At 41.1% G+C, this 69,200-nt stretch overlaps 1 protein-coding gene and 2 pseudogenes across 2 annotated transcripts in view; all 3 read right to left on the reverse strand.

Moving 5' to 3' along the window:
* Positions 1–10,410: 10,410 nt before the first annotated feature.
* LOC139447057 (interaptin-like) lies at positions 10,411–53,691 on the reverse strand (annotated as a pseudogene).
* On the reverse strand, positions 21,108–23,418 carry LOC139447784 (uncharacterized; annotated as a pseudogene).
* A 6,887-nt stretch (positions 53,692–60,578) lies between the features above and the next one.
* Positions 60,579–69,200, reverse strand: part of LOC139447696 (chitin synthase chs-2-like) — a 22,252-nt gene continuing 13,630 nt past the window's right edge. For both annotated transcript variants that reach the window (XM_071229135.1, XM_071229134.1), the window contains exons 11-16: positions 68,287–68,487; positions 67,607–67,773; positions 66,141–66,371; positions 64,513–65,014; positions 63,455–63,517; positions 60,579–62,315 (exon numbers count right to left, since the gene is read on the reverse strand). In XM_071229135.1, the coding sequence (XP_071085236.1) occupies positions 61,186–62,315; positions 63,455–63,517; positions 64,513–65,014; positions 66,141–66,371; positions 67,607–67,773; positions 68,287–68,487 (2,294 nt within the window). In that variant the 3' untranslated portion in view covers positions 60,579–61,185. The remainder of the gene's footprint in view (positions 62,316–63,454; positions 63,518–64,512; positions 65,015–66,140; positions 66,372–67,606; positions 67,774–68,286; positions 68,488–69,200) is intronic.

Here is a 69,200-nt window from a genome sequence, read left to right on the forward strand (position 1 = left end):
AGATCTTCACACAGAGGTATTGCATTGAGAGGTTGATAGATCTTCACACAGAGGTATTGCATTGAGAGGTTGATAGATCTTCAAACACAGGTATTGCATTGAGAGGTTGATAGATCTTCAAACAGAGGTATTGCATTGAGAGGTTGATAGATCTTCACACAGAGGTATTGCATTGAGAGGTTGATAGATCTTCACACAGAGGTATTGCATTGAGAGGTTGATAGATCTTCACACAGAGGTATTGCATTGAGAGGTTGATAGATCTTCACACAGAGGTATTGCATTGAGAGGTTGATAGATCTTCACACAGAGGTATTGCATTGAGAGGTTGATAGATCTTCACACAGAGGTATTGCATTGAGAGGTTGATAGATCTTCACACAGAGGTATTGCATTGAGAGGTTGATAGATCTTCACACAGAGGTATTGCATTGAGAGGTTGATAGATCTTCACACAGAGGTATTGCATTGAGAGGTTGATAGATCTTCACACAGAGGTATTGCATTGAGAGGTTGATAGATCTTCACACAGAGGTATTGCATTGAGAGGTTGATAGATCTTCACACACAGGTATTGCATTGAGAGGTTGATAGATCTTCACACAGAGGTATTGCATTGAGAGGTTGTTAGATCTTCACACAGAGGTATTGCATTGAGAGGTTGATAGATCTTCACACAGAGGTATTGCATTGAGAGGTTGATAGATCTTCACACAGAGGTATTGCATTGAGAGGTTGATAGATCTTCACACACAGGTATTGCATTGAGAGGTTGATAGATCTTCACACAGAGGTATTGCATTGAGAGGTTGATAGATCTTCACACAGAGGTATTGCATTGAGAGGTTGATAGATCTTCACACAGAGGTATTGCATTGAGAGGTTGATAGATCTTCACACAGAGGTATTGCATTGAGAGGTTGATAGATCTTCACACAGAGGTATTGCATTGAGAGGTTGATAGATCTTCACACAGAGGTATTGCATTGAGAGGTTGATAGATCTTCAAACAGAGGTATTGCATTGAGAGGTTGATAGATCTTCACACAGAGGTATTGCATTGAGAGGTTGATAGATCTTCACACACAGGTATTGCATTGAGAGGTTGATAGATCTTCACACAGAGGTATTGCATTGAGAGGTTGATAGATCTTCACACAGAGGTATTGCATTGAGAGGTTCATAGATCTTCACACAGAGGTATTGCATTGAGAGGTTGATAGATCTTCACACAGAGGTATTGCATTGAGAGGTTGATAGATCTTCACACAGAGGTATTGCATTGAGAGGTTGATAGATCTTCACACAGAGGTATTGCATTGAGAGGTTGATAGATCTTCACACAGAGGTATTGCATTGAGAGGTTGATAGATCTTCACACAGAGGTATTGCATTGAGAGGTTGATAGATCTTCACACAGAGGTATTGCATTGAGAGGTTGATAGATCTTCACACAGAGGTATTGCATTGAGGTAAAAGATCAGATTTAATGAGATTGATGGTGTCTTGTGAATTAAGTTATTTCCAACAATTTACGCTTTTACTGGTTACTCAAGTATTAATACTTGCCATAGACCTATATACAGTATTGATGAATCAATACAGATATGATGGCATAAACTAAAATGGAATCTCATCTCTGTTTCAGTATTGTTCAGTAAATATATATTTTGCATGTCTACTCATGCTTCCATTCTGATTTAGTTTTTGCTTTTTGGGGGATGGATGGCCTCATGGTTGAAGATGCCACACAGTACGTGTTTGAGGTTTAAGGTGAGCGGGACCCCAAAGTTGCCCCAACTCACTGTGGATAGTTGTGGCTCTTGTTCTTGCAAGTATCTGCTCATTGAGGGTTTGAATCTCAGAATCACTCCAGTTATGACTCTGATCTGTTGGCGCCATACCTCTGCGTGGGGCTTTGGTTTCTTTTACCTGTGTCACTTTACGACTGAGATGATGAGCGTGCCGTGTTCTCACTGTAGAGCTAGGTTACCCTGCTAAATTGAATTTGAAAACATTGGTGCACCATGAGGTTTCAAATGTTAAGTTACATCTACAGGAAATGAAGCCTTATATTAAAAACATGGTATGTTTTTCTCAGTTCTTCCATGAAACACTTGAAGGTGAACTCTTTGGTGGTGAGTGAAGATATTGAGTGGCGTGGCATTTGTTGAGTTCAATGTTTTGATTGGCTTTGACATCTGAATCAAGGATACACTCTTGTTGGCCAAAACATGTATTATAGCAACCACAAATCTGCATTTTGTAACTCATTATGATTATGATAATTTCATAATGGCTATCGACATTTGGCTATTGACCCAGGAAGAAATGATCAGCGTACACAGTGATGGGTCCATCAAGTTGTCTGTTTCAATCATAGGTTGTTATTGTGATTTGACACCTGTGATTGAGCCGTCAAAATTGCGTATTTTCCAAATTCCGGATATTTCCATGCAGTCTGATAAAGGGGGCAATAGATGTGGTGGGAGCACGTCAGTGCATCGTGAGCTGGGATGACATGAAGGAACATGTGCCCTGTGTTGTAGACTTACCATCTTGTCTTGCGGTTCAATTAGGAGAAAAAGTTACTGTGTTTGGAAACTTGTTGTAGTCCAGCTGTTGAGTAGATACCTCTTATTTGGAACCTAGCACTTTAGGTTTCTTTAGGGAAAAAAATACTTCATTTAACCAATCAAAACCAAGCATTCTTCAATGTCATGGTAGAATGTCAGTCAATAAAAGTTTTCTATTCATTAAATCATATTATACAAGGAATAGATGGCTGGAAATTCAAAACATATAACGTTGATCTCAGATTGTGAGGAAGGCAGGATGGAGCGGATCATTCATTTGATGATACACTCATACATTTAACCTGTCAGTCAGTCAGCACAATCGTGTTTGACTTTGGTAACGGCTCGTCAGACATCTCTTTATGATGTATACCAGAGACGGTAGTACATGTTACATCAAGGTTCACAAAATGACCTACAATATATATGACCTATCTCAGGTGTGGCAAAAAGAACAAATGCTCATTTTATATTTTGCTTATTCATATATTTTGCATCTGTTCAAGTATTTATTATTATGAATTCGGTTTTTGCCAATATTTATTTTTGCTTATTTTTTGTACATCCTTATTGGTCCATTACTGCAAATATAAGCTTTGGTGCAATAGTTATGTGAAAGGTGGAAATGTTTCCACAAGTTATCTCTTTTCCACATCAATAAGCAGTGATTATTATTTGTATACATGTTCCCCATAAACTTGTCGACCAGGTGACATTATGTCATACATTATCAACACATAGGTCTGTAGTTGGACAGTTTTATGGAATGTTTTAAGGCACACTGTGATCATATTCCTATTTACCATATTGTGGTCTTTAGAACTGTAATGAGAAAATCCTTGAGGTTCTTTGAGCACCTGATATGTGAATGAGTAAGTGAGTGTGGTTTTACGCCGCTTTTAGCAATATTCGAGCAATATGACGGCAGGGACACCATAAATGGGCTTCACACGTTGTACACATGTCGGGAATCGAACCCGGGTCTTCGGCGTGACGAGCGAAGGCTTTAACCACTAGGCTACCCAACCGCCCCGCATCTGATATGTAATGGCGTTTTGGGGATCTATATGGACCAGCTCAGGTGCCCGATGTTTGAATATCAAAGTGTGTCAGTATTTGTTTAACTGTTCTGGCTTTGAGGAGGTGACTTGCACTTCACTGATAAGAGGACCAATAAACGGCACTTTATGCTTAGTTTCATATTTTTAAATTTCATGCTCCTCAAGATTTTGGAAAAAAAATTATCTATAAAATCCCATTTTTCAACAACAACTTGAAGACCAACTTTGGAATCCTAGATAAATCCCTGTTTTTATTTGGATGGAGATGGACCCCACAGAAAGAAAATTGAAAGAGAACTTATTTATTGTGGGTTTATGTCCTGCATGTTTATAGGTTTTGCTTATACTTGTATGCTGAACTGAACCTCAGTGTTGAGACCACTTGGTGAATGTGTTTGTGATACGTCTCAGTACATTTGTGTTAGTACATGACATAGTACAAATCTTGGTTACAACTTGTAACATGTAAGTGTTATTGCTTGGACATTCCCAGAGGAGTGTTCCAGCATATGTAAAAAACATTATTTATCAAGTATGTTTCATTTATTACTTAAGATGTAGTGTGAACTTTTGTGTTACCATGGGAACAATCATCGTAAGATTAAAGTTTTATGTGACAATAATCAGTTTCAGTGTTCTGTTTAGAGATCGCCAGTCACCCCTCTAGGAACTCTTGGGCCATACCGGTGTGCATAGATGGTACAAGTAAATTACACAGGATTTTCACAAAGACGGCATGACCAAATATGCAAGAACTACAAAAGATGAAAAAAGTGTTGCAACATTGAAATATTTGAATCTGTATTCCAGATTAACATGTTGTGGCATCCAGTGTACTCCTGTGTACTTCACTGCAGCATCCGGAATAGCACAAAAAGGATGTCGGCATCTGCCACATGATATGGGGTTTGGCACCCTCTGTTTACATTAATGAGAGGGACCGAAAGAACTGCAAGATTGTTTTCACCTTTTGAGACAGAGCTGTTACTCATTGTGAAGAGTTGCCTCCCTTAGCTGTGCCAGGATCTGAGGATAGTAGGCTCAGATCTCAGATTTGTCCTGATTATGATCTCTAGTTTGTCAGCACCATTCTCATGTTCGCACCAGCCAGCTGTGATGTAACTGAAATATTGTTGAAAGCAGCATTCAATCCAACTCACTGGGCCAACGTAACCTATTCATAAACACCAAACAGATGCCTTCATCCAGAACAGAATAGATCCTCGGTGCATCATACTTGGGATATTAGTCAACTAAGGGAGCGACCATTTGATTTCTATGGGGGGGGGGGGGGGGGGCGGCGGAAGTTGTTTTCTCAGCAAACTATTTTTTTCTGAAGCCATTTCTAACAAACTATTTTTTTGTAACATACAGCTGAACAAACTATTCATTTCAGATGGTAATTTTGCAATTTTATTATAGAGTAAAATATGCAATCATATTTCAGCAAATGCAGCCTGTGGTGTATTATAACATGAACAGCTATAGAACACCCGTTATAATAGTCTTTTTCATTCCCTGACATAAATACAGTAGTCCTGTTTTTAGCCTGGTGGAGGACGCGGTAATAGCTGTTTCTTTAGTCCCGGCACGTATCGGTGGTATACTTCCAAGCCATCGTAACTGTACCAACCTTTGCCTGGCACACACACACATCCCACGAAATGACCCCCATTGCCATACACTAAAGCAAATAGTGTATATACTCGTTCATTCATCTGAATAACATTGGGGTATCTGGTGAGAGGACAGTTGTCTATCTCTATGTACACTACTGGTGGGGAATCAATGGTGAACAGTCTTGAAGAGAATGTTCGGACACCAGAACAATTCTTATTGGAGTCTTTACCCTGAAACAGGCATGGTCGAGGATCATGTTCATTGGCAATCCATGAATTTAACTTCTCCTGAAGAGTAGTGTGTTGACCCTCCTCCCACGACAAAGAGATGTCAGTACTTGTTCTGTGAATGACTGGATTCTCACAGTCATCTTTTGCACTACATTCTGATGAAAATTCAGTGGTGACGAGAGGTTTCATCTTAGAAAATACTCTCTCCTGTTGTCCACCATAGCAGTTCCAATGTCGTGAGTCTTCGGAAAATTCATCAAACTGTTGTAGCCAGCATATTTTTCCATCAGCGTAGTGTTTCTCTTTAAATGAGTATGACACTTTCTTTGGTAATACAGCAAAAGACGCGGCTGTCTGCCGCAAGACTGACAAGGGCAAAAAGGCAATAAAACGTAAAGCTACTCATTCCATTGGCAAAATAGTTAAGAAAATGAAACCTTCTCATACTGCGGGACAAAATGTCCTGACAGGCTTTGTCACTAGACACAAATGTCGGAACAGTAGAACTGAAACATACGAACACTGTAATCAGACAATGTATACAGCAAAAACAGAGCAAGACGTGTCTCTCCAGCAAAGGATGATGGTGTGCATTGACGTGTTCAAATAGATGTTTCATCACAACAGAAACACTTATGACCAGGTCATATCCAAAGATCATATAATATAGTTTTATTTGAAGGATTTTGGTGAAAATTGTTCATACCGATACCTTTTCATTTAATACATATGGTTTATTTGTATTTCAAACCATTCCTCAAACAAACCACAATATAAATATGTTCAACATTTATCAGTGAATAAATGTGTTCTTTTACAACATTGTAGCTTGGTTATTTCTATTTGTAAATTGTTAAATTGGACGCCTGAATATTTGTACATGCATTTAAATAGCAAAATGTGCTGAACTGAAGCCATTAACTTCATATACAGAAATAGCAACAAATAAGATTAAAGTAATAGTGATGTTGCGCCGAAGGCGGCGGAAAATTTTTAAGTTTATAATGCTGGAATAATTCTTTAATTTAATAGATAAATGTTGCAATGACATGCAAAATTATATCTGGAAACAAACTATTCATTTTTCTCACAGTAGTAAACATTCTATTTATTTTACTGATTATCTCCAACAAACTATTCATTTGTAAATACTTCCGCACCCCCCAATAGAAATCAAATGGTCGCTCCCTTACGTGAAAGAACCACCACAGCCACCCCTACAACTACGTCGATACCTGGATTGTGTCAGCCCAGACTGCGAGGAACCGTTTACACGCTGAAGGTATTCGCCCAAGACGATTAGTTCGAGGGGTTATTTTTGACGGACTTGCATCGTCGGTGTGACGTCAATGGTGTCACAGAGTATGACTACAACTGCGATGGAGTCAAGTTTGGTTTGCCGCGCGGTTGGCAGACGTCATAATTACAGGCGTCGCGGGGAACGTTATGCCCGAAACTGCATACAGGAAGTTGACAGATTTGGTGGCGGTAGTGTGATGATGTGAGCAGGTATCTCCTACACTGGTAGAACAGACTCAGTGCAAGCTCAAGGGATGAGATTCCTCGACTACACGTTCTTTCCATTATGCAACAAGCGAACGTCATTTTCAAACAAGAAGACGCCCGACCTCACACGGCAAGGCTGACAACAGCCTTTTGAAGATTCACAACATCCAGGTCCTGCCATGGCCTTCCAGCTGCAGGTCTCCAGATTTAAACCCAATCGAACATTTATTTGAGGCACTGTGTAAACGACTGCGAGCGTGTCAGCAACATCCACAGAACCTCTGACAGTTGGCACATGCACTGAAGGAAGAGCACTGCAATCCCCAGGCCACGATTCGGGATCTGATTGCTTCCATGGGGCCAGTCAGTTTTGGACCCTAATGCTGGTCATACAGGATATTGAGCTGAGATGACCTTCACCTTGAAATCTACTGTTCCATGTGTGCCATTTGGAACATGTGTCAATGACAATGACAATGCCAATGACAGTATATATACCTCTAAAATCACTTTTACGTTTATTAGAGTATATATTGAGTATCCTCTCCATAAAGATTACAGATTTGTTTTTCTTATTAATTGATACAATATATTATAGTCTTCATGCCAATATGATGGGATTTAGGAGAACGTCAGAGTTGTACCCAAGTAAAACAGAGTATTTTGGAATATTCTACTGCCCAAAACTCTTTAACATGCTTGCAATCCCAATGTGCTTGAAGTTAGGATTCAGGAACATCATCATGCAGATAAGCAGAAAGAATTCTAAACGGGAACTAACTTTATCTGGATATATGATTATTTGAGAGTCTGATTAAAAGTGTTCCATGGTACGCGTGTTTTTCTTTTCTCCCGGTATAGTATTTAAACAATACAAATCCTTTTTATGACATCATGTTAGTACTTTAGTGCTGGGACCCGTGAAGATCCGGGGTAGAATAGGTCTTCAGCAACCCATGCTTGCCGTAAGAGGTGACTTTGCTTGTCGTAAAAGGCGACTAACGGGGATCGGGTGGGCAGGCTCGCTGACTTGGTTTGATAGATGTCATCGTATCTCAATTGCGTAGATCGATGCTCATGATATCAATCACTGGATTGTCTGGTCCAGACTCGATCATTTACAGACCGCCGTCAACTAGGTGGAATATTGCTGAGTGCGTCGTTAAACAACAAACCAACCAACCAATTATATTGCTGGAGAGTGATTCAGTCAAGGTAGACATGTGAATGATATTTCCAAGCATGACAATCAACATAATAATATCTCCAATGGCATTCCCTTTCTTAACTTATACCAATATGTTCCCATGTTCTTCAGGTGAACAGTTGACTTGCACTTGCATGTATTTGTGACGGGTGCCATCGGTGTTGCAGGATACGCTCGATGTCTTCATACAGAGACGGGATTACATCGCAGGGTGTTGCAACAGCAGTAGAACCAGAATTTGTCGACTGATGTCAACATTCTTCAGCTATAACGTCGTCTAAGGCGCCGCGATTCGTTGCGCAGAGTTGCGTCCCTTGGTCACGCCAGAAACCGATTATGTTTCTAGGTTTGTCAGCACCATACCCGTGTTCGTGGGTTTCACCGAAGTGGTAAACGTCGGAGACCTGCATCACTTCGGGCTTTCCTCCCATTTTAAGCTGACACGCCGTGATATAACTGGAATACTGTTAAAAGCGGCGTTAAACCCATCTCACTCACTCACGTCACAATAAGATTTGAATGACGTCAATAATGCCGCCCGAATGACGTCAAGAATGCCGTCCGGATGACGAAACCAATACACTTTTGTCTCGTTACGTGATAAAACCCTAGGGCACATTTGATTTTTTATGAACCTCGATATGTTTGCCCTCGTAGGTAATAAATACATTTAAGCATCTATATACATTTTATTTACATCACTGGAATATCATGACATGATGAAATAATAACAGTAAATAATTACGCACATTTATCAACATACAGAACACTCGACCAGTCGACTTGGCACCACTGTGTGCTGAATACATTAGGGATGGTGGCATTGTCGACATAGTGTATCTACCTGGTTAAACCTGGTCAATTACTAGAGGATCGCCACATTTATGTTCGAGACAACGGGTTTAGAATGTAGTTACTGCATATCAAATTATTTCATAGGGATACAGGATGAAATGGCAGAGACAGGGTCAAGTAAGTTTAAAATGACGCTGTATTCTAAGAGTGACATTTTGTATTGTGCATTTCTGCAAACCTCATTGTTGGATGTAGACCAAGTGCTGCACTAGGGCAATTCTTAGAAACCCTACATTTGTAAGAACTCATATCAATGTGTATCGAGAGCCAAGTTGTTAAAACCAATGCTGTTACCGGAAGTCGTGCTGTGTTGGGATTGTAAGGGCACTGTAGGAATGTACGGTTCAAACTATTCTTGAAGGTCTACGGTGGCCCACAAGGGACATGGAGTCTGTTTTTCAATATTTTGATATTTCACTTACTGTTATCGTAACCTTTTGCAAATTAACACGATTTGTCATACAAATATGTGTTAAATCATGTATAAAGTAGATATTGAATCGCTGAAAAGTGAAGCGAAAATATCAAAAACTAAAACGAAAATGTCAAAAACTAAAATGAAAATACAGAAAACTATTTCCACCCCGGTGAAAACTATTTACACCGCGGTGGAAATAGTTTTCTGTATTTTCATTTTCGTTTTTGTTTTTGACATATTTTTTTAGTTTTTGACCTTTTCGGTTTTGTTCTTAACTTTTCCATTTTAGTTTTTTGACATTTTCGCTTCACATTTCAGCAATTCTATAGCTACTTGAGAGTACATTTTCCATGTTTTCTGTTGTTTTTATACATAATTTATGAATTTATACATAAAATGAATTTATACATAAAATATGAAAATATTGAAAAACAGACTCTTTGAAAAACAGCCCTTATGGGCCACCGTACAGATCAAATGAACATACTATAAAACACCTCTATGGGGATACTCACAGCAGGGCACATTGTCAAAAAGAAACAGACAATTCAGTGAACTTAGCTACCCAAGACCGCCATGTAAGCTGACATATTGTATGTCCGCTTCAATCATTTTCATCACTTACATCAAAAGTGGAATATATTTAGATCTGTCAATTTCAAATCAACACTATTCATGTGGGTATTTAAAATTGTTATTTTACAGAATGGAAGCGAAATATGTCCACATATTCATGATTGAAAATCGTTTTACTCAGTTGCTTGTTGTGACATTTCCCAGAAATGTGTGAAATGTTCATAAACTGATCAGGTATTATATATTAATAATCATAACAATACTCATGTATGGATGTAAAATGTTTCTAATACACAACAGAAACCAGTTATGTAGGAAAACAACACCTTTAGCTAACCTTGTTACATGGTCGTACACAACAAACAACACATGAACAGGCTACTTCTACGTCCTCCTCTTCACTATTGTTGTATTGTATTTGACAGTTTAAGTAGATATGTCATATTTACAAGTTTACACAGTGCCATGTTCAGTTCATTCCTAAGGCCAGGGCTTCATTAATGAGTGATCTTTTTGTGTCAGTCATGACGATCTGCTCCCCGCAGATCAACTTCATGTTTACTGTGAAGGCAAATGGCAAACCAACACAAAACACAGGGAGAAGAGCCCCAGGAAACTCTACATCAGCCTTTGCTAAAACAACCTGCCTGACCAGGTCGATAAAGGCGAGTCTACCCCTCCCAACATCCAGCACAACTCCATAGTGGAGGGTGGCCTGTGTGCCGGGTGTGGCAGACATTGTGTTTCTGTAGCACTTCCCCCCCTCCCCCTCCTGCCACACCCTGGTTCAGATACTCCCCGAGTGTCTGGTGCAGTTCCTTACACTGACACCCCAGGAGCGGCGCTGCAGACAAACATACATCCCACTGCCCACCTGACTCTCCTCCACTACACCCATCTCCAGGACAGGCATCCCACGCAACCCATACATTGCACTCATCACACCCACCCTGGAGTAGGTTTCCCAGTATCGTGGTGTGTTGGAGGCAGGGGTGACACTAAAGGGAGATGGATCAAGTAGGATGGGGGTGGAGGTACACGTGCCCCTATATTCCTGTAGCCTGCCACTGTCCTTGTGTCGTATGGCGGGTCGCGAGTTGACCAGCTCACCGTCTGTAGTTACATGGCAGCAGTCTGTGTTGGCTCGAGCAGCGTCCAGTTGGAGTTTAGGACCTGGAAATATAGATTTTATTTCTAGTTTAGCAATTGCACTTACTACAATGAATCATTTTGTTGATGAGTTTTGTTTCAATGTTCCAAAAGCAGCGCTATAATTGATCGGTTGCCATTTTCATCTGCCTACGAATTTAATGATAACTGTACTCTTAATTTAAATAATAACGCTGTGATATAATTTGGATGGTTGCTCAAATTATTTGTTGTACAATTTTTCACGCATTGATAAACAAATACACGCTATTTTATATACTTAGATACTCCCACTGCCTAATTAAGTAAATGTTTCAAAGTTATTTCACGATTAGATTAAACTATCATTGTAGGGATTCTAAACTCTCATTATACATAATAGTAAAGACTGAGACAGACAAAAGTGTTGTTTCGTGATATCTTTACATTTGAGTGTTCAACAGACATAGTGGTAACTTCTACGTCCGCTTCAGTCACTGAACACAGTTTAAGCGCTCACTGGGCTGGGAATGTATTGACAGGGATAAGAATTTGTAAATGATTTGTATAAACAATTATATCTTTATTATGACATCGCATAACGTACCCACTATTGACGGACAATTCCGGACTAATTCACACTTATTCCATGTGGTATGTGATAATGGTGACTTACATTCATCTGAAACCTACCTCATCCTGCTGATGATGGAAAAGTCATCAAACCCGGCCCAGAGATTCACAAATATGGAACAAATTAAAATTTAAATACGGGCTACTCCCTATTCCCTATCCACTGGCTTCCAATTATCTTAATCAGCTCTCTGTGTCCATCAATTATATACTGTATAAACTTTGATGTTAATAAGTATATATACCTATGTTGTTTAGAAATCTTCATTCACCTTGATAAAGGTGTTAGGATCTACACCCAAACGTCGCACTAATTGTAATAAAGAAGTTGTTCATCCATAGAACTCGTCTTACTTCAAAATGACAATTCTTGTCAAAATTCCTCAGTAAACATGGACATTATTCTGTACCTTTTATTTAATGAAATGTCATTCTTATTTCCGCCAAAAACACAGGTGTTATTAAGAAATAGACGATTACAATGTTATTAGAGAAAAAGGCACTTACAAATGTTTCACATTAACAACCACCCAAGAAATCAACATCAAAACTACATGTATATTTATTTTTGTACATTGACGGCGGGGGACACCAGACACGGCTTTCACACATTGTACCCATGTCGGGAATCGAACCCGGGTCTTCGGCGTGACGAGCGAATATATGTACATAGTTAGTGTGATTCACATGAGTGAATATTGTAAATACGCCACTTCTAGCAATATTCCAGCAATATCACGGCGAAGGACTCCATAAATGGAATTCACATACTCATTGTACACATGTGGGGAATCGAAACCTCATCTTTGACGTGACGATCAAACTGGCCTACCGCACCGCTATATGAGGTGCTTCTATAAAAATGCTGAACTTTTACAAGTGTTACATATGTAGTGGTAGACTAAAAACTAATAAACAAAATTAAAACAAACACACACAAGGAGTAAACGCAAATTTGCTAGGACACTGCTTATTGTGTTGTCACACATATGTGATAGCACCTCAAAACAATAAAAATCAATAAAAAAATCAAAGAAGTGCAAAGTTCAAGTTGGCTGGCTGGCTAACTTCGTCATTACTCGAAACTGCTGCACAAATGGGAAGTAATGCCTTGTCAATTATATGATTTTTTTAGCCTTTGTTTTGACATCCTTAATTTCCCCGATGATGTCGAGGTCATGATAGATCAGCTCCAGCTTATGACGTCTACATATCCCGGTTGTTTGGGGACTGAAGTGAGGATGTCAGATTATTCACATTTTGTGGCAAGACACGATGCGTTTACATCTTATCTTTTTAATCAAGGTCTAACCCTCACAGGCCTGGTCAAGACAATTCAGATATCCTATGACAGACGTTCAGAGGAATTTACCAAATATGACACCCTTATTGTCAAAGGATGCGCGATGCTGTTTCCTACTATGACCTCTATAGGGAGTGTTGACACATCCCCACATACTGACATTCGCCTGAATAGATAGGTTGGTCATGCTTGGTGACTTGGTTGACGGCGTAGCGTCGTACCCCGCCAGCGTGGGTCATTGTTCATGATACTGATCACTGGGTTGTCAAGTCAGGACTCGATTGTTTGCAGGCCGCATTCGTATGGGAGGAGTATTGTCAGTTTTCGGCGTTAGGATAACCACAAAAACATGTAATTCTTGTAAAAATTGCCGGGTGTCACTGGTAGAGAAGGACGTCCATTTTCGCGGAAACCTGGTGTCATCAACTAATTTTCAGTGATTCGGTCACATACTTTTTCATCACTATCTTGCCTTTAATGCCGTATATGAAATGTTTCTGTAGATAATCGAGACTGAATATTCTCATAACGATTTGAATTGTATGCTTGGAGCCTATTTCTTTAAGCGAGTAAGTGAATATGGTTTTACACCGCTTAGAAGTATTCCAGCAATAATACAGCTGGGAACACCAGCCATGGCCACACAAATGGAACCTGCATGAACACTTGACACAGAATGTGGGTGAACCTGATTGCAGCTTTCGCTCAGCCGATATAAACAATATTTGTGTTTCGAGCACATTGTCTTTTCATCATACACAGTTGACTTGTGCTACCTATCAATGTTTTCTTGTGTTTCACCCAGCTCACCTCCTGCTGTTTTACACTACAGCTTTCTACCGTTCTGGAAGATGCTCCCACAGAAAACATACATGTATGAGAACACCCATACGATTGCAAGACTGGAACGTTCAACTGCTGGAGTGGTAGTGGAGTAGCCTTGTTTTTAAAGGGTTACCTTGCTCACGTCGGGTTTGACTCCCAGAAAGGGTCGAATGTATGAAGCCCATTCCATGTGTTCTCAGCCATGATTAATCCCTTATCCCTCACTACAACTGCTGGATGTACAAGGGTCCAACGCGTGACTTGTTTTAATCCCTTTAGTATTAACCTTTTCATTTACATTTCCATGTTCCATTTACGTCATGGACGTCTGGTCATTATAAAGTCGCATCCAGCACACCGCTGATTGCTAACATGTACTACGATCAACGCCGGTGACACACGATAGTAATACAGGTAATACATTGTAAGCAACTGACTTTTTAAGTGGTTTTCTATGCTAGAAACTATTGCTTAACCCAATTGCCTAATAAACATTAACTACGATAAACAAACACTTACATGTGATGAATATGACACTTCTGTTCTTGCTGATGATGTGAACTGGACTTGAGTACCCTGCAAAATATAGTTTTCATTGTAATACATGATTTTGGCACATTTGTTTCTGAATACTATTCTCACATAAAAGCATAGTAAAGTGCGAGTGAGTCTTTCACTGTTGTTTAAAAGAGTAAACATCATATGGTTCTTTGAAGCTAAAACCATGATCTGGTCGAAACTAGGATTTGAATCCATGAATCCATGATACTTAGTTCAGAGGATCATGGCACGATTAAGGGGTACAAATGTACACAAACAAATGTCGACATGGGCAGCACATGCCCCAACATAAGATGGGAAGCACACAAGTGAAGCTAGTTACCTCATTTTGCCTTTTATTGTGCAGTGAACTACATTAACTGATCTAGATAAACCTTCCTAATAACTATGTATTTTCTGACATGCCAGAAGCAACGATTTTAAAGTGTAACATGTATAATGAATATTATCCAAACGAAAGAGGTCATGCATTTCCGAGGCCTCGCCGTATCATTACATGTTATCTTTTAAAGTAGCAAGGACGTTTGATGTAACTAGTTGTGGTATGTGGCGCACAGTATCGCTCACTAAACAGGTGGAACTGTTTGCTATACATAACTGCTATGGGTCTTGTATCCTTTACCTGGAAATCTATTGAACATCTTACAACTCAATTGACAGTAACTCTGACATATACTCGAGATATAGTTTTTTACTAAATAACTAAATCCCATATCGTGTTGTACATACCTCTCAAGTATAAACCATGTGTAGGTGACTCAGAAAGGATGGATGCTCCGAGTATAAACTGAAAACATATAATTAATAAGCTTGACACAGTATGTAAGTTCTATGTATAAATCTAAATAAGTTTCTTGGCTAGACAATTTAGAATAATTTCCGTTTCTTCTATACTTCGCAGTTTACATTTTGAGGGGGTGGGGGTTGTTTGTCATTTAACGTACACGTGTGACAACTTCATAAGCTTCCTGTGATGTCAGCTGTTCAGGTCGGAGATCCTGTGGTGTCAGCTGTTCATGTTGGAGTCCCTGTGATCCATCTCCACCTGTAGCAGAGCCTGTTGGTAGATAAATGTATTGGATTTCAATAATTAATCTAACTAAAGTCTTATCATTTACTCTTTTATGTAAACAGACAGTGAGTCTTAAACTGATACACTGAATACATTGATATTCTATATTCAAGTTTGAAGGTTAGTGTAGTTCATTTGGTATTTAATCTGCTTTTCCTGACCTACATCCAGGTGTTATATTGTACCTGTGATGCGACGGATCATCTCCCCAAGCCGATGCCACCGCCCTTCATGTACCTGAAACAACATCGCTGACACCATAGAGATCAGAACATAACCTTTGCCTCACACAATAGCTGTGTATCATATCATACCACATACATTATTTATTTATCGACTGCATGTAACATTTAGCTATGTGGGTGTTAGGAACGATGTGCAACTTGATTCCAACTGTGTTGATTAACATATGTTTTACTCACAATTTGAGCCATGTATGTACTCAATGTAAAGAGCCATTGAAACTATTTCTTAGAAAACATGTTTATAAAAACAAAATTCTGTTGCGAAAGCAATACATTACCGTGCTGGTTTCTTCTTTTAATGCCAGCTGTATATTCAGTTTATGGAGATCTGAAGAGACAATTACAAACACAGATTGATTAGCTTGTTATTGGTAACAGTTTTCCTCTTACCCATCGTACATACGGACGGGCAAACAGATAGACAGAGAGGCAGACAACTAATATTTTCTCGACTCACCTCAGATATAATACAAGTCAAATATAAAACTGGGCCACTGTACATGGAATAGCAAGATACTTTTAAATCAATTAATAATCGTATTAAGGCATGCGAGGTAAGATAACTTAAAATATACACAAAACACTTAGCTATGATATAGGATATTGTTCCTAAAGTCCACTTTCAGTGTTCCGGTTTTGGCACTAAGTTAATACAATGTAGGGCATGACAAAATAAAACACAACTCCTCTGCTCTGTAATGAAAAAAATCCAATGGTTTCAATTTTTTGTAAACAGATACAGTAAACTACGGTTATAAAGAAATCGAGGGGACCACTAATTTTAGTTCGTAAAAAGCGTGCTTGTTATAAACGTAGTATACTGTCATCCCTAATGTCGTTACATAAAGGACAGCTTATTAACATGTGTAATTCATTTCCTACTACATTTCAACAGTGAAAACATGTTCCCTTTGCTGGTGGGTTACAATATCGACCAGTTGCAACACGGATAGGGGCGACTCCATATCGGAACAAAGAAAATGCTCTTCTACAGGATCGAGGAATGTCGTTCATGATACAGGATTCTGTTTGCAACTCACTTTTCAGTGTGTTGAAACACAGCTTGTTTCAGAGACTACAAGATACTAAGAACAGGATACGTATAAGAAAAAGCATTTCTTTGAAACTTCTTAAAATTGTAGAGTACATCGTGATAAAAGGATATTGTAAGCACAAAACAAAGCATTCATATAAGGAATCTGGTAAATATTTTCAGTATTTTTGACATGTACAGTGAAATCTGCTTTTAACAAATAAATCACTTTAATTTTGAAGAAGCATTCTTACCCTGTAAAGTAGGCTGTTTATCTGGAATATGATCGAGAGATAAGTCGAGACTGGAGGCAAGACCACCAAATGTGTCAATTAGTTCGATAAGGGCTTTCTGTCCTTGAAAGGAAAGAAGGACTCTCGTGTCTTGTGTGTTATCTTCTGGAAGCTTCCTCTTCAGATTTTCATCAGATTTCTTCTGTAGTACACCAGTGAGAGTAATGAGCTCCTCCTGACTTGTGAATTCAAGTGTTCTCTGGCTGTAGTCTATCGTTGATACTATTGAAGTATGGACGTCATGTAAAGTGTCCAGCTTCTCTTTAACCATTTTATTTGGGAGCTGAAGGCACGCATGAATGTCCTTCATGAGTTGTCTCTGCCGGTGAAGGAACCGTACAGCAACACTTTTGAAGACTGTAGTGGCATCTTGTTCCAGCTTTCTTTGTTTATTTCCCAGTTCGTTTTGGTGACTGTTGACAGTTTTCATTCTGACTGTGACATCTTTCAGTTTAAGTCGTTGCTTCTGCACCTGCTCCTCTAGCTGACCCTTTGCTTCCACATAGGCATGATTCATGTCTTCATTCTTGTGATCCTTGTGGGCCCCTCGATCACATACAAGGCAGATTGCCTGCTTACATGTGTGGTCATACAGCTGCAACTTATTGTCAGGGTGGTCTCTGCAGTTAGGTACTTTCAGCCACTGCTTCATAAGGATATTCTCCGCCTGGTTGATCTCACTCACTCTGTGGGTTCGATTGCGTTTTGGTGTTTTATGCAGTTTATGACAGTCGGAACAGAGCAGGTCATCGCACTCGTGACAGTACATCACAGCCTTTGCATCATGATCTCCTTCGATGTAGTTACATTTCTTCTCTCCATCAACGTAAGCATTATAGGCAGCTTCGTTGCGTCCGACATGATCCACTGCTGTCTGTTCCATGTTGAACTCACGGCCACAGGAGGGACATTGTAGGCAATTCTGCTTTGCTTGGGTGACTTGGTGGTCAATGGATGGCTTGCAGGCAGAATGAAGGCATGGAAGAAGGCAAAGCTGACTCCCATCACAGCAGGACTGAGTTGAACACTGACACATCCGCTCAGTCGAATCTGAGGAAAAACAAGTGACACGATCAGTTTAAAGCTTAAAGGAACTGATTCATCAGACATACATAATCAGGCTCTTACTTACCGTGTTATTGTATTTTTGTTCATAAGTTACATATATAAGATGGAGTGTCACTTTGTTTAATGCACCTGCTTGATGGACTTCCTCTCTAACATGTACCCTGTCTGGGTACTGTGACCTGGGAACCCCCAATAAAGCATCATATGCCTCCTCTTCCTCTTGTAGTCTCTGAAACGACAGTTTTCACTGCATCACAGACATGTATCTTGTTATGAAGATATTACGTGTTAATTTATTTCCATTTAGTTTAGAAGCTGTGCAAAATAACACCTTCAACATTTAAGTTGAACCAATCTCACCTTCTCCACTGTTTCACATTTTGCTCGAATCTGCAACAACTCATCATTTGCCTTTGACAATTTTGTTTTGACTGAAACGAGAAAAATACATGGATTGCCTTAGATAACAGTTTTATGCGTCAACATTCCGGACATAGCATAGCACGGTCCATTGAAAATATGGAATTAGTATATTTCCAGAAATGATACAATGTAGTTGTTTATCACAGACAGGCCATTGGAAACCAGGATGTTCAATTACCACCGTGAACACTGGCAAAATATGAACACACAATGCCATTTAGCAAGTGATCAAATGTTTTATTTGGGATAACTCTTTCTTAGTTATGTACAGATTCTCGTACTTTTTTAAGTTGAGTCCTATCCGGCAGTGGCAGTGTTGGTTCGAATCCCGGATGGGACTCAACCTAAAAAAGTACGGGAATCTGTACTTTTCTAAGAATGTGTTATCCCAAATATAACATTTGTTACATATGACCACATTCTAAATGACATTGTGTGTTCATAGCTTTCGGGACCCGTGAAGATTCCGGTGTAGAATAGGTCTTCAGCAACCCATGCTTGCCATAAAAGGTGACTATGGTTGTCGTAAAAGGCGACTAACGGGATCGGGTGGTCAGGCTCGCTGACTTGGTTGATGCATGTCATCGATCCCAATTGTGTGGATCGATGCTCATGATATCAATCACTGGATTGTCTGGTCCAGACTCGATTATTTACAGACCGCCGTCATATAGCTGGAATAATACTGAGTGTGGCGTTAGACAACAAACCAAACGAAAAAATCATAGCTTGAACAAGTGCGAGAATCTGTACTTCACTAAGAAAGTGTTATACCAAATATAACATTTGTTACTGGCAACATAAGCAAAATCAAAATTGTGGATGGAAGCGATATTGAACTATATATTATTAATGTCAGATTACCAGCTTCAACTTCCTCATTCTTCTTTTCTATCTGTGTTGTGAGATCCCCTCTTTCTTTTACAAGTTGTTCTTTCAGTTCAGCATAGTCTGTGTCTTTTTGTTTAACTTGTTCCTCAAGTCTTTCCATTGCCTTAAAACAAACGCGAACGACCGTTTAAGAAGTTCATATCGACTGCATATACATGTAGCAGTTTATGTCATTTTTTTACATGTTACACTCCTTTTTTATCAAAACTTCAACGTTGTTGTAAATGTACTTTTAATAAGCACTACCATTGTGAAAATCACATACATCTAAATTTATATCTCTTCTCAAAATAAGGGAGTTCTTAACATAATAAATAGACGAGCTTGTGCTGTCTCTCCACAACGTACAGAGTGCATGTCAGCTATTTGCCCATCTTTTTCAGCAAGATGTTTTTTGTGGTGAGCTTCCACCTTTTTCTTGTTGACATAGACGAGATCTGAACTACCTGAAAATATAATATTGCGCCAGTAGAAAACAGGGTGTGGCAAGATTTATAAGACTGTTGTCATATATCTTTGAAAAGGAATAAAATTTAAAGTTGATATTGTTTGGAATAATTCCTTGCTTGTCGACGTTTGCTATTCATGTTATAAGAATACTTATCCTGGCACAATGTATTTTCATTTGATCATATAAAATAGAAGCCACAGCAGGCCACTTCTACATGGGAACACACGTTGCCGTTGGTTACCAAGCAGAGTTACCCGCCCTTGATACTCAACTGCCTTCTCGTCAGCATGTGTCTTGGTATCTAGGCCTAGGACAGAGACTTTTTGTGACAATGTAAGGATTCTAATAGCGTGAATAACCAAATTCATGTAGCATATGTTCTATCCCTTCACAACATATTGCAACACTTGGGATCCGCTACAGCAGCTTGCCTTATTGCTGACCAGCTCTGGAATATGTATGTATAAGAATATGCTCAGCAAGAGTAATCCTCACAAATCAATATTCCCTGCCACATTCTTAACTCAAACATGTAAATTGATGCTTCAGTGTCTAGCAGGGCGGCTTATAATACGTGAGTCCCGTAGCATCGGAGACCAACAATCCCTCTGAATAGTTATTGTGACACTATGTGACACAAAGAATATCTGGAAAACAATGGTGTTTGACCACAAAATCCCACATTAGGTCCATATGAGGCATCTGGTCATTGTCAAATTTAAGTTAAGTAACATTCAAGGCATTGACTTCCCAAATACAAGCATGACTCTTCTGGACCTAGAAAACGGCAAGGAATGGGTTGATGGTTGTGGATGTTCAACGGTATGGGGATCAATGAGTCTGCTACACGCATGCATTGCGGAGTTGCCTTCCCAGGGTGGTTCCCGGGATTCCTGTGATCTTTCTAATTCTGGAACCATAGTCCCCTGAGCCAATAAGGCACAATGGAAAGAGGTTGGCACTAGTTTTAGTCAACTTCAGCAGTACTCTAAGTAGTAGTGTTGGTGTCGATCATATGAAGGTGTGCATTGTGTTCCAGAACATGGCCAGTGGATAGTGATCCCAGAAGAATGAATCTGAGATTGGAGAGTCGAACATTGGAAGCTGGTTGTCGTATCTTGTAGCGCCCACATCATTGTTGGGCGTGTTCAGCTGTTAACCAATCACCTAAACGAAATTCAGATAAACTTGTCATTATGTTGGCGTGGACTGGTGTCGCCTTGACATCGCGTCTGCGACGACATGTGTAACGCCCGAGATGTGGTGAAACAAGGCCTCTAGTGGCACGCCGGTCAGCAACGTGTAGAAATGTTCTGCCAAACAAGTCACTTGAGTGTTACCACAGTGGCTGTCACTAATAATCCTGGCTATTCCCAGTTGATCATGGCTGGGGCGAAACTTGTGAGTCAATTGGCCAGAGGCGAGAATGTTATTGTCACACCCGCTTAAAGTTTCTCCACTTTCTGAATTTGCAGCTAACGTCTGTGGAGTGCTCACTGGCACATCTGGAATATGTGAATACATAATTAGGTGTCAGGGACGGAGATTTTTCGTGTGATCACATCCCCATGGCTAAGGCGTTATCACAAGACTGTACTTGGAGAAAGTGTAACTGAAGGCACTGCTGTCACAAACCAGGATGGCCCTGGAAGTTGTAGCAGTCAATATCTACCAAATGGAGTAGCCGCCGATGGAATTGCCCATCCCTAATGTGGAGGAAAACTGTGATGAGTGGTTAAAATAACGTGTAGTTCTGCGTGTTAGTAAGATGAAAACGGAAACGGGTTTCTAATAGCCATTCGCAGTAGAGCTCATTTCAAGGATGGTGTTGCTTTCCTTAACGTTGGATCACCCACAGAAAGGTGTTGACTGCATAGTAATTCTCTGAGCGCCGGTTCCCAAGTAGACACTTGTACAAGGGAAGAAAAGTACATCACCAATCCCAGGACGAAGAGAGGCGCATTTGGGGACTGTTCTGGTGACGATGACATACCAGACACTGATGCACCCATCGTAGCCATTAAATGTGAAGGCACCATCAATATGGGAAGCATCAGCAATGTCAGGGTAATGTATTTGCTAGATGATGGCAAGATGTTGTATTCAATGATGGGTGAAAATCATCGAATAGATACGAAGCTCAGGACAATGGCCAGTGGATCGCCAGTCACAGACAAAGCACTGATCCCCAGTAGAGCTCCAATCACTAGCGACAGTCGCCAGGAGGATGCATCCCAGGTATGCGACGACGAGGACCCTTATAGTGACACCATTAGGCGCGACAGATGGCGATCCAAGACGAGGAGAAACGCTGGTGGGAGACAGTTCTGGTGACATTGACATCCACTTTCGACAGTTTGGACAATCAATCGCGGGAAATATTTTTTTGGTCACGATCACAAAAACAATAATGCACAAATGCATGGTCCAAAATGAAAGTTTTCCACATACGTCATTGTAATAGCTTTTTTGAAAGATATCTGTGACGTTTCATTCAGGTGTGTATAATAAACCCGAAGTCAAAGGATATAATTACCAACAGATAGCACATCTGTATCACTTGTCTGATGAGAAGGGACGTAATGAATAACTCATTACTGAATAAGCAATGGTAACGAGGGCTCTGGATGTACACGGAGGCACGTTTTAGATTAGGCGTTATATGATCGAAGTGAAGGAGGACATTGGAATATGTTGTGCCAGGATAGGAAATATTATTAGCCTCAGGACTATAACATGTACTTTGGTATATTTATCTTTGGTAAAACGCCTAAAAACATTTACTTGTCAGTGTGTCCAAGACCTACACCATGTATCGATCAGGAACATATGATATGATTTGTCTTTTTTTCTTAGTCCACGTGAATGGGAGTGTAACTACACTGGGTTCAGTATGCCAAAACCTGGGCGGAAACATTCATATTTCACCACAGATCAATCTAGGATAATTCATTGTTAATAAGTGTACATTATTGATATCTGATGCACATTGAAAACTACATGTGTATTAAGTGAAAAAAATCCTTCTAACTTCAGCTGATGAGCTGCAATTTCACAGCCTATGGTGCTTAGAACCAACCTGAACTAAAACACCAACATTTTTTGTAGATTTTGATTAGTAATATTATATTCGATATGAATAAAGAGGCATGTGATAGGTTGAAATACCTTCTTCAGTTGAGGTTTCATCAAGTTTCTCCTTGATAAATTGTTGTGTTGAATCGAGGACAGCACACAGTGTCCTGTAGCCTTCAACCCATTTTCTTCAAAATCTCCAGGAACAGTTCACATTGTCTCTCTGGTGCAGCTTGTCTACACCTGTCATAGTCTCCCTGTGTGAAGACACGGTCCTGGTACAAGGCATCCAGCACAGGGTCGACCTGAAGGTTCTCCTTTAGATATACATGATTCCTTTGCAGGATAAGACTATGGGGAATATCCATCCTGAGATGTAATGCGTGCGTGATGGTATCTGTAAAATGAAAACAAGACCAGGTATGATGGTTGTTTCACGTGGTGAACATTATTGAGTTTAAATCAATATGTAAATAGCTATGCGATAAACTGCAAAGAGATATGAACAGTGAAGCGTGGTTCATTTCACGATAAGACATTTTTCTATCATGAAGTCATTGCTGAAGATTCGAGCAAGCGACTTGATGACGTAATATATTGGACGACGTTCTGTACAATAGAGTTCATACAACAGCCATACACAGAGAGGACTCTCTGAGATCATTTGTTAACACGGGCTATAACATGACCAGTTAAACTAATGAAATATATTTTAAGCGAGGTCTACCTTAAAAAAGCTCTTCGTGTGCTAAACTTTTCTTGTCAGCCGAAGCCAAATGTCTTACCCCAGAAGACGACAAAAGGGACTTGTGGCTCAGGTCTTCAACACATCAATGTCATACAGAATAAAGTATCCGCTACCTGTTCTAAGTGGGCGGGGGCCAGGCTCACAGTTCAAAATCTAAACGCATGTCACGTGGTTACAAACAAAGCCACCCTGTGCGAGAAAGATAACTAAGAAATGTAGAAGGTCAAAGTTGTCGCTATGTTGCGTAGTACATTACTGTGTCACAATGATATTGACAGACTAGATTTCCCTTAGCAAGTGATGCTTCTGACATGCATTTTCTATCCAGAAACTTAATACACAGCTGATACAATTGACATATCCATAGTCTCAAAGAATAGAGTGAGTGGATTGGGTGTATTGCTGTTTTGAACTGTATTTCAGTTATATCACGGTGTGTCAGCCTAATATGTGAGGAAAGCCTGCATTGATGCAGGTCTTAGATGCTACAAATTGAAACCCACGAGTACGGCTATGTGCTGACAAGCCACGAATCATGATCGGAGCGATTCTGTGATTCGAACCTACGACCACAGGAATTGTTCAAATGCAATTCCCCCAAAAGTTGGTAGTGAGAAAAAGTGTTTCATGTTTCGTGGCAGAAGAGACCGCAATCACGAGAGCTTGTGTTCTGCATGATATAATTATCTTTATCTTAATATTATATAACTCGCTGATAAAACATACAGTGTGTGGCTTATCGGCAGAGAGTGAAACTCGTTAGTGTACACACTGTCATTCCTGCAAATCCAGTAGATTGTTGCCAATGCGTGTATGTCTGTGAAGTGAAATATATCTGTACCACAAATACTTCGTTTTTCCAGACATTTAAGATTAAGAGGGGAATGCTACCGTCCAAATAAGTCGTTGCACCGTCCTCCCATAACTCATTTTTAGTGCATAACACTCCAGACATGTTGAGGTAACAGGATTGCGTAAAATGCAATAACCACACGCCACATCACGGAGCGTAGTAAACTGAGAAAACAAAATATAGCAGACATACCAACTTACAACCAGTTGACTTGTTTGTGTAGGTTTTGTCGAATCCAGTTGCTCGCTTAACAAGTGAAGTAGTCCGACTTATGATCACAAGTATGATGTCCTTCAAGCCATTCAAATTACAAGAACAGAGATTGTATATACGTGTATTAAGTCAACATCGACATGATACACTTAATCTATATGTGCATGTTTAATATCTTTGAGGGTTGAAATAAAAGTTCGGAGTCTCAAATATAAGAAATTGCGTAAAAGTAAAATATTTTATTTACGACATAAACTCGAGTCAGATGAATAAACTGTTTCGCTGTTTCATGTCTGTAACATAAGAGCCAATGATCTTTGGAACATGCTCAAACTTCAGGAACATGCACTGATCATGAAAATACTTTATAGTTAATTTCCCACCGTGTCGCCGAATTTGATCAAATCAAACGATGCGTGTTCAAACCCCTCTGGCGACACGTTTTCTGACTCTGCAATCATTCACACATTTAAAATATTGTTATATGACAGTGTATTTTATTGTTGAAAAGTGTAGCTGTGTTGCACTGCATATATGAGGATTCGGTAAAAGCATTCATTTGTTGTTGTTTGGTGTGAGAGAGTCCGTTCAGGATCCCATAGGTTTTGAGTTGTCTTTGGCCATACAGTTTGTGCATCTTTAAATCACCTAAAAGAGCATTGGCTTAATGATAGCTCTGAAATGAGTTTGTTGGAGTATGTCTCATCATTTCGGGCTAGGCTTTCAGAAGCTTGTGAAGTTGGTAGGAATAACTTGAAGGAATACCAGGACAAAATGAAAGTACATTATGACAAGAGAGACATTTTAGTCCTGACGATAAGGTCTCAGCGTTTTTGCTAATTCAAGGACAACCATTACGTGCTAGGTACAATGGTCCGTATGTTATTGACAGTAAAGTCAGTGATACTGACAGCGTTGTACAAACACCAGACCGTCGCGAAAATACACAGCTTTGTCATGTCAATATGATCAGCACTAAATGTCAAGGTTCCTTCTTAGTGTGTTGCCACTGGTTCTCCTGTGCATATTGCATCAAACTGTGATACTGATGAGAATTATGACTTTGAAACATTAACTTGGATGCTAATTAAAGTAATTTGTCATCTGAGCAAAAGACTCACGATTTAGTGTGCCATGATGTAGATGTACGCGTCTCTGTGCCTGTTAAACAGCATGACTCACGAAGGACCTAACCAATATAAAATGATGCCATTTGAGCTCAAGAACGCTCCAGCCACCTTCCCGTCCAGCATCTCAGCAATGACATGACAGCCGAAGGTGTCGAAGCCTACGTTGACGATATTATCAATCATGGACTGGGACTTACACCTGAAGAGGGTCTGTGTCTTCTTCTTTTCGATATGGCTGGTTACTACCGTACAGTCAAAATGTCTCACATGTATAGGCCCCCTTACTAATTTGCTTGACAAAAAGATGAAGTTTGTGTTTAGGACAGTAATTGTCAGGCTGCTTTTGTTAAAGCCATTCTCGCGAATTCCCTTTTTCTCAAAGCACCAAACTTTCAAAAAAACATCTTTCAAAACAGCTGTAGAAGCTAGTGACGTTGGTGCTGGAGCTGTCCTGTTGCAGGAAGATGCATCAGGCTTTAATCATCCTGTTTGTTATTATTCACGAAACTTGTACAAACATCAGAGAAATGATTCCAATATTGAAAAATATACTCTTGCTCAATTGTTGGCTTTGCAACAATCTAAGTGTACTTGGGTACTACTATGTTTTCTATTCAAGGGGGCATGGGTGGCCCTGTCGTCTAAGGCGCCGCGATTCGCTGTGCAGAGTTGCATCCCTTGGGCACGCCAGAAACCTTTGACTGTCGGTTCGAATCCCGGTTTGCCCTGATTATGTTTCTAGGTTTGTCAGCACAATACCCGTGCTCATGGATTTCACCGATGTGGTAAACGTCTGAGACCTGCATCACTTCGGGCTTTCCTCCCACATTAAGCTGACACGCCGCGATAGAAGTGGAATACTGTTAAAAGCGGCGTTAAACCCAACTCATTCACTCCCTCCTATTCAAGTGTACACTGATCACAATCCACTGACTGTTCTTCATAAAACGCCTAATGTGGTTGAGCCTCTCTTTGCAAGAATTTTAATTATACATCAAGCATATCAAAGGCAAAGACAATGTTATTGCTGATGCATTGTCTCGAGTTCGAACGTTCTTTATCCGATGGGAGAGTGTTATATGGAAGTGTATTTTATTGTTTCATGTGAGGATCGCTCATCATCCCTGATTCACCGCCTTGTCTATCAGCTTGACCACTGTCGCCGCTTGGTGAATTTATAGTATTATAACTGACTTTTGCTGTCTCAAATGTGTTTTTGTATTTGATACTGGCCACTGCCATCCTATTATACACTGTCATTGAATATTGCACTAGCGCTCGATTATGTACTGCCTGTCTGTGCTGCCCCTCTCATTCACTCCTGCCTGTGCTGCCCCTCTCATTAGCTCCAGTCTGTGCTGCCCCTCTCATTAAATCCAGCCTGTGCTGCCCCTCTCATTCACTCCAGTATGTGCTGCCCCTCTCATTCACTCCAGTCTGTGCTGCCCCTCTCATTCACTCCAGTCTGTGCTGCCCCTCTCATTCACTCCAGTCTGTGCTGCCCTTTCATTCACTCCAGTCTGTGCTGCCCTTCTTATTCACTCTCGTCGGTGCTGCCCCTCTCATTCACTCTTGTCGGTGCTGCCCCTCTCATTAACTCCAGTCTGTGCTGCCCCTCTCATTAACTCCAGTCTGTGCTGCCCCTCTCATTCACTCCAGACTGTGCTGCCCCTATGATTAACTCCAGTCTGTGATGCCCCTCGTATTCACTCCATTCTGTGGTGTACCTCTCATTCACTCCAGTCTGTTCTGCCCCTCTCATTCACTCCACTCGGTGCTGTTCCTCTCATTCACACCAGTCTGTGCTGCCCCTCTCTTTCACTCCAGCCTGTGCTGTCCCTCTCAGTCACTCCACTCGGTGCTGTTCCTCTCATTCACACCAGTCTGTGCTGTCCCTCTCATTCACTCCAGCCTTAGCTGTCCCTCCCTCTTATTCACTCAAGTCTGTGCTGCCCCTCTCATTCACTCCAGTGTGTGCTGCCCCTCTTATTCACTCCAGCCTGTGCTGTCCCTGTCATTCACTACTTCCTGTGATGCCCCTCTCATTAACTCCAGTCTGTGCTGCCCCTCTCATTAACTCCAGCCTATGCTGCCCCTCTGATTCTCTCTTGTCAGTGCTGTCCCTCTCATTCAGTCAAGTCGGTGCTGCCCCTCTTATTCACTCCAGTCGGTGCTGCTCCTCTCATTCACTCCAGTCTGTGCTGTCCTCATTCACTCCAGCATGTGCTGCCCCTCTCATTAATTCCAGTCTGTGCTGTCACTCCCATTCACTTCAGCCTGTGCTGTCCCTCTCATTCGCTCCAGCCTGTGCTGTCTCTCTCATTTATTCCAGCCTGTGCTGTCCTTCTCATTCATTACAGCCTGTTCTGCCCCTCTCATTTGCTCCAGTCTGTGCTGCCGCTCTCATTCACTCCAGCCTGTGCTGCCCCTCTCATTCACTCCAGTCTGTGCTGCCCCTCTCATTCACTCCAGTCTGTGCTGCCCCTCTCATTCACTCCAGTCTGTGCTGCCCTTTCATTCACTCCAGTCTGTGCTGCCCTTCTTATTCACTCTCGTCGGTGCTGCCCCTCTCATTCACTCTTGTCGGTGCTGCCCCTCTCATTAACTCCAGTCTGTGCTGCCCCTCTCATTCACTCCAGACTGTGCTGCCCCTCTCATTCACTCTTGTCGGTGCTGCCCCTCTCATTAACTCCAGTCTGTGCTGCCCCTTTCATTCACTCCAGTCTGTGCTGCCCCTCTCATTCACTCTTGTCGGTGCTGCCCCTCTCATTCACTCCAGTCTGTGCTGCCCCTCTCATTCACTCCAGACTGTGCTGCCCCTCTCATTCACTCTTGTCGGTGCTGCCCCTCTCATTAACTCCAGTCTGTGCTGCCCCTTTCATTAACTCCAGTCTGTGCTGCCCCTTTCATTCACTCCAGTCTGTGCTGCCCCTCTCATTAACTCCAGTCTGTGCTGCCCCTTTCATTCACTCCAGTCTGTGCTGCCCCTTTCATTCACTCCAGACTGTGCTGCCCCTCTCATTCACTCCAGACTGTGCTGCCCCTCTCATTCACTCCAGACTGTGCTGCCCCTTTCATTCACTCCAGTCTGTGCTGCCCCTCTCATTCACTCTTGTCGGTGCTGCCCCTCTCATTCACTCCAGTCTGTGCTGCCCCTCTCATTCACTCCAGTCTGTGCTGCCCCTCTCATTCACTCCAGACTGTGCTGCCCCATTCATTCACTCCAGTCTGTGCTGCCCCTCTCATTCACTCTTGTCGGTGCTGCCCCTCTCATTCACTCCAGTCTGTGCTGCCCCTCTCATTCACTCCAGTCTGTGCTGCCCCTCTCATTCACTCCAGTCTGTGCTGCCCCTCTCTTTCACTCCAGTCTGTTCTGTCCCTCTCATTCACTCCAGTCTGTTCTGTCCCTCTCATTCACTCCAGTCTGTGCTGCCCCTCTCATTAACTCCAGTCCGTGCTGCCCCTCTCATTCACTCCAGTCTGTTCTGTCCCTCTCATTCACTCCAGTCTGTTCTGTCCCTCTCATTCACTCCAGTCTGTGCTGCCCCTCTCATTAACTCCAGTCTGTGCTGCCCCTCTCATTAACTCCAGTCTGTTCTGTCCCTCTCATTCACTCCAGTCTGTTCTGTCCCTCTCATTCACTCCAGGCTGTTCTGTCCCTCTCATTCACTCCAGTCTGTGCTGCCCCTTTCATTCACTCCAGTCTGTGCTGCCCCTTTCATTCACTCCAGTCTGTGCTGCCCCTCTCATTCACTCCAGTCTGTTCTGTCCCTCTCATTCACTCCAGCCTGTGCTGCCGCTCTCATTCATTCCAGCCTGTGCTGCCCCTCTCATTAACTCCAGTCTGTGCTGCCCCTCTCATTCACTCTTGTCGGTGCTGCCCCTCTCATTCACTCTTGTCGGTGCTGCCCCTCTCATTCACTCCAGTCTGTGCTGCCCCTCTCATTCACTCCAGTCTGTGCTGCCCCTCTCATTCACTCCAGTCTGTGCTGCCCCTCTCTTTCACTCCAGTCTGTTCTGTCCCTCTCATTCACTCCAGTCTGTTCTGTCCCTCTCATTCACTCCAGTCTGTGCTGCCCCTCTCATTAACTCCAGTCCGTGCTGCCCCTCTCATTCACTCCAGTCTGTTCTGTCCCTCTCAGTCACTCCAGTCTGTTCTGTCCCTCTCATTCACTCCAGTCTGTGCTGCCCCTCTCATTAACTCCAGTCTGTGCTGCCCCTCTCATTAACTCCAGTCTGTTCTGTCCCTCTCATTCACTCCAGTCTGTTCTGTCCCTCTCATTCACTCCAGGCTGTTCTGTCCCTCTCATTCACTCCAGTCTGTGCTGCCCCTTTCATTCACTCCAGTCTGTGCTGCCCCTTTCATTCACTCCAGTCTGTGCTGCCCCTCTCATTCACTCCAGTCTGTTCTGTCCCTCTCATTCACTCCAGCCTGTGCTGCCCCTTTCATTCACTCCAGTCTGTGCTGCCCCTCTCATTCACTCCAGTCTGTTCTGTCCCTCTCATTCACTCCAGTCTGTTCTGCCCCTCTCATTCACTCCAGTCTGTGCTGCCCCTTTCATTCACTCCAGTCTGTGCTGCCCCTCTCATTCACTCCAGTCTGTTCTGCCCCTCTCATTCACTCCAGCCTGTGCTGCCGCTCTCATTCACTCCAGCCTGTGCTGCCCCTCTCATTCACTCCAGTCTGTGCTGCCCCTCTCATTCACTCCAGTCTGTGCTGCCTCTCTCATTCACTCCAGTCTGTGCTGCCCCTCTCATTCACTCTTGTCGGTGCTGCCCCTCTCATTCACTCCAGCCTGTGCTGCCCTTCTCATTCATTCCAGCCTGTGCTGTCCCTCTCATTCGCTCCAGCCTGTGCTGTCTCTCTCATTTATTCCAGCCTGTGCTGTCCTTCTCATTCATTACAGCCTGTTCTGCCCCTCTCATTTGCTCCAGTCTGTGCTGCCGCTCTCATTCACTCCAGCCTGTGCTGCCGCTCTCATTCACTCCAGCCTGTGCTGCCCCTCTCATTCACTCCAGTCTGTGCTGCCGCTCTCATTCACTCCAGTCTGTGCTGCCCCTCTCATTCACTCCAGTCTGTGCTGCCCCTCTCATTCACTCTTGTCGGTGCTGCCCCTCTCATTCACTCCAGTCTGTTCTGCCCCTCTCATTCACTCCAGCCTGTGCTGCCCCTCTCATTCACTCCAGCCTGTGCTGCCCCTCTCATTCATTCCAGCCTGTGCTGCCCCTCTCATTCACTCCAGTCTGTGCTGTTCCTCTCATTCACTCCAGCCTGTGCTGTCCCCCCTCATTCACTCCAGTCTGTGCTGCCCCTCTCATTCACTCCAGCCTGTGATGCCCTTCGCATTCACTCCAGTCTGTGCTGTCCCTCTCATTCACTACAGCCTGTGCTGCCCCTCTCAACCAATCCACTTTATTGTGACAATAATCAGTTTCAGTGTTCTGTTTAGAGATAGCCAATCACCCCTCTAGGAGCTCTTGGGCCATATCAGTGTGCACAGATGGTACAAGTATATTACACCGGATTTTCACGAAGGCATGACCACATATGCAAGAAATACAAAAGATGAAAAAAGTGTTGCAACATTGAAATATTTGAATCTGTATTCCAGATTAACATTTTGTGGCCTCCAGTGTACTGCACTGCAGCATCCGGAATAGCACAAAGAGGAATCGGCATATGGCACATGAAATGGGGTTTGGCACCCTCTGTTACATCTATGAGAGGGACCGAAAGAACTGCAAGATGTTTTCACCTTTTGAGACAGAGCTGTTACTCATTGTGAAGACTTGCCTCCCTTAGCTGTGCCAGGATTGCAGGATAGTAGGTTCAGATCTCAAATTTGTCCTGATTATGATCTTGAATTTGTCAGCACCATACTCATGTTCCGACCAGACAGCTGTGATGTAACTGACATACTGTTGAAAGCAGCATTAAATCCAACTCACTGGCCTAACCTTAGCTATTCATAAACAACAAACACATGCCTTCGTCCCGTGGGGATTGCAAAACAGAAGAGATCCTTGGTGTGTCATACTTGGGATAGTAGTCAACTGACTGGAACATGTTGCGCCTAGACAATGGAATTAATTATCTGTGTTGTTTCGCTATAAGTTGTCAGCAAATGGTAGGTTGATCGTTATCGTATTTGATATTCAGAGTGTAATGGTATGCCTGTGCTAGTGGTTTATAGTGGTAGTGTGTCTGTCCGGAGAGCAGAGGCCCTGGGGTTCGATCCCCTGCCAGGTCATACCAAAAAACGTTTAAAAGGATGATACTTGCTGTTATCCTGCCGGGCGCTCGGCATTAAGGGGCCAAAACAATGAGTCGGCTTGGAATTGGTTTTCTGTGTCTCAGTGGGGTATTCATGTTGAACGAGCGGCATGTCATCTCAACGGATAGACAAACAGACAGACACAATGCAATGTCAAACCCCATTTCCCCTCACAGGAGTGAAATGTTTGTAACTGATTGAAATATCCTGGTACACAGTGATTTGACAAGCCCTACATGGCCACAATTTCATGATGAACGGAAAGAGGGAAACATGTGCACGACGCGCACGAAAAGCTGTGTTTGGATGCATCGTGACAGAATCGTTGCTCATCATTTTTAGAGAGCACAACAACATTTGCTTTTGAGGATTACAACAACTGAATGCACTTCAACTTGACGACTGAAGAATTAGGCAGATGCGTAGGCATTCTTGAAACAATGTCTCGTCACCAGATTGCAGGGCATTGGAATTGACATTCGGATCAGCTACCCAGCGACATAATGCTTCATGTGTTCCTTCACACACCAGGGAGACAGGTTCACCTTATTGCAGCAAGACGTCAATTGTGTCACAGAGTATGACTACAACTACGATGGAGTCAAGTTTGGTTTAGTGATGAGTCATGTTTTATGCTTCGCCGGGCGGATGGTAGACGTCGTGTTTACAGGCGTCGCGGAGAACGTTCTGCCCGAAACTGCAGACAGGAAGAGGACAGATTTGGCAGTGGAAGCTTGATGATCCGAGCAGACATATACAATGGTAGAACAGACTCAGTGCAAGCTCAAGGGATGAGATTCTTCGGTCACACGTCCTTTCCATTGTGCAACAAGCGAACGTCATTTTCAAACAAGAAGACGCCCGACCTCATACGGCAAGACTTTTTGAGGAAGCACAACATCCAGCTCCTGGCCTCCATGGCCTTTCAGCTGCATGTCTCCAGATTTAAACCCAATCGATTATGTATGTGATGCACTGGATCAACGACTGCGAGTACGCCAGCAACATCCACAGAACCTCTGACAGTTGGCACAAGCACTGCAGGAGGAGCACTGCAATCCCCAGGCCACGATTCGGGATCTGATTGCTTTCATGGGGCCAGTCTGTTTGGGACCCTAATGGTGGTCATAAAGGATATTGAGCACAGATGACCTTCACCTTGAACTCTACTGTTCCATGTGTGCCATGTGGAACATGTGTCAATGACAATGATGTGCGTTAATTTAAAACAATCGATTACCATCTGTTGATTATTTATATAATATATATATATATGTAAATATGATATACATCTACAATCACTTTTGCGGGGTTTTTTTCAGAGTACATATTGATTAAACTCTCCATAAAGATTTCAAATGGCAATTTGTTTTTTCTTATTAATTTATACAATATATATTTTGCATGCCAATATGATGGGATTTAGAAGAACGTCAGAGTTGTACCCAAGTAAAACAGAATATTTTGGAATATTCTACTGCCCCAAACTCTTAACAAGCTTGCAATCCCAATGTGCTTGAAGTTAGGATTCAGGAACATCATCATGCAGTGTAGCAGATGGAATTCTAAACGGGAACTAACTTAATCTGTATATATGATAATCCAGACAATTTCTCAGGAAAGAGTCTGATTAAAAGTGTTTCATGGTAAATGTGTCGGTTTTTTCACTTCGTATAGCATTTAAACAATACAAATCCTGTTTATGAAAATATGTTAGTACTTGAGTGCTGGAGATTCGGTCATGGTAGACATATAAAGGATATTTCCAAGCATGACAATCAACATAATAATATCTCCAATGGAATTTCCTTTTTTAACTCATACTAATATGTTCCCATGTTTTTCAGGTGAACAGTTGACTTGCACTTGCATGTATTTGTGACGGGTGCCATCGGTGTTGCAGGATCCGCTCATCCTTTCGCGAACACCTGGTATAATCACAACATTTGAACCCCATTGTCTCGAACTCTTACTGGCCAGAGAAATAATTCGACCTATCCTAGGTTTGATACATTGACACATGCGAATATGTTGTGCTGTATTGTGCATTATTTGTAGGGAAATAAGCAATACAATCAGAAGCATGTGTTACAGATAGAGGATAGTATGTGAGTTCATGTCATACTCTGTTTATGACACGAGTGTCGTAAACGTAGTATGACATGAACATGAATGTAATGTTCTATTTATTACTGAAGAAGATGTCTACATAGAGAGACGGGACTACAGGACAGGAAGTCGCAACATTAGCTGTACCACAATTTGTCGACTGACGTCAATAATCTTCCGTTATGACGTCGTTTCTAGTGTGACGTCATTCCAACCTCAAGTCACAATAGGTGGCACGAGTGGCCCAATCGTCAAATGCCCCCTTTTACTACGACCACGAATATCCCGAATCACCCCACTAGGAAATTGTTCATGTTCGTAGATAAATCTCAATCATTTCTTGAAGTTCTTAAATGAATCTTATTTGATTCCCAAACATTCGTACAATTCGCGTCAGTTCGTCGAATCGGCGAGAAAGTTTTTGTTTGTCAAAACCTTTCGTAGAAGAGTCCACGAAATGCAATTTCGTGGATGTATCGTAATCTATTCTTAATCAATTCTTATGTTCCGTAACAATTTGCATTCTTGGCTATTTCTAGCGATTCGTGGATCCCTAAATTTCTTGTCTTCAACCCGAAAACATTCCGAAACAGCCACGAATGTCCCGAGTCAACTACGAATCATGTTAGAATTAAGTAAGAACAAAATTCGGCATATTTGTAACTTAGTCGTAGGTGATTCTTACAATTCGTGCATGATCCGTTCATGAATCTTATAATTCGTACATGTTTCTTAACCCATTCCCGGGATTCTTCATATTTTTCAACCCGATTAGCCACGAAAGGTTGCATTATTGGCCGAATCATCACGAATTTCGAAAGTTTCCGATTCGGAGTGATTCGGGATAATCGTGGTCGTATAGAAAAGGGGACATAAGGCGCCGCGATTTGCTGTGCAGAGTTGCGTCCCTTGGGCACGCCAGAAACCGATGATTGTGGGTTCGTATCCCGGTTCGCCCCGATTATGTTTCTAGGTTTGTCAGCACCATACCCGTGCTCGTTTGTTTCACCGAAGGGGTAAACGTCTGAGACCTCAATCACTTCGGGGTTTCCTCCCACATTGAGCTGACACGCTGCGATATAACTGAAATACTGTTAAAAGCTGCGTTAAATCCAACTCACTCACTCACTCACTCACTCAAGTCACAATAAGATTTGAATGACGTCAACAATGCCGCCCGGATGACAAAAACAATACATTGTTGTCTCGTGACGTGATACCACCCTAGGGCACATTTGATTTTTTATGAACCTCGATATGTTTGCCCTCGTAGGTAATAAATACATTTACGCATCTATATACATTTTATTTACATCACTGGAATATCATGACATGATGAAATAATAACAGTAAATAAATACGTACATTTATCAACATACATAACACTCGACCAGTCGACTTGGCACCACCGTGTGCTGAATACATGAGGGATGGTGGCATTGTCGACATAGTGTATCTTCCTGGTTAAACCTGGTCTTTTACTCGAGGATCGACATATTGAAGTTCGAGACAACGGGTTTAGACTGTAGTTACTGCATATCAAATTATTTCATAGCGATACAGGCAGGACTGGCAGAGACAGCAGCAAGCATGACGTAAGTTTAAAATGGCGCGGTATTCTAAGAGTGACATTTTATATTGTACATTTCTGCAAACCTCATTGTTGGATGTAGACCAACTGCTGCAGTACAACAATTCTTAGAACCCTACATTTTTAAGAACTCATATCAATGTGTATCGAGAGCCAAGTTGTTAAAACCAATTATGTTACCGAAAGTAGAGCTGTGTTGGGATTGTATGGGCACTGTAGGAATGTACGTTTGAAACTATTAGTGCAGATCAAATGAAAATACTATAAAAAAACACTTGTATGGGGATTCAAAATTCTCCTCACTCACAGCAGGAAACATTGTCATAAAGAAACAGACAATTCAGTGAACTTAACTACCCAGCGGTACACCAGGACCACCATGTAAACTGATATATCATATGTCCGCTTCAATCATTTTCATCACTTACATCAAGAGTGGAATATATTTAGAGGTGAGGTGAGGTGAAATTGGGTTTAACGTTGCGTCCAAGATTATTGCACTTATATAGCGACTTGCATGCACGTGTGTGTGTGGCTGCTTGTACTAGTCCGGACTGACGCCGATTTATAGTGCTAGCACACTGAGATACCATGCCGCAGTTTATCATGAATGCCCCACTCAGACACAGTATACTGACTCTGAGCCGACCAGTCCTTGTTTTAGCCCCTTAGTACCGAGCGCCAGACAGGGTCACAACAAGTACCATCTTTTAACGTCTTTTGGTATGACGCGGCCGGGGATCGAACCCCGGACCTTCCGCTCTCTGGGCGGACGCTCTATCTCTAGGCCAAATATATTTAGATTCATCTGTCAATTTCTAATCAACACTATTCATGTGGGTATTTAAACTTGTTATTTTACAGAATGGAAGCGAAATGTGTCCACATATTCATGATTGAAAAACGTTTAACACAGTTGACTTGTTGTGACATTTCCCAGAAATGTGTGAAATGTTCATAAACTGATCAGTGAGTAAGTGAGTGAGATGGGTTTAACGCCGCTTTTAACAGTATTCCACTTATATCGCGGCGTGTCAGCTTAATCTGGGAGGAAAGCCCGAATCGATGCAGGTCTCAGACGTACGCGTTTACCACTTCGGTGAAACCCAAGAGCACAGGTATGGTGCTGACAAACCTAGAAACATAATGGGGGCGAACCGGGATTCAAACCCACAGTCATAGGTTTCTGGCGTGCCCAAGCGACGCAACTCTGCACAGCGAATCGCGGCACCTTAGACGACTGGCCCCTCTGTGCCCCCCATAAACTGATTAGGTATTATATATTAATAATCATTACAATACTCATGTATGAGTAAAATGATGTAAAATGTTTCTAATACACAACAGAAACCAGTCATGTAGGAAAACAACACACTTAGCTAACCTTGTTACATGGTCGTACACAACAAACAACACATGAACAAGTTACTTCTACGACCTCCACTTCACCAGTGTTGTATTGTATTTGACAGTTTAAGTAGATATGTCACATTTACAAGTTTACACAGTGTCATGTTCAGTTCATTCCTTAGGCCAGGGCTTCATTAATGAGTGATCTTTTTGTGTCAGTCATGACGATCTCCTCCCCGCTGATCAACTTCATGTTTACTGTGAAGCCATTTGCCGTACCAACACCAAACACAGGGAGAAGAGCCCCACGAAACTCTACATTAGCTTTTGCTAGAACAGCCTCCCTGTCCAGGTCGATAAAGGCGACTCTACCCCTCCCAACATCCAGCACAACTCCATAGTGGAGGGTGGCCTGTTTGCCGGGTGTGTCAGACATTGTGTTTCTGTTGCACTTCCCCTTCTCAACCTCCTGCCACACCCTGGTACAGATACTCCCCAAGTGTGTGGTGCAGCTCCCTACACTGACACCCCAGGAGCGGCGCTGTTGATAAAAATACGTCCCACTGTCCACCTGGCTCTCCTCCATTACACCCATCTCCAGGACAGACGACTCATACAATGCACTCACCACACCCACACTGGAGTGGGTTTCCCAGTATCGTGGTGTGTTGGGGGCAGGGGTGACACTAGAGGGGGATGGATCAAGTGGGATGGGGGTGGAGGTACACTTGCCAAAGGCATATATTAGCCTGCCCCTATGGAACGTGGGTTGAGTGGCGGGTGGCGAGTTGACCAGCTCATTGTCTGTAGTTACATGGCACCAGTATGTGTTGGGTCGAGGGGCGGCCAGATGGAGTTCAGGACCTGGAAAAAGAGATTTTATTTGTTGTTTAGCAATTGCACTTACTACAATGAATCATTTCATTCATGAGTTTTGTTACAATGATTAAAAAAAACAGCGCTATAATTGATCGGCTGCCATTTTCACCTGCCTACGAATTTAATGATAACTGTACTCTTAATTTAAATAATAACGCTGTGATATAATTTGGATGGGTGCTCAAATTGTTTCTTATACATATTTTCGCACGCATTGATAAACAATTATATGCTATTTTAGATACTTTTTTAGGAAGTTGCATTTGACCTACCTTGCTGTGTCTGATAGACTCCCACTGCCTAATTATGTAAATGTTTCAAAGTAATTTCACGATTAAACTATCATTATAGGGATTCTAAACTCTCATTATACATAATAGTAAAGACTGAGACAGACAAAAGTGTTGTTTCGTGATATCTTTATATTTGAGTGTTCAACAGACACAGTGGTAACTTCTACGTCCGCTTCAGTCACTGAACACAGTTTAAGCGCACTCGCTGGACGGGTAGTTTGTCAAGTGTATTGACTGGGATAAGAATTTGTGAATGATTTGTATAAACAATTATATTATTATTATGACATCGCATAACGTACCCACTGTTGACGGACAATCCAGGACTAATTCACACTTATTCCATCTGGGATATGATAATGGTGACTTACATTCATCTGAAACCTACCTCATCCTGCTGATGATGGAAAAGTCATCAAACCCGGCCCAGCGATTCACAAATATGGAACAAATTAAAATTTAAATACGTGCTACTCCCTATTCCCTATCCATTGGCTTCCAATTATCTTAATCAGCTCTCTGTGTCCATCAATTATATACTGTATAAACTTTGATGTTAATAAGTATATTTATCATATAATGGGTAGGTTTCTCGGCAGGATAAAGCCAACGGATAAAAACGATATCCGTTGGGGTCATATGCGGATAGAGATGCAAATATCAAAGGTCAAGTAGGGACTACTTTCAGTGTTTATAAACAAACATGGAGTCGCACTTGTCATTCGGCGATCGAGTCAGAATTAACCATCGTGAATCTGGATAAACTACAGGGATAATTGATACAATTATTAAAAAAACCAGTCTTATATACTGAAAGTCAGTGTCGAGCTGCGACGTAACTAAGGAATTTTATAAGTTTGGGCAACTTTGGAGATATAAATTTCGAAACAATTTTGCGAGGGCACTAGGCCTAGCCAAGCGGGATCAGAAGCCATAACTGTGCTTGTAGACCTCAGCGGCTTGAAACCTTTTCCACAAATAAAAATAGTTGGGTTTAGGCGAAATATGTATGAATTGTTACCTTGTTTCGTTTTTGCGCTGTGTATACATCTGACTATACTTCTTAACGTTATGACAGAACAGGCCGACTGTGAACAATCACTGGCTGTGATGTCTCATAGACTAGGGTTAGAGTAGCTTCCCTTTGACAAAGGGCAGTTACTCTAGCGGACAGACCGATGGATTGTCGCGAAAGGCAACAATTGTTGTTTTGCGTATATGTTGCTTCGCCACTGTATAAGAAACAGATTTCAGTTTGAACTATATTGGCTACTGTCACTGTCCGACTGACACATCACCTACCCTGTGACGTAATAAATATTAATGCGCGCATTCCAGGAAAACTCGCAATGTTTAGGTAATGTTTGTGAGTGAGGGGAAGCGATTTTCAAGCACAGAATTGAAGAATGACATTATATGATAAAGAGGTTATCACGCTTGTATGTTTAGGGATGGTAAATATCCTGTATTAGGAATAAACACTATGTATTTAGCTCGCCTAGGCTCGCTAAATACAATGTTTATTCCTAATGCAGGATATTTACCATCCCCAAACACACTCGCGTGATAACCTCTATATACCTATGTTGTTTAGCACTCTTCATTCACCTTGATAAAGGTGTTAGGATCTACACCGAAACGTCGCACTAATTGTAATAAAGAAGTTGTTCATCCATAGAACTCGTCTTACTTCAAAATGACAATTCTTGTCAAAATTCCTCAGTAAACATGGACATTATTCTGTACCTTTTTTAATGAAATGTCATTCTTATTTCGGCCAAAAACACAGGTGTTATTAAGAAATAGACGATTACTATGTTATTAGAGAAAAAAGCACTTACACATGTTTCACAATAACAACCACCCAAGAAATCAACATCAAAGTTACATGTATATTTGTTTTTGTTCATTGAGTGAGTGAGTGAGTAAGTATGGTTTTACACCGCTTTTAGCAATATTCCAACAATATCACGGTGGGGTCACCAGACACGGGTTTCACACATTGTACCCATGTCGGGAATCGAACCCGGGTCTTCGGCGTGACGAGCGAATATATGTACATAGTTAGTGTGATTCACATGAGTGAATATTGTAAATACGCCACTTCTAGCAATATTCCAGCAATATCACGGCGAAGGACTCGATAAATGGAATTCACATACACATTGTACACATGTGGGGAATCGAACCCTCATCTTTGACGTGACGATCAAACTGGCCTACCTCACCTCTATATGAGGTGCTTCTATAAAAAAAGCTGAACTTGTACAAGTGTTACATATGTGGCGGTACACTAAAAACTAATAAACATAAGTAAAACAAACACACACAAGGAGTAAACGCAAAGTGGCTAGGACATTGCTTATTGTGTTGTCACACATGTGTGATAGCACCTCAAAACAATAAAAATCAATAAAAAAATCAAAGAAGTGCAAAGTTCAAGTTGGCTGGCTGGCTAACTTCGTCGTTACTGGAAATTGCTGCACAAATGGGAAGTAATGCCTTGTTAATTATATGATTTTTTAGCCTTTGTTTTGACATCCTTAATTTCCACGATGATGTCGAGGTCATGATAGATCAGCTCCAGCTTACGAGGTCTACATTTCCCGGTTGTTTGGGGACTGAAGTGAGGATGTCAGATTATTCACATTTTGTGGCAAGACACGATGCGTTTACATCTAATCTTTTTAATCAAGGACTAACCCTCACAGGCCTGGTCAAGACAATTCAGATATCCTATGACAGACGTTCAGAGGACTTTACCAAATATGACACGCTAAATGTCAAAGGATGCGCGTCGCTGTTTCCTACTATGACCTCTATAGGGAGCGTTCACACATCCCCACACACTGACATTCACCTGACTAGATAGGTTGGTCATGCTTGGTGTCTTGGTTGACAGCGTAGCGTCGTACCCCGCCAGCGTGGGTCATTGTTCATGATACTGATCACTGGATTGTCAAGTCAGGACTCGATTGTTAACAGGTCGCATTCGTATGGGAGGAGAATTGTTGGGTGCGATGTTAGGAAAAACACAAAAACATGTAATTCTTGTAAAAATTGCCGTTTGACACTGGTCGAGCAGGACGTCCATTTTCGTGGAAATCTGGTGTCATCAATTAATTTTCAGTGATTCGGTCACATACTTTTTCATCACCATCTTGCCTTTACTGCCCTATATAATATGTTTCTGAAGATAATCGAGACTGAATATTCTCATAACGATTTGGATTGTATGCTTGGAGCCTATTTCTTCAAGCGAGTAAGTGAATATGGTTTTACACCGCTTAGAAGTATTCCAGCAATAATACAGCTGGGAACACCAGACATGGCCACACGCAGTGAACCTGCATGGATACTTGACACAGAATGTGGGTGAACCTGATTGCAGTTTTCGCTCAGCCTATATAAACAATATTTGTGAGTTTCGAGCACATTGTATTCTCATCATACACCATTGATTTGTGCTACCTGTCATTGTTTTCTTGTGTTTCACCTAGCTCACCTTCTGCTGAACTACACTACATCTTTCTACCGTTCTGGAAGATGCTCCCACAGAAAACATACATGTATGAGAACACCCATACGATTGCACAACTGCTGGAGTGGTAGTGGAGTAGCCTTGTTTTTAAAGGGTTACCTTGTTCACGCCGGGTTCGACTCCCAGCAAGGGTCGAATGTGTGAGGCCCATTCCATTAATTCCCAGCCATGATTAATCCCTTATCCCTCACTACAACTGCTGGATGTACAAGGGTCCAACACGTGACTTGTTTTAATCCCTTTGGTATTAATCTTTTCATTTACATTTACATGTTCAATTTACGCCATGGACGTCTGGTCATTATAAAGTCGTATCCAGCACACCGCTGATTAATAACACGTACTACGATCAACGCCGGTGACACACGATGGTAATACAGGTAATACATTGTAAGCAACTGACTTTTTAAGTGGTTTTGTACGCTAGAAACTATTGCTTAACCCAATTGCCTTATTTAACATTAACTACAAATAGAAAAATGCTTACAGGTGATGAATATGACACTTCTGTTCTTGCTGAGGATGTGAATTGCACTTGAGTACCCTGCAAAATATAGTTTTCATTGTAATACATGATTTTGGCACATTTGTTTCTGAATACTATTCTCACAGATGATCATGACAAGCATAGTAAAGTGCGAGTGAATCTTACACTGTTGTTGAAAAGAGCAAACACGCATATGGTTCTTTGAAGCCAAAACCATGAATCTAGGTTCTGGTCGAATCTAGGATTTAAATCCATGAATCCATGATACTAAGTTCACATGATCATGCCACGATTAAGGAGTGCAAATGTACACAAACAAATGTCGACACAAGTTAGGAAGCACACAAGTGAAGCTAGTTAACTTATTTTGCCTTTTATTGTGCAGTGAACTACATTAACTGATCTAGATAAAACTTGCTAATAACTATGTATTTTCTGACACGCTAGAAGCAACGATTTTAAAGTGTAACATGTAGAATGAATATTATCCAAACGAAAGAGGTCATGCATTTCCGAGGCCTCGCCGTATCATTACATGTTATCATTTGAAAATAGCAAGACCGTTTGATTTAACCAGTTGTGGTATGTGGCGTACAGTATCGCTCACTAAACAGGTAGAACTGTTTGCTATACATAACTGCTATGGGTCATGTATCCGTTACCTCAAAGTCTAGTAAACTGGTGACATCTTACAACTTGACTGTTACTCTGACATTCGAGATATAGTTCGGACTAAATAACTAAATTTCATATCGTGTTGTACATACCTCTCAAGTATAAACCACGTGTAGGCGACTCAGAAAGGATGGATGCTCCGAGTATGAACTGAAAACATATCATTTATAAGCTTGACACATTATGTAAGTTCTATGTATAAATCTAAATACGTTTCTTGGCTAGACAATTTTGAATGATTTCCTTTTCTTCTATACTTCGCAGTTTACATTTTGAGGGGGTGGGGGTTGTTTGTCATTTAACGTACACGTGTGACAACTTCCTGAACTTCCTGTAGTGTCAACTGTTCATGTCGGAGATCCTGTGGTGTCAGCCGTTCAGGTTGGAGATCCTGTGGTGTCAGCTGTTCAGGTTGGAGATCCTGTGGTGTCAGCTGTTCATGTCGGAGATCCTGTGGTGTCAGCTGTCCATGTCGGAGATCCTGTGGTGTCAGCTGTTCAGGTTGGAGTCCCTGTGATCCATCTCCACTTGTAGCAGAACCTGTTGGTAGATAAATGTATTGGATTTCAATAATTAATCTAACTAAAGTCTTGTTATTTACTGTTTTTTTTATATAAACAGAAAGTGATTCTTAAACTAATACACTGAATACATTGATATTCTATATTACAGTTTGAAGGTTAGTGTAGGTCATTTGGTATTTAATCTGCTTTTCCTGACCTACATCCAGGTGTTATATTGTACCTGTGATGCGACGGATCATCTCCCCAAGCCGATGCCACCGCCCTTCATGTACCTGAAACAACATCGCTGACACCTTAGAGATCAGAACATAACCTTGCCTCACACAATAGCTGTGTATCATATCATACCACATACATTATTTATTTATCGACTGCATGTAACATTTAGCTATGTGGGTGTTAGGAACGATGTGCAACTTGATTCCAACCGTGTTGATTAACATATGTTTTACTCACAATTTGAGCCATGTTTGTACTCAATGTAAAGAGCCATTGATACCCTTACTTAGAAAACACGTTGATAAAACAACATTCTGTTACGAAAGCAATACTTTACCACGCTGGTTTCTTCTTCTTTTAATGCCAGCTGTTTATTCTGTTTATGGAGATCTGAAGAGACAATTACAAACACAGATTGATTACCTTATTGGTAACAGTTTTCCTCTTACCCCTCATACATACGGACAGGCAAACAGATAGACAGAGAGGCAGACAACTAATATTTTCTCATCTCACATCAGATATAATACAAGTCAAATATAATAAGATTCGACTACATTCAAACCGGGCCACTGTACACGAAATAGCAAGATACTTTTAAATCAATTAATAATGGTATTGAGGCATGCAAGATAAGATAGCTTAAAATATACCCAAAACACTTAGCTATGATATAGGATATTGTTCCTAAAGTCCACTATCAGTGTTCCGGTTTTGGCACTAAGTTTATACAATGTAGGGCATGACAAAATGAAACACAACTTCTCTGCTCTGTAATAAAAAAATCCCATGATTTGAAACTTTTGTAAAGAGATACAGTAAATTACGGTTATAACGAACTCGAGGGGACCACTAATTTTAGTCCGTAATAACCGTAGTTTGTTATAAGCATACACACACCAGATATACACCAAATAGTCGGGACAAAAAAATAAGTTCGTTATATCGGTCAGTTCGTTATAAGAGTGTTCGTTATAAACGTAGTATACTGTCATCCCTAGAGTCGTTATATAAAGGACAGCTTATTAACATGTGTAATTCATTTCCTACTACATTTCGACACTGAAAACATGTTCCCTTTGCTGGTGGGTTACAATATCGACCAGTTGCAACACGGATAGGGGCGACTCCATATCGGAACAAGGAAAATGCTCTTCTATAGGATCTAGGAATGTCGTTCTTGATACAGGATTCTGTTTGCAACTCACTTTTCAGTGTGGTGAAACACGCAGCTTGTTTCAGAGACTACAAGACACTAAGAACAGGATACGTGTAACAGAAATCATTTCTTTGAAACTTCTTAGAATTGGAGAGTGCCTCGTGATAAAAGGATATTGTAACCACTAAGGAAAGAATTCATATGAGGAATCTGGTAAATATTTTCAGTATTTCGGATAAGTCTAATTACGCGTGTTATTGACATGTAAAATGAACTCTGCTTTTAAAAGATTATTCACTTTAATTTTGAAGAAGTATATTTACCCTGTAAAGTAGGCTGTTTATCTGGAATATGATCCAAGTCGAGACTGGAGGCAAGACCACCAAATGTGTCGATTAGTTCGATAAGGGCTTTCTGTCCTTGAAAGGAAAGAAGGACTCTCGTGTCTTGTGTATTATCTTCTGGAAGCTTCCTTTTCAGATTTTCATCAGATTTCTTCTGTAGTACACCAGTGAGAGTAATGAGCTCCTCCTGTCTTGTGGATTCAAGTGTTCTCTGGGTGTAGTCTATCGTTGATACTATTGCAGTATGGACGTCATGTAAAGTGTCCAGCTTCTCTTTAACCATTTCATTTGGGGCCTGAAGACTCGCATGAATGTCCTTCATGAGTTGTCTCTGCCGGTGAAGGAACCGTACAGCAACACTTTTGAAGACTGTAGTGGCATCTTGTTCCAGCTTTCTCTGTTTATTTCCCAGTTCGGTTTGGTGACTGTTGACAGTTTTCATTCTGACTGTGACATCTTTCAGTTTAAGTCGTTGCTTCTGCACCTGCTCCTCTAGCTGACCCTTTGCTTCCACATAGGCATGATTCAAGTCTTCATTCTTGTGATCCTTGTGGGCCCCTCGATCACACACAAGGCACATTGCCTGCTTACATGTGTGGTCATACAGCTGCAGCTTATTGTCAGGATGGTCTCTGCAGTTAGGTTCTTTCAGCCACTGCTTCATAGGGATATTCTCCGCCTGGTTGATCTCACTCACTCTGTGGGTTCGATTGCGTTTTGGTCTTTCGTGCAGTCTATGACAGTCGGAACAGAGCAAGTCATCGCATTCGTGACAGTACATCACAGCCTTTACATCATGATCTCCTTCGATGTAGTTACATTTCTTCTCTCCATCAACGTTAGCATTATAGGCAGCTTCGTTGCGTCTGACATGATCCACTGCTATCTGCTCCATGTTGAACTCACGGCCACAGGAAGGACACTCTATGCAATTCTGCTTGGCTTGGGTGACCTGGTGATCAATGCATGGCTTGCAGGCAGAATGAAGGCATGGAAGTAGGCAAAGCTGACTCCCATCACAACAGGACTTACTTGAAAACTGACACATTAGCTCAGTCGAATCTGAGGAAAAACAAGTGACACGATCAGTTTAAAGCTTAAAGGAACTGATTCATCAGACATATATAATCAGGCTCTTAGCGTGTTATTGTATTTTTGTTCATAAGTTACATATATAAGATGGAGTGTCACTTTGTTTAATGCACCTGCTTGATAGACTTCCTCTCTAGCATGTACCCTGTCTGGGGACTGTGACCTGGGAACTCCCAATAAAGCATCATATGCCTCCTCTTCCTCTTGTAGTCTCTGAAACGACAGTTTTCACTGCATCACAGACATGTATCTTGTTATGAAGATATTACGTGTTAATTTATTTCCATTTAGTTTAGAAGCTGTGCAAAATAACACCTTCAACATTTAAGTTGATCCAATCTCACCTTCTCCACTTTTTCACATTTTGCTCGAATCTGCAGCAACTCATCATTTGCCTTTGACAATTTTGTTTTCACTGAAATGAGAAAAATGCATGGATAGCCTCAGATAACATTTTTATGCGTCAATATTCCGGACATTGCATAGCATGGTCCATTGAAAATATGGAATTAGTATATTTCCAGAAATGATACAATGTAGTTGTTTATCATAGACATGTCAATGGAAACCTGGAGGTTCCATTACCACCGGGAACACTGGCAAAATATGAACACACAATGCCATTTAGCAAGTGATCAAATGTTTTATTTGGGATAACTCTTTCTTAGTTAAGTACAGATTCTTGTACTTCTTTAAGTTGAGTCCTATCCGGCAGTGACAGTGTGGGTTTGAATCCCGGATGGGACTCAACCTAAAAGAGTACGAGAATCTGTACTTTTCTAAGAATGTGTTACCCCAAATATATAACATTTGTTACATTTGACCACTTTCTAAATGTCATTGTGTGTTCATTGATTTCAGCCATGGGAGCCGTGCCAATTTACGCTTGTCAGAGGGGTATACAAAGTACGTGATCTAGACTACCAGTTGTCGGACTTCCAATTTTTGAAAGCCTTGGTGGCTGAGTGGGTACGATCGCGGACTTTGTGTGATGGCGATTAGGTACCTCACCCTGGCAGTATGGGTTCGATTCCCGAATGGGACTCAACCTTAACAAGTACGAGAGTCTGTACTTTACTAAAAAAGTGTTATCCCAAATATAACATTTGTTACTGGTAAAATAGGCAAAATCAAAATTGTGGATAGAAGCGATATTTAACTATATCATTATTAATGTCAGATTACGAGCTTCAACTTCCTCATTCTTCTTTTCTATCTGTGTTGTGCGATCCCCTCTTTCTTTTATAAGTTGTTCTTCCAGTTCAGCATGATCTGTGTCTTTCTGTTTAACTTGCTCCTCAAGTCTTTCCATTGCCTTAAAACAAACGCGAATGACAGTTTAAGAAGTAAATATTGACTACTTATACATGTAGCAGTCTATGTCAGTTTTTACATGTTTCACTCCAACGTTGGTGTAAATGTACTTTTAAAAATCTACTATTGTTAAAATCATATACATCTAAATATATATATCTTCTCAAAACGAGGGAGCTCTTAACATAACAAATAGAAGAGCTTGTGCTGTCACTCCACAACGTACAGAGTGCATGTCAGCTATTTGCCCATCTTTTTCAGCAAGTTGTTTTTTGTGGTGAGCTTCCAGCTTGTCCTTGTTGACATAGATGAGATCTGAACTACCTGAAAATATTGCGCCAGTAGACAACAAGATTTATAAGACTCTTAACACATATCTTCTAAAAGGAATTAAAGTTGATATCATTTTAAATAATTCCTTGCATGTCGACTTTTGCTATTCATGTTATAAGAATACTTATCCTGGCACAATGTACTTCCATTTGATCATATAAAATAGAAGCCAAAGCATACCACATGGGAACACACGTCGCCATTGGTTACCAAGCAGAGTTACCCGTCCTTGATACTCAACTGTATTCTCATCAGCATGTGGTTTGGTAATTGGGCCTGGGACAGAGACTTCTTGTGACAATGTAAGGATACTAATAGCTTGAATAACCAAATTCATGTAGCATACATATTGACACAACATTTTGCAACGCTTGAAACCTAGTTCTGCAGCTTGTCTTTTTGCTAACAATCTCTGGAACACGTGTGGATAAGAATATGCTGCCCCCTGCCACATCCTCAACTCTAACATGTAAATCGATGCTTCATGGTCGAGCAGCGCGGCTTATAATACGTGAGTCCCATAGAATCGGAGACCAACAATCCCTCTGAATAGTTATTGTGACACAATGTGACACAAAGAATATCTGGAAAACAATGGTGTTTGACCACGAAATCCCACATTAGGTCCATATGTGGGCATCTGGTCATTGTCAAATTTAAGTTAAGTTACATCCAAGGCATTGACGTCCCAAATACAAGCATGACACTCTTCTGGACCTAGGAACTGCAAGGAATGGGTTGATGGATGTGGATATACCTCACGTGCAGAGCCAACGGTCTAAGGATTAATGGGTCTACTACATGCAAGCATTGCAGAGTTGTCTTTCCCAGGGTGGTTTCCAGGATTCCTGTGATCTTTCTAGTTCTGGAACCATAGTCTCCTGAGCCAATAAGGAACAATTGAAAGACGTTGGCACTAGTTTTAGTCAACGTCAGCAGTACTCTAAGTAGTAGTGGTGGTGTCGACAATATGAAGGTGTGCATTGTGTTCCAGAACATGGCCAGTGGATCATGATCCCAGAAGAGTGAATCTGAGATTGGAGAGTCGAAACATTGGAAGCAGGTGGTCGTATCTTGTAGCGCCCACATCAGTGTTCGGCGTGTTCAGCTGGTAACCAATCCACTAAAAGAAATTCGGATGAAGTTGTCATAATATTGTCGTGGACTGGTGTCGCCTTGACATCGCGTCTGCGACGACATGTGTAACGCCCGAGATGTGGTGAAACAAGGCCTCTAGTGGCACGCCGGTCAGCAACGTGTAGAAATGTTCTGCCCAACAAGTCACTGGAGTGTTACCACAGTGGCTGTCACTAATAGTCCTGGCTATTCCCAGTTGATCATGGCTGGAGCGAATCTTATGAGTCAATTGGCCTGAGGCGAGAATGTTATTGTCACACCCGTTTAAAGTTTCTCCACTATTCTGAATTTGCAGCTAACGTCTGTGGAGTGCTCACTGGGACATCCGGAATATGTGAATACATAATTAGGTGTCAGGGACGGAGACACCAAGCACATAGTAGTCGTGATAGTTTTCGTGTGATCACATCCCCAGGGCTAAGGCGTTATCACAAGACTGTACTTGGAGAAAGTGTAACTGAAGGCACTGCTGTCAGAAACCAGGATGGCTCTGGAAGTTGTAGCAGTCAATATCTACCAAATGGAGTAGCCGCCGATGGAATTGCCCATCCCTAATGTGGAGGAAAACTGTGATGAGTGGTTAAAATAACGTGTAGTTCTGCGTGTTAGTAAGATGAAAACGGAAACGGGTTTCTGATAGCCATTCGCAGTATGGTGTTGCTTTCCTTAACGTTGGATCACCCACAGAAAGGTGTGGACTGCATAGTAATTCTCTGAGCGCCGGTTCCCAAGTAGACACTTGTGCAAGGGTAGTAAAGCCAAAGTCAAAGAATATAATTCCCAACAGAAAGCACCCCTGTATCAATTGTCTGATGAGAAGGGACGTAATGAATAACCCATAACAGAATAAGCAATGGCAACTAGGGCTCTCGATGAACACGTTTTAGATTATGCGTCATATGATCGAAGTGCAGAAGGACATTGGAATATGTTGTGCCAGGATAGGAAATATTATTAGCCTCGGGACTATAACATGTACTTTGGTAAACTTCTCTTTGGTAAAACGCCTAGAAACATATACTTGTCCGTGTGTCCAAGACCTACCCCAATGTATCGATCAGGAACGTATTATATGATTTGTCTTTTCTTTCTTAGTCCACATGAATGGGAGTGTAGCTACACTGACTTCAGTAAGCCAAAACCTGGGCGGAAACATTCATATTTCTCCAAGATCAATCTAGGATAGTTCATTGTTAATAGGTGTACATTATTGATATCTGATGCACATTGAAAACTACATGTGTATTAAGTGAAAAAAATCCTTCTAACTTCCACTGATGAGTTGCAATTTCACAGCCTATGGTGCTTAGAACCAACCTGAATTAAAACACCAACATTTTTTGTAGATTTTGAAAAGTAATATTATATTCGATAAATTAAGAGGCATGTGATAGGTTGAAATACCTTCTTCAGTTGAGGTCTCATCAAGTTTCTCCTTGATAAATTGTTGTGTTGAATCGAGGGCAACACACAGTGCCCTGTAGCCTTCAACCCCTTTTTTCTTCAAAATCTCAAGGAACAGTTCACATTGTCTCTCTGGTGCAGCTTGTCTACACCTGCCAAAGTCTTCCTGTGTGAAGACACGGTCCTGGTACAAGGCATCCAGCACAGGGTCGACCTGAAGGTTCGACTTTAGATATACGTGATTCCTTTGCAGGATAACAATATGGGGAATATCCATCCTGCGATGTAATGCGTGCGTGATGGTATCTGTAAAATGAAAACAAGACCAGGTATGATGGTTGTTTCATGTGGTGACCATTATTGAGTTTAAATCAATATGTAAATAGCTACGCAATAAACTGCAAAGAGATATGAACAGCTAAGTGCTTCATTTCAAGATAAGACATTTTTCTATCATGAAGTCATTGCTGAAGATTCGAACATGAGCTTGCAACTTGATGACGTCATATATTGGACGACGTTCTGAAAGGGAAATGTCGTGTGAGGTGTTCCCCAAAGATGTAGCTAGGGTACGCAGATGAACGCAGTGGTTGGACGATCGCATTCATATATGAGGATATGACAATCGGTATGAGGAGAAAATGTACAGATAGTCGACGTTAGGATTGTGAGAAAATGAGGGAAATACCTAACTTGACAAACCTGTTCTCAAAATGGACTTCTCCGACATTGCCGAGGTCGGATTCTATGGAGGAGTCATCGTAGTTATAAATAAGGTAAATGGTTTTAAATGTACATTTTAATAGCATCCTTAAACGGCTGTACATTATTTTGATATATCATATACAAAAATACGACTCGTAGTCGTTGTATACCGTACAATAAAACACTGCAGGGAGAATAACCACTCTGCGCCCCTCGTGTCTTTATTTCTTTTTTAATGTTTGTTATGTGTCTGCATTAAAACTTCAAAAGGCATGTGGCCGGCTGCAATAGGCTTGGTGATGGCTTTCCAGAGGATATGTAAAGCGACAATCATCGTATGTACTAAATACAGTTTAAGACAGGGTCATAGTTTGAAAGAGGTCAGCACAAACAACCAGTATTAAAGATGTTAGAAGATGATGTGCACAACCTTCCAGAGACAAAACACCAGAAAATAGCTTACAAATTATTGGTGTAATTGACATAAACCAATTCAAATGTTTAGCAATGAAATATACAATTAAATTGGGTGACATACATTGAGTATTTAAGTATTTGGTAGATATAAGCTTCTCCGTACTTCAAAGTCTGAAATTAGAGAGTAAGTAAGTGAGTGAGTGATTTTACGCCGTTTTCAGCAATATACCAACAATATCACGTCGGGGGACACCAGAAATGGGCTTCATACATTGTACCCATGTCGGGAATCGATCCGGGATCTTCGGTGTGATCAGCGAACGCTTTAACCACAAGGCTACCCGTCCTCCCCTGCGGGAGTAAGTAAGACATTGCCTTGCTGTGTAATAATGAAAATACTTCGTACAACAAATTTGTTTCCATCCAAGCCTACGCTTAACCATCTTGAAGTATGAAATCATTTTCAACTACAGCTTTCTAGATGCACCTTATCTACCCGAACACTAACACTGAACTCAATTTACATCATAAACAGTTGTTTCTTATTGTCTATGAACACATTCAAGGCTTCAAACTCAAATGTCTACAAAATGGGTCGTATGAATATTATATTTGTGGTGAATCCAAATATATGAGGCGTAAAATACACATGGAATATGACACAAAAAGTTGACATCTATTGACAGTCCGAAATGGCCCCCGCCATGATCAACAGTGAAACAAAATTTGAACGTCAGTGGAAGTGGAAACTCAACACATGAAACTCTACGGCATAAACATACAATGTTGAAAATGTTAATAATATCTCACCCGACTTACAACACAATGTTATCAGTAGGCCAGTATCACGTGACAAAGCTAGAGTTGGTGCTATGTCCCTACATTCATGATATGCACTGATGACATACTTAATATCGGTAGCTTTAAAATGTGTTTATGGAATGAAATTAAGTCGATGATGTCACACAATACAAGTGTTTATCAAACTGCTACAATCACGTATGTATGTGTCAAATAAATAAGAAGTCGAAATAGAAAACAACTTGATCACAAATCAGACATAATGAAAGAACCAATCAAGATTGATCTACGGGTTCTCTATAATGCTACTTAAAGGGGGACATACAATGTGATTTAAATCCCGCCTATTACCATATTTGTGTGCAATGTTCCTGTTTATCCATTTAGCACTTAATTTGTGAAGCACGAGAACAATGTCTCAGATGTTTCGCACGGTATTACAATATCCAAATCTAGACAGAAAATGGGTGGAATAGTCACCGATTAGACGTTACCCACATTTATATCTGATACACCCGAAGACGGCAGAAGGTGCACGTAGGCATTTTCAACAACTCTGTATCTGGAACATGTCGATATTGTTCAGTTGTACAAATTACGCAACGCGCCGACCTTAATGTCTGCTGATAGTCGCGTGTGGCCATGCAGTGAACGAAACATTTAATCTGATTGAGAATATGTAAGGTAGCGTCGCCAACGTCATACTTAGCCTCAAGGTATGGATATTTTAGAAAGTGTGAAGCCCAACTATGACACTATAATGACCCACTACAATACAAAAACATAGAGTTCATACAACAGCCATACACAGAGAGGACTCTCTCAGATCATTTGTTAACACGGGCTATAACATGACCAGTTAAACAAATGAAATATATTTACTCAAGCCTACCTTATAAAAGCTCTTCATTTGCTATAGTTTCACTTACTTCTTGTCAGCCTAAGCCAAATGTCTTACCCCAGAAGACGGCAAAAGGGACTTGTGGCTGAGGTTTTCAACACATCGCTATCCAGCTAGAATATAACTGTCCGCTACCTGTTCGAGGGAACGAGGGCCACTCCTCACTGTACACAATCTAAATGCATGTCACGTGGTAGCGTACAAAGCCACCCTGTGTGAGAAAGATGTCGTCTCACGTGCTTGTGTACCGGTGACGTGATTTGCAAGTTACAATTGAATAAGAAATGTAGTAGGTCAAAGTTGTCGCTATGTTGAGTGGTACATTACTGTGTCACACTGACATTGACAGACTAGATTTTTCTTAGCAGGTGATGTTTCTAACATGAATTTTCTATCCAGAAACTTGAGGTTCCACAACTGATACAATTAGCTTATCCATAGCCTCAGAGATTACAGTGAGTGGATTGCGTTTATTGCTGTTTTGAACTGTGTTTTCAGTTATATCACGGTGTGTCAGCTTAATGTGTGAGGAAAGCCTGCATTGATGCAGGTCTTAAATGCTACAAATTGAAACCCGCGAGTACGGCTATGTGCTGACAAGCCACAAATCATGATCGGAGCGATTCTGGGATTCGAACCTACGACCACGGGAATTGTTCAAATGCAATTTCCCCAAAAGTTGGTAGTGAGAAAAAGTGTTTCATGTTTCGTGGCAGAAGAGACCGCAATCACGAGAGCTTTTGTTCTGCATGATATAAATATCTTTATCATAATATTATATAACTCGCTGATAAAACAAACAGTGTTGGGTTTATGGGTTCAGAGTGAAAACTCGTTAGTGTACACACTGTCATTCCTGTCAATCCACCTTTCAGTAGATTGCTGTTGCTCGCTCAGCAAGTAAAGTAGTCCGAGTTATGATCACAACAATGATGTCCTTCAAGCCAATCAAATTACCAGAACAGAGATTGTATATACGTGTATTAAGTCAACATCGACATGATACACTTAATCTATATGTGTTGTTTAATATCTTCGAGTGTTGAAATAATACTTTAGAGGAATATAAGGAATTGCGTAAAAGTGATTTACAGCATATACTCGCGTCAGCTGAATAAACTGTTTCGGGGTGTCATGTCTGTAAGATAAGAGCCAATGATCTTTGGAACATGCTCAAACTTGAGTAACATGCACTGATCATGAAAATACTTTATAGTTAATTTCCCACCGTGTCGCCGAATTTGATGTCGACAAATAGACGTCCTCAAATCAAACGATGCGTGTTTAAACCCCTCTGGCGACACATGTTTTCTGACAAACTTTGCAATCATTCACACATTCAGAATATTGTTATATGGTAGTGTATTTTATTGATGGAATGTGTTTGTAGCTGTGTTGCACTGCATATATGAGGATTCGGTAAAAGCATTCATTTGTTGTTGTTTGGTGTGAGGGAGTCCGTTCAGATCATGTGGTGAATTAAATCTTTAAAGACAAGGCTATCCCATCGCAACTTCTCATTAATAGAGAAAACAGACATCAACACATTGAGCCATTCCGCTAAACATGTTGAAAGTGATCCAGAACTACGAAATGGCCACTCAGGTGTGACGTTGTGTGTCTAAATGTTTTGCTCATTGTGAAGCAATAAGGAAGTGACATGCTGACCTAGATCCGTGTGTGCACAGTGGTATAAAAGGGTCCGTGTTGAAAACATATAACTGACAGGGTGAAGCGCCCCCCTCATTCACTCCAGCCTGTGGTGCCTTTCTCATTCACTCCAGTCTGTGCTGCCCCACTCATTCACTCCAGCCTGTGCTGTCCCTCTCATTCACTCCAGCCGGTGCTGTCCCTCTCATTCACTCCAGCCTGTGCTGTCCCTCTCATTCACTCCAGTCTGTGCTGCCCCTCTCATTCACTCCAGCCGGTGCTGTCCCTTTGATTCACTCCAGTCTGTGCTGCCACTCTCTTTCACTCCAGCCTCTTCTGCCCCTCTCACTAACCCCAGCCTGTGCTGCCCCTCTCGCTACCAGAGACCTCTGAAAACTGACCACGACATTTCGTCGTGTGCGTCAGTCATTTGCTGCCACTGGCAATCATTAGAAACAAACCAACAAGTCCCTTTGCGACACAACAGGAGTCACCTGATGACACCAAAACTGACCCAGACCAAAGAGAAACAACATGGCGTAGTCTCCATATTCACTCACAGTTATCAAACTGTCAAACGAAAAAACTGTAAAAACTGTAGGGTAATTACAGGGTACAGTCTATTTACTATTTATGTATCGAATTCATTTGTTCGCGAGTCCTGGGACAGATCAATAATGACTGCCAAAACAAACTCGAGCACAAATTGATATAATATAAAGCATATTTATTCAGTGAGTTTTGAGGGGTAGATCAGTCATTTCATGAAAATTAGATATGCCTTTCAGGAGTAGATAATCCATCAGGGAAAGAAGCAGACATAGCAGACGTTGCAGAGTGCTACCGGCGCCCCGATTCGAATATTTATCTGACCTAACCGCCATCACACAATGAGTAATACAGCTCTTTATCAAAAGGTTAATAATATACATATTTCTTTATATACGCTTAAAAAAGCAAGTACAGTAAACTACGGTTATAACGAACGTAAAAGGGCCATAGATGTAGTTCGTTATAACCGCTGTTCCATATAAGCATATGTACAACAAATCGGCGGAACCAAAAAACAGTTCCTCATAAACGTGTTAGTAATAAGCGTAGTTTACTGTAGATCACCATGTGAATAACAAACGTGAAGCTTGTTTCTGGTGACAGTTTGTCCTGGAGTTAAAATAAGTTACTATAACAGGAAGGTAGCTAAGCGTTTTTTTAATATTCCGTGTAATATACTCAAAGGCCAAACTGACTGTGATAAGGTTATAACCTTATTCGAACTATATATATATATATATATATATATATATATATATATATATATATATATATATATATATATATATATATATATACCCCTTTTGATTTCTCATAAAAATATAATTTTCATCTCCAGCGTCTGGGTTGTTTTACTGTCATGTAGCTTTCAGTCCCCCATCAGAGCAGTTTAAAAGTCAACTAGAGGCGTGAATGTTTTTACCCCAAAACACATTTCACAATAAATCAATATTATGACAAATGATGTTGGTCTTGAGTATACTCGTGAGTTATTGAAAAGGACTAAGGTTAGATTTCAGGTCGATAATCTGACCACTCAAACTGACACCTGACATGATATTCACATATCTCATGTCTAAGACCATCAAGCAAGAAAAGGTAAATTGAAAAATGTTGTAATTCTCAATCCACCCCCCAGGTAAGTAACCAAGTAACGACGCAAATTGTCTGGTCTCCATAGTATGGTTGCACTGATCGGTGCCCATCCGTCCACGAAGGATCTTGTAGACAACCCAGCAACAATTTGCACCAAAAACATTGTAATGACCTGTAATAAACCAATTGTGCCACTCTTCCTTCATTTTTTCTTCATCCAAATCGTCTGCAGGTATTGTGAAAGTATACAGTTGACGTTCCATCTTGACAACGTCCTCAATAAGATTTTCGCTCGAAGAGGATATCTTCTTTCCTATAACTGATTTCGTTTTCCCTCCGCATGGCCACCAGCTGACATATTCGCCGTTACTCAGCTGTAAGGATGAATGGCCGAACGAGCCCTCTTGTGGCATCCAGATGTAAACTGTATGCACTCTCAAAAGTAATGCAGAAAATGTTATGTAACTAGAAACATATAACAATGCTGTATTACAAGAACGTGTGGCTGAGCTGGTGTGAGAAAACGCTTGACATGCCCAGGAATATTGCTTGCTCGGCATTGATGTGCGGATCATGTTTCTGGCGGTGATGTCATTTGGGACATTATAACATTACACTGGCCAGTTCAACGTGTTTCAAAGTTTACGTGGAGTAAGGGCTGTCATAGGTTGTAGGGTAGTGTTGATGCGTGAATATCGACGAAATAATATTGTGCGACGTCAGGGGAAGCGTGACTGAAAATGAAAACATTGGAAATAATGCCCGACATCACAGGCAATCAGCCAGATGACAGCCTGACCACCAATTACGTCGCCTCATACGACCAGCACTGAGGTGCTAAGTTCATGTTCAAATGATACCTGTGCCATGTAATTTACGTGGCAAACCAGATATACAGTGAAATGTAAACACTGCAATGTTTTGCTGATGCAATGCAGTGCAATGTTGCGTTGGTAAGCACAGGATGGTAAGGCAACGTAATGATGATATCATATTAGTGCCAAACATTCAGCACTGAATTCACGTAACTGAATTGATGATTAAAGCCACTTTTGTACGCTATCATGATTTTGGGGCAACAAGTTGTATTAAAATGTTTGGTTTTCTTAGTTTCCCTTAACAGTGAAATCAATCAGGTGTTGTTGAGAAATCAATTTGCGTGTTCTCATTTAAGAAAAAGGGACAACTACAGACTCATCTACCCCCTAGAGCACGGTCATAGTCTCCAGTCTGTCACTTTCTATTGGTGAGCTCCTAAAATGAGAAAGCGGAACTGAAATATATGATGATAATGTTTTTTTTATGCAGATGTTATTATCTTATTTCCACATATGAATGTGTTTACTGTCAACAAATTGTCATCGTGAGGGACACAAATTCGGAATAAATTATGACATAAACTATTTGTAACTATGTAGAAACATCATATTATGATATAAGAAGTAACCAAGGTATGTCTGGCATCAACATATATACTACACATTGTCATCTCAACCTGATGTCCATCTTTAAAAATAATGCTTGTCGTAAGAGGCGACTAACTGGATCGGGTGGTCAGGCTCCCTGACTTTGTTGATGCATGTCATCGTGTCCCAATTGTATAGATCGATGCTCATGATGTCACTGGATTGTCTGGTTCAGACTAGATTATTTACAGACCACCGTCATATAGCTGACATATTGCAGCGTTTAACAAAACACAAACAAACAAACGTGTCACCTGTCCCGAGACATCATTGGATTCTACTGCTTTGTACAGCTATGCCATATGGATGATCTGATCTGATAAAATAAATGCCAACGTAAATGTATTTCGTGTTTCTGACGCCCCAAAAACGTCGACGCTGCCATGGTCACAGGAAAAGAAAAGGTCAAATGAAACCATTTATTTGGAAGATGTTTTTGCCTCTCGTTCAAGAATGTTCAATTATTCAAATATGGACCAAAATAGTGTGAGCAGGCTCCTACCAACAGGGATAACAAGTGACCACCAAAGTTTTCTAGTAGGATAATGTTGTTTCGTTCTTTTTAAATTGATGGCCCTTTTAGTATAAGGTCGGAACAATCCTGGTTAGACGAGTGATACTTAGGACACGACATGTCTCTCTCTTGTCTCTGATTATTTGGTGTTAAGATATAAACGTCAAATGGAGTTGTATCTGGTGAATGTGGAAGGTTCATTATAAATATATGCACATGTTAAAGTCTTAAGAATGTAGCTAACAAATACGCAGAGTCATCGGTGTCCAAGAAAATGTAATCATATGTTGTTTTTCTTCGACAACAATGGAAAAGACAAAAGGATCAGCGAGAAAGAATTTGACATGGATGTCAAAGCCCAAAAATAGATTGTTCTGAAATGTTTGTTGATACTTGTAGCCCAAGACTCATATATGTATATACCAAAATGACACTTCATTAGTATTATCCTTTGAAATGAGATTGAATTTGCCTCATTTAGATTCTCATCACGAGCACTGACTACTGAAACAGGAAGACGCATCAAAATCACGAAGGAATGTAGACAGTGTCAAATGTGTAATTTACAGTTGGTAGAAGGCGAGTATCACCTTGTAACAAATGTTATATTTGGGATAACACTTTCTTGGTAAAGTACAGATTCTTGTACTTTTTTTGGTTGAGTCCCATCCGGGTTTCGAACCCACAAAGTGTTATCCCAAATATAACATTTGTTACATTTGACCACTTTCTAAATGGCATTGTGTATGAGTAGCACCTTGTTCCCATACGCCCATTTTATAAACGCCTCCGTTCCGTTTGTAAATACCCAGTAATGTGCCAATATTCCAAGTATCTTTAAGTTTAATGTATCATTGTGCTCAACAGCTAATGTATTTCATGCAGAAAGAGTAAAAATGACGTGACGTGATATAGATAATGAATATGATTTCTGTACATCTACTATCTCACTGATTTGTACGATAGGTCTGTGGCCTGTCAGTATTTCTAAATACAGACGCGACTAGAAATATTCCTCAGAGGTTTAAGCAAGGTAGGATACTCATTTCTTCAGCAGCGACGTCAAAACCGACACTACTGTTTATCCCCGAAGATAATACGCGCTATTGTGTTTTTATAAGGACATGTTTTGGTTGACGGAATCTAGGTTGACCCCACAGCATCTGTAGTTGCTGTCGCGGAATGTGGTGTGCATGTCGTGTGTTTATAACGCCCAAAACAATCTTTCACAACAATGATCAACAGGTGTTCCAGTTTCCAGAAATATTTAGGTTATATAGAGGTAAAGGAGTATACATCAGATCTGTAACGTCGTTCGGTTGAATAGTGATATAAATGATAGTTGTATTATTTTTGTGAATCACATATAATTTACTTCTGTGAAACCAGGAAACAAATAAGCCGGCGTAGACAAATACTTCATTCAGGTGGCAAACAAGGAACTATATGTGATAAAGATTAATAGGCGTCACGTTCAGTATGGATTGCAGCGAGATCACCCCTGAAGCTATATATATTCTAACCACTGACTTACATAGGCTTCAGATAGAACGTATAACTATTGCAAAATCTCAGATTCAGAAGAGGCATTTTGATTGAGATGGAGTTGGACAAATCACTTTCAAAGGTCATTGTGACGAAACTTGTCATGACATACACTATACCCTGGATAATTAATTAAGGAGTATTCATACATTCATTCATTTTATTGAGGAAACAATGATTCTACAAATGACACATTTTCATTACTCGTGGGATACTCCATAAGACTCAAACATTACTTTGTGTAAATAATATATTTATTGTCATACAAAATGTACAGTATCATAAAAACAATGTTTTACACAGCTCTGTTCCATAGGAAGCGAGGTCACCCTTGAGACTATATTTATTCTTACTTACGTAATGATAATGTCCAACCACGCATTTAATATGAGCCAAAGGCAGTAGTATGTTGATGCCAGAAATGGGATGAAAAGTAAAATATTTTACGACCATGTTCTGCAAATGTTTGGATAGTGGGTGAAAATGGTATTGGGGAGATTTACTCAATGCACTCAACTTTGAAATCTTTATGGTAAATGCCTTGACATTTGAAACCTTTAACATTATTAAAATTCATATGTGAAGACATTGCAAATTGACTACTGGGATTTCATGTATGCTATGTGAATGTTAATACACGAATGGATAAAGCAGAAATTCTGCACATATATAAAAATATAATTGTCTCAGGTAAAAGAAAGGAAAGACATTAAGAAAACGATTATGGCACATTTGACAGGTTTGACAGGTTTATACCACTGTCAACAGGTATGTTTCAACATTTGGTCTAATCATACTTTTCACATGGAACCGAACATGTTACATGGAGGTATTTCCTGCGTGGCGGACGTTATCCACCTCTATCTCCTCCTGTCCTTTGAGTCCCTTAATGTTTTCGTACAGTTCTACCTCTTCTATGTCAGACGCCGTCTGGAATTTGTCCTGTGTCTTCCTGCGTTTGTCTCGGACCCTTTCAGCAGGTGCTCGTTTTCTATATGGTACATCAGGTCCATCCTGCTCAGCCTGTTGCTGTTCTTGTTTCATTCTCTTTGTCATGAGCGTTGCTTTCCGGACGAGAGATTTTGTGAATTGTGTGTTGGATTCAGTTAGACTCGTTATAGCCTTAACCGATTTTTTCTTAAAGCGGCGAAACGTCTTTGGCCTATCTCTGGGAAGGGTACCTCCAAACTGTTCAACATCCTTTGCCAGCTTGGTGAAATTTCCAACAAACCTTTCATCAAAGTTCGTTGGTGTATCTGGCACTGTCTGCTCTCTCCGGTGTCTTCTGCTCTGTATTTTGGCCCACTTCTTTTTCTGGTTATCCTCAAATGGGTTAGAGGTTTGATCAATCTCAAGTTCAACTCCATCTTCTCGGTAACGCTGGAGATCCTTTGTAAGTTCTACATACTCCTCACCCTTCAATTCTTGGTCTGATGCTAGCTTCTCTTTGGTCCTTCGCAATGTCTTTCCTATGTCCCTGAAGTCTGTGATGGACGTGATATGGAGGAACGTGGACAACCGATGGACAAACATGGACAGGAACTGGATGACCAACAGCACTCCAAACACAAGCATGAAAGTGATTGAAATTGGTTCAAACTGATCTCCTTGGAATCTGGGATCTGAACATGGTAAATGAATCTTCAGGTTTGGTGTATAATCTGACACCATTTGCAATGTGAAGATTAAAATGATAAAAAGGCCATTGATTAGAAAGAAAAAGAGACACGTTTTGTTCCTCAATTCTAGCAGATCATGCTTTATATTTTCTTGTTGTTCTTTATTCTCTTCCAAGGGTAACAGATATTCTTCTATCAACTCTTTCCAAAACGTCTGCTCTGACTCAGGAAGATCTTTAAAATGACCTTGACCGAGGTCGGGATCCAGGATCCAGGAGGGGTCATTGTCGAAGGTGTCATTCTCCCCTTCCTGCTCAGGGATGGAATCGCCTGAAATAAAACGTATCAAACATTTGAAATTCAGTGAACAAAGCGTATGTGAGATCTGCAGACATGGGGAGTTCAGAGCAGTAATAAATGTTGTCAAACAGGTAAAGAGTGTAATCGACCACAGCCCGCTATCCCAATTCTCTGTACTGTGATAATCATAGTCGTTATCTTGAACATATAATCACTGTTTTATCTTAATTATATTTTCACAATTTTCACTGAGGATCTTGTGTATTCTCTACAGTTTCTGAGCAGCATATCAATGCTTTGGTGTTTAACAATAGAGGCATCTACATCGTGAGTCACTGTGCTGAAATGGCATTGTTTGCTGTTAAGAAAAGAAATCAAATCACTCGCAAACTTTTCCCCAACCGTATCTATAACATCCTCATCCAATTTAAACAACAAACAAACAAACATAGATTTATTACGTGCATCACTCGAACTTATCTTCTGCGAGCGGTTATATTGAACAGTACGTGCATCCCGAAGTAGGTCAATAGCACTTTGAATACCACATCAGCACGTTTTGTCCCTTTCCTTTCGTACAAATAATCTTGTGATTACAGTACAAGCTGTAAATCAATATATGTGTCGGATGTCATGTTAACTGACAAAGTGGTCAATATTTGCATTACCATATTTCCACATATCAAGTTGACAGACAGTTGGTCAGGTAGTTGGTCAGATTATTAACTCTGAAATGGTTTTGTTATGAGTCTCTGTGAGGCAAGTAATCTATTAAGCAACGATGAGTACTAACTTCAGCATTCAGACTAGTTGGCCCTATGGAGCAAGAGCCGGTGTATGTACAGCCCTACTGACCTAGTTTGAGATGCACCCACTGCTACGGATAACCGCTTGTAGTCACATGATCCTCACCAGGATGAAAACTCAATAACGTTTATTGGTAGCACAATTGACGTTCTTGAAAAGCACACTTTGCAATATTTGTCATTACAGTAAGTAATTTTCCTTTAATGCCCGAATGGCCGGCTTTCATGTGTATCAGTGCTCATGCACATCTTCGTTTATTAATAATCGCAATATTTTGTGACTCTATTTCAAATGGTAAGGACTATAGTTACAAAGCAATGAACATGATTTGTATTTCAGACACATGATTACAGAATACTCACCCAGTAAAGATACATGCCTTCGTTGTCTTAATTGTCTGGCGTTAGAGTCACTTCTTTGAGGATCTGAATGTCAAAATGCATGGGTTTCATTTGTGTACATATATGAATAAGACAAAGATGAAAGGATATGTCAATGGGTTTAAAGAAATGTCAGGACATGTGAGCTTCACCTTTATAGCATTGGCCCGACGAGATTAAAGAGCATAATTTTCGGAGCTATTTTGCCCCAAACGCCTAATGGAAATAGTTGGTTGATCTTTGGAGTTGACGTTCTTTTTATATTTCTTATGGCTCAAAGATCTACAACAAGATCACAGCTCTGATGACATTAATGTCCTTCCATTCTATAATATATTCAAACCATAAGGGGAGGTATATTTGTATTGTATAATTTGTTCTGGAATATACTATGAAATTAATCTGGCTTCATCTGATTGAGGGGGCACGCGTGGCCCAGTTGTCTAAGGCGCCGCGACTCGCTGTGCAGAGGTGCGTCCCTTGGGCACGCCAGAAACCTATGATTGTGGTTTCGAGTCCCGGCTCGCCCCGATTATGTTTCTAGGTTTGTCTGCACCATACCTGTGCTCGTGGGTTTCATCGAAGTGGTAAACGTCTGAGACCTGCATCACTTCGGGCTTTCCTCCCACATTAAGCTGACACGCCGTGATATAAATGGAATACTGTTCAAAACGGCGTTAAACCCAACTCACTCACTCACTCACTCATCTGATTGAGTGAGCGAATTGGTTTTAATGCCGCTTTTAACAAAAGTCCAAATATATCACTACGTGTCAACTTCAAGTGGGAATAAAGCCCTTAATGATGCAGGTCTCAGACGTTTACCACAACGAGCACGGGCGTGGTTGTGCCAAACCTAGAAAAATAATCGGGTCGAACCGGGATTCGAACCCACAATCATGGGTTTCTCACATGCCAAAGGGACACAAGTATGCATAGCGAATTGCGGTGCTTTAGACGACTGGACCGACTGTTGTGCCAGGACTCATGTTTGGCTTCTCCGGCATTTATACATGGTAATATTAAATAGTGCTACTTACTTTTTGGTGACTCTACTACAGCAGCTTCTATCTTCTCCAACCTCTTCATCACTTGATCCAGCTGATCCTTGTTGGCGGAGGAAGAGCAGCAAACACACCTGCACAATGAGTCCCACACCCCTCCTTCATCCGACCCCGTGATCCGATTCCACATCTGCTGAATGGCATTGCCCTTTTTTTTCTCGGGCTCTTGCCCTGGAGGAGGCGCGGCCTGCTTGGTCTCGCGAGTTCCCCACGAGACTACGTGGAGGTTGCCAAGGGAGTATATCATGAGAATCATTGACATGGCAGGGAGTGCCAGGAAGTAGAGGAAACCGTGGAGGATGCAGGTGAACTCTTGAGGATGCAAGATGGCCGCTACCAGGAATATTCCAACAACAATCACAAGGAAGATGGTTGAAGCAGAACAGAAGCCGAATGTAGCTGCCTGTTGTATCAATCCAACTATCACCAGCATCATCACCAGGCTGTAGAGGATGGATATGATGGCCGCATAGCCAAGCTGAAGGATGAAATACAGTATGTTATCAGCATTGTTTATACGAATAGATAGCAATACTGGCATGATGAGTAAGATTTAAACATGTAAATTTGTAATTTAATGAAATGTATTGTACCTCTGTCAATGAATCAGTGTGCATGCGAATGTAACTACAAGCTATCTGGGGAATACATGGTTGTAAGTGGCCACGAACGGGATCAGGTGGTCAGGCTCGCTGACTTGGTTGATGCATGTCATCGTATCCCAAATGCGTAGATCGATATGATGCCCATCACTGGATTACTATAATATTGCTGAGTGTCGTTTAACGATGAACAAACAAACAAGCAAACCATCTCATCCTACCGTTTACTGCTGAGTGAACAGAGGCATATGGCAAACAAAGTCACTTGCCTAACCGGTATCAGATTTTCAGTATATTAACGTGGCGATGATAAGCATGGGACATCACATCAAACATAACGACGTCACAGTATGAGAACACTTGTGTAACAAGGCAGTTAATCAGATAGTGAGAGTATTTGACGAGTTATGTATTTCACAAATGCCACATAGGCGACAGTGCAACCTCTTCCATTCGAAATCATGTGTTTCACCGACAATATATTTATTTTTATGCTAGGATTCGATAAGACAGCGCTCGCAGGGGATGAGATGGGACCATGAACTTGCATAGTCCTAAAATAACAAACCAAGTTAAATTCGAGTTTACGAGGTTTTAGTGAATTAAGTGCATTATGGGAAATTACTACTATGTAATGTTAGCTGTTGAAGGAGCTGCAATACACTAATGTATCTGGATTGTCAAATGCGACTTGATATAGGCATCTTCGTCGAAGGTCGGGTACGAGCTGTCATTCATATTGGGAGAGTTGCTCCCCTTTGGCGTGACAGAACAGTCCCTGATAATGTTTCTATGTTTGTCAGCACCATACCCCATTTTGTGTCTTCTATGTCAAAGGAATACGACCTGTATAAATTCAGGCTTTCCTCCAACACCATGCAGACACGCCGTGATATAAATGAGTACTCTTCTTTCACTCTTCATGTTAGGTTATACAACTAGGTTAGATGACAACTGAAGCCTGCATTTGAATATGCCGGAAAACATGCCATGTTACTTTACCTGTATATTTGGTTTGGCAACGAAACATAGAAGGACGAAGACGGCGACGGGTACGAGGTTGAGGATGAGGGAACCAAACAATGGCATAGCAGGGAAGGCAATGTTAATGGCTCCAACGATGAGGAGGAATATGGTTCCTGGGGTGATGATGGAAGATGCCATCAGTGCCATCTGGTAGATGATATACAGACATGAAATATCTGCGTTCTTCCTGGTAACGCTCTTCCAGTCCTGAAACACAGCACAGTTTCACAATGTCAGCTTTTTGTTCTCTTCACCAAATCTGACGTAGGTCTTATAGAACATAACATTATCTAACATGTATTCAGTCCACAAGAAGAGACTCTGTCAAATTTCTTCGTTTAAGGAATTGTATATGGAACTCCCGTCACAGTAGATGGGCTGGTTGGTTTGTTGTTTAACGCCGCACTCAGCAATATTCCAGCTATATGATTTCGGTCTGTAAATAATCGAGTCCACACCAGATAATCCAGTGATTGACATCATGAGCATCGATCCACGCAATTGGGACAGATGACTTGCAATCAACTAAGTCAGCGAGCCTGACCGCCCAATCCTGTTAGTCGCCTCTCACGACAAGCATAGTCGCCTTTTACGGCAAGCATGGGTTGCTGAAGAACTCATCTACTACGGATCTTCAAGGGTCCAGTAGAAGGGAAATAATTAAAAAAACCATTTCATAATCCGTTTTAATCTGACCATATATGGCATGTGTAAGTTTGGTGTCTGTGATACTATGAATGTTTTCATGTCCACTGTTGACAGGTTTTTACATAGTCTAAATGTATTTATTATTATGTATGATGTCACTTTATGGCGGGAAAGCTGCCAATGTACACATACCATACATTTTAACTCTCTCACTCACCAATTATATTTGTCTCATATTTTAACCTATCGTCTTTCAGCTAAGGCTATTATTGCGTACTGGTGTCGTGAACGTTTGTATTCAGTGGAACAAAACCATATATACAGTTCACATGTATTTTTCACCTTCACTCTTTAAGGTCAATGGAACCCTCTCATTCCACGGGGGGTTCAGTCGTTGTATTTCGATATCAGCCACTTTTCAAAATCCCACTTTAATAGCGTATATTCAGAAGTATTGTATGGAGTGTTTGCTTACTACTACCAAAAACGGTTGATGACACTTGACATCTAGTCTTTTAAAGGCATTTAGAAGGGATATACATAAAGAAAAGAATGTATGGATGTCAACTTCTTTATCATGAGGAACAGTATTACTCCTTCATCCACTTGATGAAGGAGCAAGCAATTATCCGAAACGTGGTGTTCCTCATAATAAAGAAGCTGACATCCATAAATTCTTTTCCTTAGTTGACATCTAGTTAGTATGACTCTGGAACACAATGACATACAAATATATATGGCCACAGCACACATATGGCAGACAGTGACAATCAGTAGAGGTGCTGGTGAGGTACCTGAAGGAGATCCATGGTGTTAGCCATCGTGGATGGTGTCCAGCGACGCCGCTGGTTGAAGAACTCGTAAAATCCCTCGGGAGCATAGGTGAATGAGTCGGAAGCTGCGCAGTACTCGACTCGGTAGCCTTGTTGTAGCAGCAAGGTGCACAGCCATCGATCCTCACCTTCAGTAACAACGAGTTTGGGTTTGAACATCATTGCAATTATATCAAATCCTGTCAGCTTAATGTTATCCCTATATAAACCACACTTTTGGGCCACCCGTTCTCACCATTTGGTTCACATATAATATTGTGTCCTACGCAAATTATTCTAGATGTAACATTATTAGCCATTGAGATTGACTTTCCAATTATATTGCCAATATTGCATGTTAGCCAGTGCTGATTGGCCATTTTCAACTATAAGGTGTCATGTGTTCCATTGTCATGAACAATACGATATTACGTTTGGTGATTGGTGTCATCGTGAAACGACCGGTTTGTGATTTGCTCATACTAAAGAAAAAGTGGATTGTCTGATCCACACTCGATTGTTTACATTGCGCTGAAATAACGCTAACTGAAGAATAATACAACATATATTCACTCGGGTCAAACAATATGTCATTGCTCGTTTTGTTCATTTTATGCCGTTGGTTATTCTCTTCTCAATCACCGATCGCCTCACAATCATACCTTGGTCGTACTGTACATAATGTCTGGCCTCAGTTGGAGCTGTCGTGTAGCGTTTCATCACGTTGTCGTCCATCACGGCGGAGCCTCGGAACAAACTGAAACATCCGGGGCTGCACATGACGCAGCCAATCACATGTTCTGTTGCTTTCTGCAGCCAATGACTGACAGCGTACTCAAACTTCTGGTACCACACCATTGGACCTGGTAACAATAAGAATAATATAAAGTTGTTTAAGCATTTTTACCAGAATATGACCACTAGTTAGTATTTTGTGTCGTCTGTGTCATTGCATTTAAGCAATCACTTACGTAAAACATATGCGTCAAAACACTTCCCATAATCATAAGAAGAGTCTCCTGTACGATTCCGACTATATCATGAGCATGAGTTTATGAATGCCTATATGTTACACATTAACTCTATTCATGTGGTTATGGTGATATATGGTAATACATAGCCAGAACAGGAAACGGAAATACCAGATCATTTCACAGATTTTACTCAGACCTCGAGTGAGTGAGTGAGTATGATTTTACGCCGCTTTTATCAATATTCCAGCAATATCACGGCGGGGGACACCAGAAATGGGCTTCACACATTGGACCCTTGTCGGGAATCGAACCCGGATCTTCGGCGTGACGAGCGAACGCTTTAACCACTAGGCCACCCGACCGCCCAACTCAGACATCGAAATATATGTACATCCAAAATCTGACTATGCAGGTTATGTGACTGACTGGCAGGGATACGAAGGGTTAATATTCGATGGTCTATTGCGATTATAATATCCTACTCGGTTGAGATTCCGGCTCACCGATTAATCATGTGAACCCGACATCCAGGGTTGTTGCTCATGTTATCAATCACTTGTTAGCCGCGTCACGCTGACGTGTATTAACGCGAGATATAGCTG

This window comes from Haliotis cracherodii, unplaced genomic scaffold (genome assembly GCF_022045235.1).
Source record: "Haliotis cracherodii isolate W230 unplaced genomic scaffold, xgHalCrac1.p SCAF_7, whole genome shotgun sequence".
In the NCBI taxonomy this organism is placed as follows: domain Eukaryota; kingdom Metazoa; phylum Mollusca; class Gastropoda; order Lepetellida; family Haliotidae; genus Haliotis; species Haliotis cracherodii.